We start from the raw sequence: 69329 nt of genomic DNA, 5'->3' as shown, positions 1-69329 counted from the left end.
CAGAGCCGCACACACTGAGGATGCAGGAAGTGGGCCCTTCTGCTGAAAATAAAGTCCAAGGGGCTTAATCCATGGACAAGGTGGTGTCTCCATAAAAACTGACTCCTGAGAAATGGGCTGGTTTGTTCTCAGATGCTGGCCTCCTGTCAGAACAGTCACTGAGGCTGGCAGCTGGATTCCCCACACATCCTGCCCCTTCATGGTGTCCTGGTTCCTACCTCTCCCGTCTCCTTGCCCCTCAGATTCCTCACTAAGGCCAGAGGCTCCAGACCTCGCAGCCGCAGGTACGCCGAGGGGACTTTCATCAGTGACTACAGTATTGCCATGGACAAGATTCGCCAACAAGACTTTGTGAACTGGCTGCTGGCACAGAGGGGGAAGAAGAATGAGTGAGTCCTTGTACAAGCCCTTTCTGTTCCCCGTGCCTCGCTCTGCCTTCCTACGTTCAGACCAGATGCCACACGTGGCCCCACGGCCACGTGAGGCACAACTCCAGATGGTGCCTTTCACTGAGGCGACGATAGGGAGCTGGACAACATGGCGGCCCTGACTTGCCAGCAGACCAGTCTGGGGGCAGGACTAGGGCAACTTTCCAGTCCTTTTCTTCTCAGGGGAAGGGTCAGTGAGGATGTGGGGGCTCACCAAGGAGTTGCAGGAGGCTGGGGATGCAGGCAGGGGAAACTGAGCTGTGGCCAAGGGCTTTTGGGGGGTGGCCGCTGCAGACTTCGGAAATAGAATAAACTGTCCTGTCCTCCTTCATTCTCTTTGCCAAATCTCTGCCTGCCCTCGCTGTTTGGAACGCATGGTAGGTTCTAGTAAGCTGTGTCACTGGCAGCTGAAGACAAGCAGTGAGGAGGTTGAGTGAAGAAAGAGGTACCCTCTGTTCCCCCACCCACTCCCTAATCTTTATCTTACCAGCTGGAAACACAACATCACTCAGAGGGAGGCCCAGGCCCTAGAGCTGGCCCATCAATCTAACAGGAAGAAGGAGGCCAGGGAGCAGCAGGGGTGAGTCAGCCCACAGGGGAAGGAGGGGTGTGGGGCCTCCTGACCCCCCCCCCTCATTGTTCCCTCTCCCAGGCTCCAGAGCAGGGCCAGGCCCCAGATAAGCAGCCCCTTCCACTCTGGAGTTCAAAGAGGGGTCTGCACTGAACTCTTGGAGGTCAGCCTCAGCTTAAGGAAGAAGCCTGGGAGAAATGGGGGCGGGGTGCTTGGGAGGGTTTGGGGGCTGGGGTTTCTAAGATTGATGACTTAGTACTTAGGAGGGGGGCAGCAAAAGAGACCTCAGGAACTGGCTTCCCCACTTCTCCCTGCCGCACACGGGGAAGGGTATTTGTGGAACAGGGATCATCCCGTCCTACGGCCAGTCCCCGAAAATCAGTTGCCTCCTTTCTGAGGCACTGAGGAATCTATGGTACAGATCATTATGGAGAGAGAATTTTCCCAAAATAATCCTTTGGGGGTTTGGAATGCATTCTGGGATACTTGTAGAGGTGGAGGGGTGGTGGGATGTCTCCCACCAGATTTCGGTTTGGCTTTGCCTGTACTGAAGAGACTGTACCCTGGCAGACAGAACGGGTTGGAGTTTTAAAAGCTGAGGTAACCGAGAGGCAGCTGTGTTGACTCCTTCCCCCACCCCCAGCCCCCTTGGAGTCCCAGGCCCTGTGTTTACTCTCTCTGGGTGGGGCCCAGCCTCACCAAGGCGGCCTGCCTGAGGCTCTCTGCTTTGCAGCTCCCTACCCAAGACGCCCAGTGACGAAGATTTGCTCAAGGACTTAGTGATTCAAGAGCTGCTGGCCTGGATGGAGGATCAGATGGAGCTCTGCGGGCTCAGGTGGCAGAGTTGGGGGGCTCCGGGGATCGTGCACAGTGGTTCTGAGCTTGAACACTGGGGTCAGATACAGGTCCAGACCTTTACCCCAACACATGCTGGCAAATTCTTAGACTCTCCGAACCTCGGTGTTTTCATGAAAATCGGGGCTATTTAAACCACTTCGTGGAACTGAGGTGGATATTAAATAAGATAATGCAAGGAAAAAGCTGACAGCAACACCTGTAGAGTAATAAGAGTTCAGTAATGTTGGCAGCTAGTACCACTGCTTATACTTCTTTCTCAACTTCCTCCAAGTGAGATGCTGTTCTCACCTCCCCTGCCCACCTGAGCCAACCTGCCCATCCTGTTCTCAGCTTTCCCTATGTACCCTTGTGCCATGGCACCTTCTCATCGATGGGGCCCCTATAGATGGAGGCATGTTGCCCTTTTCTGTAGCAGCTGCTGGTCTCAGCGGTCCTTGAATCCACTTTACCAGCTAAGAAGTCCTTCAATCTGTTAGGTCCTAGAAGAACGGGACAGCTAAATACCATGGAGAGACCCACTCACCTAAAGGGTGAGACAGGACACTCATTCAGAATGCGGACACCGAGGCACAGAAACCAAAATACATTGACTTCAATGCTGGGAAGCTAAGAAAGGATTGAGGGAACAAATATGGGAAAACCTCCTGTAGGAGGATAAGAAGGGAGAGAAGAATGTGACCAGAACAATAGAGAAGAGAGTATGAGAAAATCTCCATAAGGAAGCATCCATCCGCTTCTCCACTCCTCCCTCGCTTGCTTCTCTCTCTCTCTGTCTTCCCTTCCTGCAGCCATGGCTCAATTGGAGTGAGTTGGCTCTGGGTGCTGAGGATGGCTCCTTGGCCTCCACCTCTGGTGCTAAGAAGAGCCTGGTTGCTGAGCAACAGAGCAACGGCCCAGATGGGCAAAGTGTCGCTCCCTAGTGGGCTTGCTGGGTGGATCCTGGTCGGGGCGCATGTGGGAGTCTGTCTCTGCCTCCCTTCCTCTCACTGAATTAAAAAAAAAAAAGAAAAGAAAAAGAAAATCTCCATAGGAAGGTGAATAACAGTCTCTGTGCTTTTCTGAATCATTTTATTTATAATTAAAAAGGCCATTTGAAGGTAGGTGAAGGTAGGGCAGTTGAACCCTGGCTAGGTGCCAGGATAAATTTACTTTGCTGACTCCGAGCTGATAATGACCCTCCTCTCTCTACTCTCCATAGATCTCAGTGACTCTGACTGAACCCAGCTCAGGACTGGACTCTGCCCTTCACTTTTTTAGCTCCTGCCTCAGCCCCACTCCTGGGTACCCTAGAGAAGCCAAACCAATAAAGTTAAAGCTGAAATAAATCTTTGTGCCCATTGTCAAAATGTATTCAAGCGTCTACTGAGCACTAACAGCATATGTTTCTGTGTGTGTACCACTCAAGGAACAGAAGATATGGCTCTTATCCATCTGTTAATTCATCTATTTATTCTACAAACACTTATTGGAAACAACATAAACAGGGACTGTGCTAAACACTGTGTATACAGCAATTAGGAAACAGATACAATCATTGTCCCTGTGAAGGGTTTACAGTCTGTGATGAAGACAGACCTTAATCTTTAAACATGCAAACACAATAATCACATGACATGCCAAAGTATGCCAAGAAAGATGAGGTTGTTATGAGAGTGGACAGTGAAACCTTATCTAGGTGGAGTGGGGACTCAGGAGGGCCTCTTGGAGATAATGACATTTAAGTTGAATAAGATTTGAAGGATTAAAATGGCCAGACAGCCTGAACAGGCTGGACACGGAAGACCCAGGTTCAAAACCCCAAGGTCGTTGGCTTGAGTACGGGCTCATCTGGCTTGCACGCAGCAGGGGTTGCTGGCTTGAGCATGAGCGTGGACTCATAAACACGATCCCGTAGTCGCTGGCTTGAAGCCCAAGGTCACTGGCTTGAGACCAAGGTCTCTGGCTCGAGCAAGGGGTCACTCAGTCTGCTGTAGCACCCTGGTCAAGGCACATATGAGAAAGCAATCAATGTACAACTAAGGTGCCACAACAAAGAATTGATGCTTCTCATCTCTTTCCCTTCCTGTCTGTCTGTCTCTATCTGCCCCTCTGTCCCTTTCTGTCTCTGTCAAAAAAATATATATATATGGCTAAACCCTGGCCAGGTGGTTCACTGGACAGAGCATTGTCCCTGTGTACCAAGGTCACGGGTTCTATCCCCAGTAAGGGAACATATAAAAAGTAACCAATGAGTGCAGGATCGTAGACATGACCCTATGGTCTTTAGTTTAAGCCTAAAGATCACTGGCTTGAAGCCCAAGGTCGCTGGTTTGAGCACAAGGTCATTGGCTTGAGCAAGGGGTCACTGGCTTGGCTGGAGCCTCTCTCCCCATCAAAGCACATATGAGAAAGCAATCAATGAACAACTAATGTGCCACCACAAAGAGCTGGTGCTTCTCATCCCTCTCTCTGTCTTCCTGTCTGTCTCTTTCTTTCTCTCTCTCTCTCACTATAAAAAGAGGATCTATTTGCATTCCAAAAACAATCACACCCAGAAGAGTAAGAATTATACTGAGATGAATAGGGATGAAAGCGGAAAAGGAAGTCCAGTAAAGAGGCTCTTGCGGGATTCGAGGTTCACAAAGGCAATGGTAGTGGCGGTGAAGGAAAGCGGGCACACTCTCTCCAAAAGTCAGTACTTTTATCTCCCGCGCTCAATCTTTTTCTCCAAAAGTCAGTACTTTTATCTCCCGCGCTCAATCTTCCCCACTTCAGTCTGCTGCCTTCTCCCAATGCCCTGAGTAGCACCTTCTCCCCTAGCTTGGGTCATCTTTTCCTGGAATGTCCTCCCCCCTCTCCTTGATCTAGTCATATTTTAGTAGACTAGAGTCAAACACACCTAGGTTCAAATGACTTAGTATATCTGTGACTTAGCAAGTTAGTTTCTCTCTCTTATGCTCAGTTTCCTGTTTGTGAAAAGAAGATTAAAAAGTACCCACCTCATAGGGTTAAAGTAAGTATTAAGATAATGCTTGGGCCCTGGCCGGTTGGCTCAGTGGTAGAGCGTCGGCCTGGCGTGCAGAAGTCCTGGGTTCGATTCCCGGCCAGGGCACACAGGAGAGGCACCCATCTGCTTCTCCACCCCTCCCCCTCTCCTTCCTCTCAGTCTCTCTCTTCCCCTCCCGCAGCGAGGCTCCATTGGAGCAAAGATGGCCAGGCGCTGGGGATGGCTCCTTGGCCTCGGCCCCAGGCGCTGGAGTGGCTCTGGTCGTGACAGAGCGACGCACCGGAGGGGCAGAGCATCGCCCCCTGGTGGGCGTGCCAGGTGGATCCCGGTCGGGCGCATGCGGGAGTCTGTCTGACTGTCTATCCCCGTTTCCAGCTTCGGAAAAATACAAAAAAAAAAAAAAGATAATGCTTGGCACAAAGTAAGTGGTTAATAAAAGTTAACTTTTGTTATTATTACTCACATACCTAAACCTCAGTATAAAAACACAAGGGTATATTAGTTTAAAATCAGAGAATGGCAGGCTGAATGGCTGAAGGTCTGGGCCAGAAACATAAATGAGCAAAGTGGGGAGGGTGTAAGACAATGGGAAGGACGGGGACTGTGAAAATGGAAGAGACTGCTTGCCCAAAAGCATTATGGTGCCAAACAAAACTCTTTTGAGAGCTGAATTTGCCTGAGGGCTGCCAGTTTGCCATCTCTTCCAGCTCTGACATATATTCAGTTTCCTATACTTTAAACTCCTTGAGTCCCTAAGAGTGTGTACCACACAATTTAGAGTGTGACTGACTGTTCAGAGGATGTATTTTAGTGATTCTCCATGATAGAACTGATTGTCTTGAGAAGTTTAAATCTATATTTCTGGAGTCTTGGGTATCTCTGGGGGGGGTGTCAGTAAGTCATAAAGGGTTATTTAAAAATATTCTGTACAGCCTGACCTGTGGTGGCGCAGTGGGTAAAAGCGTTGACCTGGAACGCTGAGGTCACTGGTTCGAAACCCCAGGCTTGCCTGGTCAAGGCACATATGGGAGTTGATGCTTCCTGCTCCTTCCTCTGTTCTTTCTATCTCTTTCCTCTCTCTGTCTCTTTCTCTCTGTGTGTCTCCTCTCTCTAAAAAAATGAATAGCCTGACCTGTGGTGGCGCAGTGGATAAAGCATTGACCTGGAAATGCCAAGGTCGCCAGTTCAAAACCCTGGGCTTGCCTGGTCAAGGCACATATGGGAGTTGATGCTTCCAGCTCCTCCCCCCCTTCTCTCTGTCTCTTCTCTCTCTCTCTCTCTCTCTCTCTGTCTCTCCCTCTCCTCTCTAAAATGAATAAATAACAATAAAAAAAATAAAAAAATGAATAAATAAAATGTAAAAACTAAATAATAAAAAAAAATTAAAAAAATATTCTGTATAAGGTTCTTGCTATGAAAGACGTTGTGCTCAGTCTTTCATAAACATTTATTCAACTTTTTGATATTTTTTTATTTTTTTGTTTTCTGTTGTTAAAATTTATATGGCTCAGTGGAGAAAACATTGACCTGGAACTCCAGAGGTTGCGGGTTTGACCCCCAGACATGGCATGTATAAGAAATAATCAATGAGTATACAACTAAATGGAACAAGTAAGTGAAGCAATGAGTTGATGCTTCTCCCTCCTTTCCCCTCCTCCTCCCATTCCTCTCTCTCTCTCTCTCAAATCAATGGAAAAAAATTTTAAATATTAAAAAGGTCATGGTGATTGCTTCTTGGCCTTTTGGCTAAGATCAAATGTAAAAGAGTCATGGTGATCTCATTGAAAGCCTCATCACAACCCTTTCAGATAATGATACCATAATATCTGTTAACCATGCACTACACTGCCTCCATGAGGCAGAGAATCAAAAGCCTATGTATGCTCTTAGCCACCTTGCCACAAGGCCAGTCTGTCACTTAACGCAAATGAGGGCCTCTTTGAGAACCAGTATTCATGATGTACTGTAGCAGAGTGCTTCTGAGATCCATTGTTAAATTGTCAGCAATTTTGAGAGCAGGTTGTAAAACCATTGATAGCTTGAAATTGGCCATGGTTAGAGTATTTACACCATAGAAATTGGCAAACGCTATAAATCAGAGCTCCTCCCTTCCCATCTGGAGAGGTGGTTGTTAAACATTTACTAGCACATTACTGGTCAGCCTAATTTCTCTAAAATTATAAAGGTGACAAAGGTGTCCGAATAAGGGAATGAGCATGTCTGCTTGAGGGTGGCAACGAGGTTTGTCGAGGGCCAATGTGTGTACCTAAGCGAGTGAGTATGTCTGTGTGCATGGTTAAATCTAAGGTCATTGGTGGGGGGCTGAAGGATCAGTGTGTGCACCTTCAGGTGTCATACAGTGGGAGTCAGAAGGTGACAAATGAAGCAGGTGTGTCTAGATGGTGCCAGTGGGTACCTAAAGGACCAAATGTTGGTGTTAGGGAGTGGAGTAGTAGGAAAATGAAGCTATGAGGTTAGTGTGTCAGTGTGGTACTGGTATGTTTGTCAGAGAAAGAGTGAGTAGGTATATTGGAGGAGGTCAGTATGTATGGAGCAGGGGGTCCAAAAAGGCTAGTATCTGTTGACCTTCAGAACAAATCTGTGTCTGAGAAAGTTTGTGCCCAAGGGGCTTATGCTATCTGAGCTCAGGGTGTGGGGGTATGTGTGAGCATGAATCTAAAGGATGATTATGAAAGGGTGAATGATTCTTCTAGCCTTGGCCCTTGCAACCATTAACATTATATTCTGCTTCAAAAAACAGAAAAACGCAAAATAACAGTGGCTTTAGCAAGATAGAATGTTACTTCTCTTTCTTGTAAACGTCCAAAGGCAGGTAGTCCAGGGCTGGTGTAACAACTCTGTTCCATGAAATCATCAGGCATGCAGGCTCATAGGGCTTAGGACTCACAGCACCATGATCTCTTAAGGCCCAAAATGGCAACTAAACATCCAGCCACGAATCTCTGCAGGCATTCTCTTATCCTTTTACAGAAACCTCTCTGACAACATTACTCACTTTGGTTTGACCTGGATCTGTATCCCAGCCCAGCCCTCTCTGCAGAACTTCATACTAGTACATCCAAATGACAATTGTCCATCTCTCCTGTGATGGCCTGCAGACCTCAATTTCCATATGTTCAAAGCTACTCAATTATTTCCTGAACTTCATGTCTCCCTCTTCCCCAATGGCACCATCCTTGGTGCCCAAGCCAGAAAAGTTAGCATCGTGCTGACTTTTCCCACCAACTCTGCTCTATCATGTCAGTTTTTATCATTTCACCTTCTTTCTTTTTTTAAATTTTATTTATTTATTTATTTTACAGGCACAGAGAGTCAGAGAGAAGGATAGACAGACAGGAACGGAGAGAGATGAGAAGCATCAATCATCAGATTTTCATTGTGACACCTTAGTTGCTCATTGATTGCCCTCTCATATGTGCCTTGACAGTGGGGCTACAGCAGACTGAGTAACCCCTTGCTCAAGCCAGCGACCTTGGGTCCAAGCTGGTGAGCTTTTTGCTCAAGCCAGATGAGCCCGCGCTCAAGCTGGCCACCTCAGGGTCTTGAACCTGGGTCCTTCTGCATCCCAGTCTGGCGGTCTATCCACTGTGCCACCGCCTGGTCAGGCTTTTTTATTATTATTATTTTTTGTATTTTTTTTTTCTTCTGAAGCTGGAAACGGGGAGAGACAGTCAGACAGACTCCCACATGCGCCCGACCGGGATCCACCCGGCACGCCCACCAGGGGCGACGCTCTGCCCACCAGGGGGCGATGCTCTGCCCCTCCGGGGCGTCCTCTGACGCGACCAGAGCCACTCTAGCGCCTGGGGCAGAGGCCAAGGAGCCATCCCCAGCGCCCGGGCCATCTTTGCTCCAATGGAGCCTTGGCTGCGGGAGGGGAAGAGAGAGACAGAGAGGAAGGGGGGGGGGTGGAGAAGCAAATGGGCGCTTCTCCTATGTGCCCTGGCCCGGAATCAAACCCTGGTCACCTGCACGCCAGGCAGACGCTCTATCGCTGAGCCAACCAGCCAGGGCAATTATTATTTTTTTTTAGGTGAGAGGAGGAGAGATAGTGAGGCAGACTCCTGCATGGGCCCTCTATGAGGGGATCTATGAGGATCCCCCTCCACCTCTCACCCTCTTCCACCCCATCTTGGACCAATGCTCAATCAACTGAGCTATCTTTAGCACCTGAGGCTGTTCTGCTCAGATGGATCTATCCTCAGTGCCCCTGGCCACCCTAACCAATGAGCCACTGGCACAGGAAGGGAAGAGGGAGAGAAGGGGGAAAGGGAGAAGGGGAGGAGCTTCTCTTCTGTGCCCTGACTGGGGATCGAACCAGGGATGTCCACAGGCAGGCTGATACTCTATCCACTGAGCCACCAGCCAGGGCAGCCACTAATTTTTCTTTTTTAACTTTTTTTTTTTTTTTAGATTTTATTTATTCATTATAGAGAGGGGAGAGAGAGAGAGAGAGAGAAGGGGGGAGGAGCAGGAAGCATTAACTCCCATATGTGCCTTGACCAGGCAAGCCCAGGATTTTGAACCGGCAACCTCAGCGTTTCCAGGTTGACGCTTTATCCACTGCGCCACCACAGGTCAGGCCACCACTAATTTTTCTAAAACAAAAATTTAGCCTGACCTGCCCTGGCGCAGTGGATCGAGTCAACCTGAAATGCTGAAGTCACTCATTCAAAACCCCAGGCTTGATGCTTCCTGCTCCCCTCCCCAATTCTTTTTCTCTCTCTTCTCTACAATCAGTAAGTAAAAGCATATTTATTTTTAACTGATTTTAGGACAGGAGAGAGACAGAAACATCAATCTGTTTCTTTACGTACCCTAACCTCTGTGCATCAGGACGCTCTCATCAACTGAGTTATCCCGCCAGGGAACAAAAATTTAATCTTATTACTCACTAACTTAAGAATCTTCCATTATTCACTCCTTTGTTAGACTCAATAACGTCATTGAAATTACCTAAGGGGGGGGGGGAGGGAGAAATCACCTATGGAGATTCCTAAACACGTGGGTGACTAATACCACCTTAGACCTGATGAGTAACAATCATAACTGATATTTACTGATGTGCTAGGCTTTGTGCTAAATGCTTTGTTATATACTTTCTTTTTTTTTATTTTTTAAATTTATTTATTTATTTATTCATTTTTAGAGAGGAGAGAGAGAGGGAGAGAGAGAGAGACAGAGAGAGAGAAGTGGGGAGGAGCTGGAAGCATCAACTCCCATATGTGCCTTGACCAGGCAAGCCCAGGGTTTTGAACCGGCGACCTCAGCATTTCCAGGTTGATGCTTTATCCACTGCGCCACCACAGGTCAAGCTTGTTATATACTTTCTAACTTAATCCTCACAACTTTATGAGTAGGTATTACTTTTTCACAGCCATAGAAACTGCCAATACGAGAGATAAAGGCATTTGCCTTAAGTTACTGGACCATATATAGTGGAAGTAAGCTATGGAACCAGGCAATCTAATTCCAGAGTCCAAGTTCTTAACTCGAAGGCCTTCGCCAGTCAGAATCTCTGGGTGTGACTCTCACTAGTAAGCTCCATTAGTGTAGAACGGATTCTGGTTTATGCTCTATACCGGTGTTTCCCAACGTGGGGCCCATGCCCCACAGGGGGGCAATTCGATAGTTAAGGGGGGCAATTTGAAAATGGACTCGACACTTTAACTCTTTCGCCCCGGGCCATTTAAATGCAATGCTAGATATCGGTGCCAAATTTAACAAAAAATGCAATTCTTAAATAATTGTGGTAAATAATTATTAAGTATAATTTCGTTTGACGAGACCAAAATATCAACTGGGTGATTGGCGTCGTCAAGTAAACTTCGTCCTGGGTTCACCGCGGAGCTTGCCGTCTGCCGCGGGGAACCCCGGACGTTTTAAAAACTCACTAAACAACGCAGTTATTCTCACCTAATTGGCCCATCGCAACTTCTGTAGTGTTTCACATCATTCAGTTGGTGTTAATTTGAAATAAGTGTCAGTCAAAACTGTTGTAAAAGCTCGTTGATTTAATAAATAATACATATATATATATATTGTATAGATATAATTGGTAAGTATTTGATTTTATTTTTATCAATATTAAACTCTTTATTAAGTACTTCTTGCATCGGGGCTAGAAAGCAATAATATTTTATAAATATTATTGGGGCTATAATAGTGCATGTACGACAATTTTAATTTTAGAAGCATAACTTTTCAGAAAAATTTGTCAAGTGGAAAAAATATAGATACCTTTTGATTTGCGGTGGTAGTGTAGTAAATGTGTTATATACATTTAAATAAATGTGAATTTTTAGTATACATTTACTCTATGTCACATTGAATATATTTTAACACATATTTTAATATTAGTTTTTAATTGATCTTATTTTTATTTCTTATAGCCCATAGTAAAATGAGTGATGCAAGCAAGAAAAAAACTCATCAATATTCGGAGGAATATTTAAAATTTGGGTTCATACCCGCTGTTCACGATAAGCAGATTCCTTTTTGTTTTTTATGCCAGCAATGCTTGACCAACAAATCAATGAAACGAGGTCGTCTTGAGGCGCATTTGAAGGCGAAACATAGTGCTCATATTAATTCAGATTTGAGTTACTTTAAAACTTTAAAGAAAAATTTTGAAAAAAGAACATTAAAGTCTCTATTTACTGCTCATACTTCAACTAATAATCGTGTTCTTGAGGCTAGTTATCAAATTTCTTTATTCATCGCTAAAACTGGAGAAAATCACACTATAGGAGAGAATTTAATAAAACCGTCAATATCAGCATTTCTTAAAACAGTTCTTGAAAAAGATGACAAAGATGTAAAAGCTATGCCACTCAGTAACAATTCTGTTAGCAGAAGAATAGACAAAATGAGTGAGGATATTGAAAAACAACTTATTGAAAAGCTGAAAACAAGAAAATTCTCCTTGCAAATGCATGAATCAACTTTGAGAGACAGTGAGGCAGTATTGATAACTTACGTAAGATATATTGATAAAGGACATTTTGCTGAAGAAATGTTGTTCTGTAAAAGATTAGAAAGCACCACTACCTCCAAAGATATATATCATAAGCTAAAAAACTACTTAGATGTCAATGATATACCCATGAAAAATATAACATCTAACATCTTGTGCTGCAGATGGTGCTCCCAATATGATGGGCAAGAAAAATGGCTGCTTAAAATTGATGAAAGATGCAAATCCAGAAATGATTCTTGTGCATTGTGTTATTCATAGGGAAAACTTGGTAGCTAAAAACATCTCGCCTGTTCTGAATGAAGTATTACATACAGTAATAAAGTGTGTTAATGCTATTAAAGCTAGTGCCAAATGTGAGCGTCTTTTCAAGCTATTTTGTGAAGAACAAAATGAAGACCATGTGAGACTTTTACTTCATACTGAAGTAAGATGGCTATCTAAAGGAAACTGTTTGAAAAGATTTATGGAACTCTTTGATACTCTTAGTGATTTTTTAAGTGACAAACCTGAAATGAAGTATCTGTTAACAATAGATGGTAAAGCATGTGTGAGTTATTTAGCCGATATCTTTGAAAAACTAAATATATTAAATAAGCAACTTCAAGGAACAAATAAAACTCTTGTCAATGCAAAAGCAAAGATATTTGGTTTCATTACCAATATTGAGTTATGTCAGAAACATATTAACAACAAAAACTTTAAACAGTTTCATTGGCTCCAAAAATGTGAAGTAACTGATACCGCTTTACTTGTTATTGTCAATCATTTGAATATTCTATCGGCTGATTTAAAAGAAAGATTTTCTGATTTAAAACAAATTGATTTCCCAACATGGATGATGCAGCCAATGTTAGTGGATTTGTCTGATATATCAAATATGCAGTATCAAGAAGAACTCGCAGAATTGCAAAATGATGAGTCAGTTAAAGCTTTAATATCGAAGGAGCGATGGCATGGCTTTGTGAGGAAACAGAAATCAAATACCCAAATTCAACCAAATGTGCAAGAAAACCATTGCTACCGTTTCCATCTTCATTTTTAGCTGTATGTGGATTTAGTGCTGTAAATGATTTACTGGTTAAAAAAAAGAAATCAGCTGGATATAACACAACGTGGAGACTTGAGACTAAAGCTAACCAAATTGGAACCTAATATAAAATCTCTGTGCAGCAAGCATCAAGTGCAAGGATCACACTAAATTAAAATAATAAATTAATATAGAAAAATCTGTATTAAGATTATTTGGAATTTAAATTTCTGTTTTTCATTATATGTTTTGAAATTTCACTTACTGTGTTTTGTTAAAAATTTCAGTGATTTCTTCCTAGAACCTAAAATTTATGTTTATTAAGTGAACAAATAAATTTTTTAATGTTAAAAATTATGTATGTTACATAGGGGGGACATAAAAATTTTAGAAAGGTTAAGGTGGGGCATAGCACAAAAAAGGTTGGGAAACACTGCTCTATACCCTCAGTACCCAAGAACTGAGTAGGCGGCCAATGACCATGGGTAGCTGGGATGGCAGTGGAAATGCAGTCACAGGAAGAGGAGAAGGTCCACATTGGTGGGGAACGCAGAGCCGCACCAAGACGGCTGGGGCTAGGGGTCCATACCCTGCAACCTCTCCGCCACACGCTTTCCCGTAGCTTGGCCACCAGCGAAAGGCGGGGCCCTGGTTCCCAGCTGTGGGAAACCTGCCGCCCTGCCGCAGGAAGTCGGAGCGTAGCTTCCGGCGCGCGGAGATGACGTAAGGTACGCGCTTTCGCGTTGGGGAGCCGGCGGCGGATCCCGGGAAGCGAAGACCCGGGGTCCCGGCAGTGGGGCGGCCCGTGGGCCCACAGCGGCGATGCACCGCCGCGGGGTGGGAGCTGGCGCCATCGCCAAGAAGAAGCTTGCGGAGGTGAGGGGAAGAAGGCGGACCCACAGCCATCCCTGACCCGCAGAGAGATGAAATCTCTGGAACAGAGAGCTCTGTATCCTCAAATTGCCTCCCAACAGTCTGACACGGGCTTCTGGGTCCCCGGGATCAGAGTTTCTCCAGCTTCCGGTAGATTGGAATGTCAGCATCCCCAGATCCACCAGCCCTTTCCCCCATTTCCCCAAATTTGACTACAGAGAGTCGTTCATCCCGCTTCCTCATCCCTCTCCCTAAGAAAACCATTTAAGAGAGAGCCTCCTCTTTTCAGCTGAGGCAGTACAAGTGGGAGCCCCCAGCGCCCACTCTCAACTCATGCTGGTCTCTTTGTCTGACAGGCCAAGTATAAGGAGCGGGGGACTGTCTTGGCTGAGGACCAGCTGGCCCAGGTGAGTCGGTTGGCAGGCTCCAGGCAGGAAGGGAGACTCCACAAGGCTGAACAGGACACCTTTGATATACACTAGCTTGTTTGGGTTGAACTAAAAATAGAGTATTTGGTAAATCCTGATGTCTGGGCTCCTCAGCTCTTCTAAGTGACTTGCTAATAATAATGATAGTTAACATCTTTGAATCATATGCTCATAGCCTTCCAGACATGTGCCCATTTTCTTTCCATTGACTATCTTCATTCTTCCTGAAAGTCCTATCAGGAAGGATCACTTTTTCCTAGTTTAAAATTGAGGAGCCTGGGGTATCAAGTAATTTATCCAAGGTTACATGGTTAGTAAGTGGCAGAGCTGTTTGATTTAGGTCTTTTGACTTTACTTGAAATGCCTAAGAATAACATGAACATGTTGCCTAACCTGCAACACTCCTCACCACCACCATCACATCAGAGTGCATACCAGAAGTCTGTGTGAGTGATGGTGGTTTGGCTCCTGCACAGTTTCCTTTTCTAACACTTCCCTTTCTGTGCTTACCCTGAGTTTACTCAGTTATTGTAACTGGTGAAGAAGAGAAGGCAGTTAAGCAGGGAAATGGGTCCTTGAACTGAGGAAAGATAGTAGACACAGGCTATGCTGTTCAAAAGCCCCACTCCTGGGGAGATGACATGCAGGAAACAACTGGAAATGATGACTGTACCAGTGTGTCAGTTTCTAATATGTAGCAAATGAGATGCTGGGCCACAAGTGGTTACTTTTGGTAGCATAGAAGGCAGGCTTTGTGAGGAGTAATACAAATAGGATGTCAGAGAATCCCCCAGACATTTGTGTTTATGGTTGGAATGTAATCTGGTAGACCCACAGCCCTTCCTCAGGATTCTTTATCTGGAGTTGATCCTCAAGGAGGTCCGTGACTCAGATTAAACAGTCACTGCACACTTAATTCATGCCAGGCTTCCTTTTTTCTTCTGTGCAGGCTTTCTGTTGTGGCTAAAGATTTCCCACTGCATGTGTTGCTACATTCTCTCTTCATTTAAAAAATATTTTATGTTTATTTTTTTAAGGTTTTTATTTATTCATTTTAGAGAGAGGAGAGAGAGAAGAAGAGAGATGGGGTAGAGGAGCGGGAAGCATCAACTTGTAGTTGCTTCTCATATGTGCCTTGACCAGGCAGACCTAGGGTTTTGAACCGATGGCCTCAGCATTCCAGGTCAATGCCCTATCCACTGTGCTGCATTCTCTCACTTTTAAGATATAATGGATTATTAGGTTCATCTTCAATTTAATGGTTTTCTTGGGAGAAAGAAGTACCACGTTGGGTGTGCACATTGATTGTTAGATGCATCCTGGCTTTATAATGGTGAAATGTGGGGGGGGGGGGGTAAATGTGTATTTTAGAATTCAGGAAACAGTACAGCATCTCATTTCTGCTGACAACAGAACTCTGAAGGAGAGGCAGGAATAAAAAGAAAAGGGAACAGAAAACATCTTAATGGTAGGCCTGAGGACATAGGTTATGTCAGCCTTTGCCCTACCACTGGGCCAGGACCTATTTTTGGTAACTGATTATCACCTAGGTGTGCTTCCCCTAACCTCCCCGTGTCCATCTTACAGATGTCAAAGCAGTTGGACATGTTCAGAACCAACCTGGAGGAATTTGCCAGCAAGCACAAGCAAGAGATCCGAAAGAATCCTGAGTTCCGGGTGCAGTTCCAGGACATGTGTGCCACCATTGGGGTGGATCCTCTTGCCTGTAAGGAGTTGTCTGTAGAGGCCTAGTGTTCTCCTAGGATTCCCAAGAAGCTACCTAGTTGTTATCACTGCTGTCACAGGTGCATCTTCTAGAAGGGCCTCAGGGAGATACAGAAAGTGTTATCATTAGGGAGTGCCAAGCAGGATGGTGAGTGCCCAGTTTAATGGGGAAGATGGAGAGCTGGAGTGCAGACTCAGGAGCCATTGTACATGATCTTCCCTTGAGTGATGTACAAGGGATTTTTTTTTTTTATTCATTATAGAGAGGAGAGAGAGAGAGAGAGAGAGAGAAGGGGGGAGGAGCAGGAAGCATCAACTCCCATATGTGTCTTGACCAGGCAAGCCCAGGATTTTGAACCGGCAACCTCAGCGTTTCCAGGTTGACACTTTATCCACTGCGCCACCACAGGTCAGGCTACAAGGGAATTTTTTATGGCTATTTTCCCCTTTTATTAAAAAATATATATTTTGTTTTAGCCTGACCAGGCAGTGGCATAATGGATAGAGTATTGGACTGGGACATGGAGGACCCAGTTTCAAAACCCCGAGGCTGCCGGCTTGAGCGCGGGCTCATCTGGTTTGAGCAAGGCTCACCAGCTTAAGCCCAAGGTCACTGGCTTGAGCAAGGGGTCACTCAGTCTGCTGTAGCCCCTCCATCAGGCACATATGAGAAAGCAATCAATGAACAACTAAGGTGCCATAACGAAGAATTGATGCTTCTCATCTCTCTCCCTTCCTGTCTATCCTTATCTGTCCCTCTCTCTGTCTCTCTGTCTCTTGTCACCAAAAAAAAAAAAGTAAATAAAATTTTCTTTTTTTTTTTTTTTCATTTTTCTGAAGCTGGAAACAGGGAGAGACAGTCAGACAGACTCCCACATGCGCCCAACCGGGATCCACCCGGCACGCCCACCAGGGGCGATGCTCTGCCCACCCTGGGCGTCGCCATGTTGCGACCAGAGCCACTCTAGTGCCTGGGGCAGAGGCCACAGAGCCATCCCCAGCGCCCGGGCCATCTTTGCTCCAATGGAGCCTTGGCTGCGGGAGGGGAAGAGAGAGACAGAGAGGGAAAGCGCGGCGGAGGGGTGGAGAAGCAAATGGGCACTTCTCCTGTGTGCCCTGGCCGGGAATCGAACCCGGGTCCTCCGCACGCTAGGCCGACGCTCTACCGCTGAGCCAACTGGCCAGGGCTTAAAATTTTCTTTTAATGAAAGTAGTATGTGATCGCCTGACCTGTGGTGGCGCAGTGGATAAAGCGTCGACCTGGAAATGCTGAGGTCGCCGGTTCGAAACCCTGGGCTTGCCTGGTCAAGGCACATATGGGGGTTGATGCTTCCTGCTCCTCCCCCCTTCTCTCTCTCTCGGTCTTTCTCTCCTCTCTCTCTCTGTCTCTCCCTCTCTCTCTCCTTTCTAAAAGAAAGAAACAAACAAAAAACACAAAATGAAAGTAGTATGTGATCATGCAGTCAACAAGGGAAGGAGAAAAGGAGAAAGTAGAAGTCTTCTGTCTCTGTCCTATAATTGCAGTGATAGAGTACTGTTAACAGTTTAATAGTGTGCGGAGGACCCGGGTTCGATTCCCGGCCAGGGCACATAGGAGAAGCGCCCATTTGCTTCTCCACCCCTCCGCCGCGCCTTCCTCTCTGTCTCTCTCTTCCCCTCCCGCAGCCAGGGCTCCATTGGAGCAAAGATGGCCCGGGCGCTGGGGATGGCTCTGTGGCCTCTGCCCCAGGCGCTAGAGTGGCTCTGGTCGCAACATGGCGACACCCAGTAGGGTCGCAACATGGCGACGCCCAGGATGGGCAGAGCATCGCCCCCTGGTGGACAGAGCGTCGCCCCTGGTGGGCGTGCCGGGTGGATCCTGGTCGGGCGCATGCGGGAGTCTGTCTGACTGTCTCTCCCTGTTTCTAGCTTCAGAAAAATGGAAAAAAAAAAAAAAAAAAAAACAGTTTAAGGTGTATCTTTCTAGGCACTAGCATATTTATAAGCTTTTTTAATATATGTGATTAATGCTATAATTACAATTTATGGGCTGCATTTTCCACTCGATAAAATATTTTCAATAGATTTTTGAATGCTAGGTCTGTGCATTTCTCTTAGCTTTGCCTAGAGCATATGTCCCATTATGTTTCACTGTGCACTTTAGGAAAGTCCTACATTTTTATAGTATCCTGAGCCAGAATGAGCAGCCAAATCGAAATGCTTTTTATTTGCGTTTTGGTTTTTTGTGTGTGACAGAGACGGAGAGAGGGATAGATAGAGACAGACAGACAGACAGGAAGGGAGAGAGATGAGAAGCATCAGTTCTTTGTTGAGGCACCTTAGTTGTTCATTGATTGCTTTCTCATATGTGCCTTGATGGGGGGCTACAGCAGACCGAGTGACTCCTTGCTAGAGCCAGCGACCTTGGGTCCAAGCTGCTGAGCTTTTTGCTCAAGCCAGATGAACCTGCACTCAAGCTGGCGACCTCGGGGTCTCAAACTTGGGTCCTCTGCGTCCCAGTCCAACGCTCTATCCACTGCGCCACCGCCTGGTCAGGCTTGAAATGCTTTTTAGATTGCCTGCTTTTTAGAGCTGAATCTGTTCTTTAGCAGGAATTACCAAGAGTCGGATTGTTGATCCTTGGTAGTAAATGGAGCATAAGGACTTAAGGCCAGGCAGGGAAGACTTCCCAAAGAAAAGATGTTTTAATCTAGTTTTTTTTTTTTTTTTCACTTTTTTTTTTGTATTTTTCTGAAGCTATAGAAACGGGGAGAGACAGTCAGACAGACTCCCGCATGCGCCCGACCGGGATCCACCCGGCACACCCACCAGGGGGTGATGCTCTGCCCACCAGGGGGCGATGTTCTGCCCCTCTGGGGCGTCACTTTGCCGCTAGCGCCTGGGGCAGAGGCCAAGGAGCCATCCCCAGCGCCCAGGCCATCTTTGCTCCAGTGGAGCCTCGGCTGCGGGAGGGGAAGAGAGAGACAGAGAGGAAGGAGAGGGGGAGGGGTGGAGAAGCAGATGGGTGCCTCTCCTGTGTGCCCTGGCCAGGAATCGAACCCGGGACTCCTGCACGCCAGGCCGATGCTCTACCACTGAGCCAACCGGCCAGGGCTTTAATCTAGTTTTGAAAGAAAAACTGTAACTAATGAATAACCTAGCTTTTGTTTTTCTGTCTTTTAGCTGGAAAAGGGTTTTGGTCTGAGATGCTAGGTGTGGGAGACTTCTATTATGAGCTGGGTGTCCAGATCATCGAAGTGTGCCTGGCTCTGAAGCACCGGAATGGAGGTGAGGGTGGCTAGGTTCTGTGGACCGGACTTTGGACTTCTCTAAGAGGAAGAAAACCTTGAGAGATAACCTTTCCCATCTTGCAGGCTGCTTCTCAAGGCCAGTAAGGTCTTGAGAGCTGTTAGGTCTTGAGAAGCATCTTAGTTGCTTCATGTAGTTGAATCCACGGTAGGTCTCCATGGCTGAGGGGAAATGGAATTACCTGTATGATTGATTGTCTCTTCTCTCCAAAGACCTTTGGTTAGGAAGGTCTAGTCCAATGGTAGTCAACCTGGTCCCTACTGCCCACTAGTGGGCATCCCAGCTTTCATGGTGGGCGGTAGTGGAGCAGCCAAAGTGTAAATAAGATTTAACTATAGTAAGTTGTTTTATAAAGATTTATTCTACCAAACTTAGTGAAAATCTGACATAAAATACTTGGTAAGTAATTATTATTATATGTTTTAACTCTGCTTTATAAATTTTATAAAGTAAAATTACTTCCCTACTTTATAAATCACCACTATTGTGGAACCGGTGGGCGGTTAGAAAATTTTACTACTAACAGATACAGAAGTGGGCGGTAGGTATAAAAAGGTTGACTACCTCTGGTCTAGTCCCTAGCTGTTGCAGAAAATAATAGGGAGGTAGGAAATAGGGTATGGTGATACCAGCTAGTGTCTGTGTGCTCTCCAAAACGTGGCCTTAAATATGGTCATCCAGTAGTGTCATCTTTTTTTTTTTTTTTTTTTTTTTTTCATTTTTCCGAAGCTGGAAATGGGGAGGCAGTCAGACAGACTCCTGCATGCGCCCTACCGGGATCCACCCGGCATGCCCACCAGGGGGCGATGCTTTGACCCTCTGGGGCGTCACTCTGTTGTGTCCAGAGCCATTCTAGCGCCTGGGGCAGAGGCCAAGGAGCCATCCCGAGCGCCCGGGCCACTTTGCTCCGGTAGTGTCATCTTAAGAAGCACATTAAATGGTTTGTTTTGAAGAAAGGAAAAACCTAAAACCATTGATTATAAATAGACATGGCACTGATGTCAAGAGAGTATTGATAATTTTTCAAAGGTGATGCTGACTTTGTTTTTTTAGCCATAAAGGTAACCCTTTATCTGCTTTCTGTCCCCCTTCTCCAATAGGTCTGATAACTCTGGAGGAACTACATCAACAGGTGTTAAAAGGAAGGGGCAAATTCGCCCAGGATGTCAGCCAGTAGGTCTTAACTTCCAACACCGTGGAGTAGAGAAAGGTCTTTAAAAGTCAGATGGATATCTTTTCTCTTTACTGCTCATATGTTAAGATAGTTTAAGAATCATTTTTATTCCTCATTATGATCATAAAAAAGTTTTTATTTTAGAAAACTCAAAATACAGAGATAAAAAACAAAAACCACCCATTATTTCTCAACTGAGAGATTACAACTGTTAAACAGTTTGGCATAATTCTTCTAAGTATTTTTTTCATACAAATGTATGTAGTTTTGGTCTCCATATACTCTTGAGATTAAGGAGCATAGAGCAGGCAGAGAGAGGGGCTAGGGAAGGGGGTTAGGGTCGGAAGACGGGGTGTGGTTAAATTGACCTGGTTCGCAGCCCCTATGTGTGCCTCCAATTTGAGACGAGGTAAAAAGGCTGTCAGTAGGTGGGCTGTATGTGTGGTTACACCTTGTTTTGTAGGTTTTCTTTTTTCCTAATTTGAGTTAGTTGTCAACTAAGATATCAGAAAACCTGTTAATACTGGGCCTGAATTTTCAAATGGCAATAATCCGCTTTGGGTTGTCCCCCTTAAAATGGATAAGCATTCTCTATTTTTCCATAGTTCAGTGTACTCTCTGTTGTCTCATGGTCAGCTTATTCATTCACTTTTCCCGATGGATTCCTGCAGGTATGGTTTTACCTCTGTCCAGTGTTGAAATGGTTTGCTGCGTGGAGAGCCTGACCATCTCCCTTGAATATCCCAGCACGATTGGTGCCCTTTAACCCTCCTTTTACTGACCTAGTTAACTGTTGTACAGCCTTTTGAGTCTTCTTGCAGGGTCTTCTACTCAGGGCACAGCGGAAGCTGCATTGTTGCTAGCTCTGCCCTGCCAAGGGTATTTGAACAGCTGTCCCTCACCTCAGAGACGACCTGATCAGGGCCATCAAGAAACTAAAGGCACTTGGCACTGGCTTCGGCATCATCCCTGTCGGCGGCACTTACCTCATTCAGTCTGTTCCAGCTGAGCTCAACATGGATCACACTGTGGTGCTGCAGTTGGCAGAGGTACTGGTGTGCCTTCTGAGTGTGTGTGCACACATGTGCGCATGGTAGGGACGGCCTGGGAAGGGTTCTGGAGCACCTCTGGTCATCTCTCGGTCACTCGTCTCTGCTGAAACTGTCTAATGGATGCACTACTCAGACCTGTGCTTATTTAGCAGAAATTTATTGAGCAGTAACAGTGCAAAGCACTGGCCTAGGCTGTGGGCCATATAAAGATGGGTACCACGTAGTTCCTGCTCTCAAGGAGCTTACAGTCTAGTGGAGTAGACAGACATGCAGACAACTAACTGTATTTCCTTGGTAGACAGATTCTGGGATGTCTTAAAACTACTTTATGGATTCTTGAAAACATTTAATCTTGTTTGCTGTCCCCCGATCCTCAGCATGCCTTCAGTATGTGCCACCCCCCACACCCTTACCATGTGTTTAGGGAAGACATGTTCAGTTTTCTTAATTCTGTAATGTAGCACAAAACTAAGTAAGAGACAGGTTTTTCTTCATTGGGGAATATTTTAGATTATGAAGTTAATGATTATCACTATTTTTTCCTATTGATTAATCATTATGGATCTTCCCTTGTCACACTCCAGAATTCTCTGAGAAAGTAAAAATTAATATTTTAGTGCCAGGGACTCTTTAAGACTGAACCAGTCAAGCCCTGGCCGGATGGCTCAGTGAGAGCATCGTCCTGGAGCAGTGGCTGCTGGTTCAGTCCCCAGTCCGGCACATACGGGAATGGATCAATGTTCGTCTCCCTCTCACTCCCTCCTCCCTCTAAAATCAATAAAATAAACATTAAGAAAAAAAGAAGACTGAACCAGTCAACCTGTCGCCTGAAGTCACCCCTCCCTCCCTCTCTTCTGTTGGGACCTCTAAACATTCTTTTTCTATACTTAGGCTTTCTTTGCCCAGTTTTCTCTAGTCTGGATAAATCACTGTCCCTGGGCAAGTCCTGGTTTCTAAGAGAAAGCACACTCTTAACTGACTCATCCCCATTCCTCCTTCCTTCAGAAAAATGGCTACGTGACTGTCAGTGATATCAAAGCCAGTCTTAAATGGGAGACAGAGCGAGCTCGGCAAGTGCTGGTATGTGACTTTTGGAATGGCCCCAAAAAGATGAGCTCAGGTGGGAGGAGGTGGGGAGTCAGGAACTACACAGACAGGAGTTGCAGCCTTTGTTCTGCTGGTCTCTTGCCTTAAAGGCCACTGCTTTCACACTAGAGGTAACCCCAGCATTTCTCTGAAGGCGGCACAAAGGCAGGCTTGTAACCTGGACATGTGTGGAAACCCAGGCTGCTGCCGTGACTGAGGGATCAGTGGCACCTGCTCTCTCCTGACCTTTTAGAACTTGGTCAGATGGTTAATGTAGTTTATACTGGAAGTAACAGTTCAGGGTGAAGGAAATTAACTTACGATAATTACATATCTAAATTATAACCTATTGCATATATAGCTATAATTATATACTATTGCATATAGTTATAGTTGTATATATACAAAGTTCATGGTGCTAATGAAAGGTTGATGTTGTGAAGGAGTAAGTAGCATGGAAATGTAGGTTTTTAATACCTTTTTCCTTGCATTAACTTCTCCAAAAAGGTTGACCCACATCTGTTACCCAGAAAGTTAACTGAAAGATGGTGATCTCCATTTTGCTTCAGGGATTAGAAGTCAGTGATTAGCTTCAAGGACACATAGCAAATGCTTCTGTAGTCCTACATCCCACTCTGTCTTTACCCTTTCCCAGCAGCACAGGTTAAGTGACTTGGTGGCATTAATCACATCTCAAGCAAAGGTCAAGGCCAAACAGATCATTGCAGTGTGGTTGTGTAAATGTGTGAAGGCACTCATGTAGTTTTAATCTGAACACCTCACAGAAGCCAGAAGAGCACTGGGGTTATCTACTGTGTTTGTGCAAACTCCCCTTCTCCAGTGACTCTTCCTTTCCCCTCCAGGAACATCTGCTGAAGGAAGGGCTGGCCTGGCTCGACCTGCAGGCCCCAGGGGAGGCCCACTACTGGCTGCCCGCTCTCTTCACTGACCTCTACTCCCAGGAAATTACAGCTGAGGAGGCCAGGGAAGCCCTCCCCTGACTCTGGGCGTGTGGAAGGAGGCACCGCAACAGGCAGGGAGAAGAGGGAGGACCTGTTGGTGAATAAAATCTGGACAATTTTGTTTAAAAAAAAAAAACACAAAAAAAAGGTTCCAAGTTTTTTTTCTTCCCCCAATATTCTTCACTCATTTTATTTTTTTAAAGTGCCTTCACATTGCATCTTTATTGGAGAAAACCTCATTTATCCAGTAAGGATAACCTGAGTAACACAGGTAACAGCGAGCACGTAAAATGACTTGCACAGGTCATCTACAAGTCCACGGTAGAGCTTGGCCTAGAACAAAGGCCGTCTGTCTCTGGCTGGACAGTCTGGTCTCTTTGTAGCCCTGAGACATAAATTATAGCCTCTGTTAATTCAAACCTCTTCCTTATAAAACGTGTATTTCAAATGAGCAGATCCTAATGGGCTAGTAAATTATATTCACTCTTCCAGCTTCCTCTTGTAGAGGTCCCAGGTTATGACAGACTCAGCTATGAGTGTGAAAGAAATAGAGGTTAATGTTAAATGGTTAGAGGAAGAAAACAATGGAATTTAAAGGAACTCACCAATCGTGAATATTGTTGCTCAAATTCCCTACTAGCTTTCTTCCTGAATTGATCACTAGGTCCTTCCAGCCTTAGTGATGGGAAGGTAAATCAATTAACACCTACCCTGTGACCATTTCTATATATACCTCTTAATCCTCACAACCACCTTACAAAAAAGTAGGTATCCTTAACTTTGCAGGTAAGGAATCTTAATTTGCCAGCACTCGGAAGCAGAGCCTAAGTTTAGATCCTAGATCCACTAACCCGAGTGCACACCTTGCGCGGCACAGGTTGGCAGGATGTGTCCTTCCTGCACATAAGGTCAAGAGTAAAAGCCTCTGTGCCAGAAAGCAAGGGCCTTCAATAGCAGTAGGAAAGGTGGCTATTCAGCAGGAAGGCTTAAAGCAGTTTTCAATCTGAATGCTAAATTCCTAAGGGCTGGTCTAGTACAGAAAACAAAGCCCAATGGGTTATCCATACTAAGACATACTTCCCTTAGCAGAGGATAGAGCCTAAGCACATCTTTACCTCTGTTCATGTAGGCCATGCTCCCTTTCCAGCTTCTGAACAGGTATTTCTTTGGAAGCAACTGTGACTAGGATGGCATTCCTCTCCTTGACTGCCAGAGCTACCGCCTCAATAAAAGACCCTCTTTCTGGTTGGTGGGAAACTTGTTACCAGTAGTCCTGTCCCTACCCACATGTAACTGGCTTTTAGCTTCAGACAATACACTGAGCACTTACTTTCTGTCAGTTTCTGGCCTAGGCAAGATGTGTCGTCATCAATATCCCATTCTTCCTTTGCACAAGCCCTCCCACACCCATAGGCGCCTCCTCCTGCCAAACAAACTATTGCACCAAAAAGGAAAAAAAAAACTTCGTTTATGTACAATCAGATATAAAGACATCTCTTTGACTCCTGTGCATATATTTCCTCAACTCAAGATTAGGGCGTAAAAGTCAGGCCAGTATGCCAGACATGCTCTGCCCATGGCAGGGCCAAGGAGAGGATTGTCACTTGAAGTGGGAACACTTAAATGGATGACAGAACACTGGACCAACAGACCAAGGGCATTCTAAGCCCTGTACTAGCTCCCAGAATGGAAGAGGGAAATTGGAAGCAAGGTGCCTTTTTGTCTCCCTGTGAAGACTCAGCCTTTAGATAGCCAAGATAAACTTCCATTCCCCAGACCCACTTCCTGTCCAGTTTCTTTGCTTCCTGCCCTCCCAAGCAGGACATTATCCTTTGTGTCCTACCCCCTTCCCAACTCTCCCGAGGAAGTCCCATGATCCACATGGCAGAGGCCTCCATAGCAGCTGGCAGAGCAGATACAAGTTATCCTCTCCCTTGCATGTGGCTGGATACTGACAGGGAGGGGGGGGCAGGGGCTGTCACACAGATCACCAAGACCCTACTGGGAGCCATAAGAATCTGGGTAACACAGGGAGAACACATCAAAAAGGGGGAGGATGGATTCCCTCGATGCCCAGTATCACAGGGCACCTAAAGCATATTTTTCTGAGCCAACCAGCTAAAGGATCACTGCAGCTAAATACAGATAAGCAACACAGCCAGGCGGACACCCATCAGAGCCAGTGACAGAGCACATGGGAGGGGGAAGGGCAAGGGGAGAGAAGGGAAGGAACCTCCATAGCTCCAGCCCCAATCTCCTATCATTGGCTACCCTTGCTTCCCACTAGTCCCTGCACCTTGAAGTGAGGAAGGGGGACTACAAGCTGGGGTGAAATACACAAGGACAGCCAAACAAAATACAATAGGACTAGCATCAGCCTCCCCCCTCACCCCACCCAAGAGAAATACCCCTCATTCTGAATAGTATTTATGAAAATCTGTAACAGACTATTTTATGCAGTGGCTCTAATCCCATAAACCCAGCAGCTGCCTGAGCTGGGGACTTCAAATCAATTATTTGGGGGGGAACCCCGCATTTTCAGCTTTCTGTGGTATCTGTGCAGGCTTTGCCAAGACCTCAGTTCAGCCCCATTACATTTACCTTCTGTCTGAAATCTAGAAAGGGCTGAGGGAATGGGCGACAGGAGAGAAAGGTGCTCAGGTGCTAGATAAAGCTAACTTATCAGCAGCCTAGATCCCACCACTGTTCCTTCTCTTTGGTCTGTCTAGAACAGTGACTATAAATAGGGAAAACAAAATTACGCTGGCCCATGGGAAATAGTGGAGGCAGAGGCAAGGAGGAAAAGGGCATTGGGAAGCCCTGCTTCAAGACTGAAGACAGACAAGACAGACAACCACCCAGACTGCTCAAGTGTCACAGACAGCCCTCCACCCCAAGCTCCCTTCCAGATACCCCGTAAATCACTTGGGCATACTCCCTCTTGGAACTGCAAGTTCTGTCTCCCACCTATCCGTAAGGAGCTGGCCCTGTGGAGAGGTGTGTTGGTTGTTTTGTTTTTGCCAGAGGCCCTCGCCCTAGGTGCTCCTGCATAGGTACCTTGGCCCCTGATATAGGATGAACAGAGCCCCAGATGCTCGAGAACCAAGGAGGTCAGATTGGGAACAGCTTCCCCACTCCCACACCCTGGGATCCAAGCTTGCTTGGTTCCTGCCATCTTGCAGGATGACGTCACGTTGGAGGGAGATACACAGTGCCTCTCCATCCCTGGGGTAGGGAAAGGAACTCTGCTGGGACTCTCGAGTGGGGGGAAGGGACAGGGGAGCAGGGTCTAAACCCTCAGGCTCCCGTGCAGGTCTGTCTCTGTCCCAGAAGAGCTGCTGTCAGAGTCCATTTCGGCGTTCTCATTATGGAGCCTCTCCAGCACTTTCTGACGAATCAGTCCCAGGCGCATCAAGAGGGACTGGTAGTCAAAGTGGCCCCGCTTCTCTCCAAAAGGGTCCTGTGGGCGAAAGGAGACAGGAGGATGGAACATGCAAGTCTGGATGGCTCACCCTAGAGATAGCAGCTTTGGGCCCATACGAAACCCATGCTCAACTTTTGAGTCAATAGGAACAGAGAAGGACACAGCATAGACAGCTCTGAGCAGCTGACTACATTATCTGTGTTCAGGAATATTATGGCACATTTACTGCCCCAAACGGTCTGGCTTAGGCCAACATTCAAATGTGTTTGCATTCCTCAAAAACAAGCCAATATACAGAAGGTAGAACACTAAAGGCAAGATAAAAGGGGAAGAGAAATTCAAGATCAGAGCTGTAATAACTGTGCCTGTTTTCATTTAACCTCAAAATCATAGGAGGGGAAAATTATCCTTCATTCTCTATATAGCAGGTCCTTGAGTGACAATGCTTTGGTTTAATGTCTTTGTTATAACAATGATGAGATGCCTAGGAACTTAACTCCTGTTTTTATCCATTAGCCTATGGTAAACTTGGTTTTGTTATACAGTAGGTTGTTTTGTAGCAGTTTCAAGAACTCAACATTAAGTGAGGACCTAACTGTACTCAAAAAGGTTTTTTGTTTTTTTTTTGTAGTTAAGAGAAAGGGAGATAGTGAGGCAGACTCCCACATGCACCCTGACTGGGATCCACCTGGCAACCCCATCTGGGGACAATGATTGAGTATTGAGCCATTTTTAGCACCTGAAGCTGTTACGCTCAGATGGAGCTAACCTCAGTACCCAGGGCCATGCTTGAACAATGGAGTCACTGGTGAACAATCGAGCCACTGGCTGTGGGAGGGAAACGAGGGGGAGGGGCAGGTGGTTGCTTCTCCTGCATGTCCTGACCAAGAACTGAACCTGGGACATCCATACGCCAGGCCAACGTTCGATCCACTGAGATACTGGCCAGAGTCAAAAAGGGCATTTTCCCCCCCTTTTTTTAGATTTTATTTTGCCTGACCAGGCGGTGGCGCAGTAGATAAGAGTGTTGGATTGAGATGCGGAAGACCCAGGTTCAAAATTCCAAGGTTGCCAGCTTGAGTGTGGGCTCACCAGCTTGAGTGTGGGGTTGCTGGCTTGAGCATGGGATCATAGACATGACCTATGGTCGCTGGCTTGAGCCCAAAGTTTGCTGGCATGAAGCTCAAGGTCACTGGCTTGAGCAAGGGGTCACTCGCTCTGCTGTAGACCCCTGGTCAAGGCACATATGAGAAAGCAATCAATGAACAACTAAGGTGCCACAATGAAGAACTGATGCTTCTCATCTCTCTCCTTTCCTGTCTTCTATCACCAAAAAAATATATATATATATTTTTTGTAGGTCTACCGGAAAGTTCTGTCTGTTTCTATCACAAGTTTCGACACGTAAGCACGTTTATTTGGCACATGTGTGCCTCTCTATTTTTATCACTTAATGTATACATACTGATGTAGCAAATTAACTAAAACAAAGTTGATTCACGTTAGTCTTTCTTTTTAAGATATTTATTTATTTATTTACAGAGACAGAGTAAGAGAGAGGGACAGACAGGAATGGAGAGAGATGAGAAGCATCAATCATCAGTTTTTTTGTTGTGATACCTTAGTTGTTCATTGATTGCTTTCTCATATGTGCCTTGACCGGAGGGCCTTCAGCAGACCAAGTAACCCCTTGCTTGAGCCAGCAACCTCAGGTCCAAGCTGGTGAGCTTTGTTCAAACCAGATGAACCGGTGCTCAAGTGGGCGACCTCAGGGTCTCGAACCTGGGTCCTTCACATCCCAATCCGATGCTCTATCCACTGCGCCACCACCTGGTCAGGCCACGTTAGTCTTATGTGTGAAGTGATAGTGTACCCATGGCTACTGATAAAGTTCATTTACGCCACTGTAATTTTTACAAATTTCAACAAGGAAGAAATGCTACAGAAGCATGTCTGTCACATCCACCATATTCCCCAGACTTAGCACCCTCTATCACTTGTTTTTGTCCTTACAAAATTTTTTGTTTATTTATTATTTTTTTAAGATTTTATTCATTTTAGAGAGGAGAGAAGGAGGAGAGAGAGAGAGAGAGAGAGAGAGGGAGGGAAGAGGGGAGGAGCAGGAAGCATCAACTCCCATATGTGCCTTGACCAGGTAAGCCCAGGGTTTCGAATCAGCGACCTCAGCATTCCAGATCGATGCTTTATCCACTGCGCCACCACAGGTCAGGCACAAAATTTTTTGAAGGGCAAAAAATTCAAAAATGAAGAAGATATCAAACAAGTACTGGTTCAATTTTTGGCATCAAAAGATAAAACATTTTTCAAAAATGGGATATACAAATTGCCCTCACGCTGGCAAGAAATCATTAATAATAATGGCAATTATATTATTTAATAAAGTTTATTGACAGTAAGAAAAATTTGTATTTCGTTTTATTCCAAAAACGGACAGAACTTTCCGGTAGACCATTTTTTTTTTTTTAATGTTTTTATTTATTTATTCATTTTTAGAGAGGAGAGAGAGAGAGGGCGAGAGACAGAGAGGGAGAGAGAGGAGAGAAAGACAGAGAGAGAGAAGGGGGGAGGAGCTAGAAGCATCAACTCCCATATGTGCCTTAACCAGGCAAGCCCAGGGTTTTTAACCGGCGACCTCAGCATTTCCAGGTCGACGCTTTATCCACTGTGCCACCACAGGTCAGGCCTAGACCATTTTTTTTAATTCATTTTTTAGAGAGGAGAGAAAGAGAGAATGGGGAGGAACAGGCAGCATCAACTCCCATATGTGCCTTGATTAGGAAAGCCCAGAGTTGTGAACTGGAGTCCTCAGTGCTCCATGCTGACACTCATGCTCCACTGTACCACCACAGGCCAGGCAAAAAAAAAAGGCATTTAAAAAAAAAATTAATTTTAGAGAGGAAGGGAGAGGGGTAGAGGGATATTTATGCATTCATTGGTTGATTCTTGTATGTGCCCTGACCGGGAATCAAACCCACAACCTTGGTGTATCAGGGCAATGCTCCTATCCAACTGAACTGTCCTGCCAGGGCCAGGTAATTTGTTTTTTTACAGGGACAGAGAGAGAGTCAGAGAGAGGGATAGACAGAGACAGACAGCAGACAGGAACGAAGAGAGATGAGAAGCATCAATCATCAGTTTTTCCTTGTGAGACCTTAGTTGTTCATTGATTGCTTTCTCACATATGCCTTGACTGCGGGCTTTCAGCAGACCGAGTAACCCCTTGTTGGAGCCAGCGACCTTGGGTCCAAGCTGGTGGGCTTTTGCTCAAACCAGATGAGCCCACGCTCAAGCTGGCGACCTCGAGGTCTCAAACCTGGGTCCTCTGCATCCCAGTTCGACGCTCTTTCCACTGCGCCACGGCCTGGTCAGGCTTTTTTTTTTTTTTTACAGAGAGAGAGTGGGATAGACAGGGACGGAGAGAGATGAGAAGCATCAATCATCAGTTTTTCCTTGTGACACCTTAGTTGTTCATTGATTGCTTTCTCATATGTGCCTTGACCGCGGGCCTTCAGCAGACCGAGTAACCCCTTGCTCAAGCCAGCGACCTTGGGTCCAAGTTGGTGAGCTTTGCTCAAACCAGATGAGCCTGCACTCAAGCTGGCGACCTCGCAGTCTCGAACCTGGGTCCTCCGCATTTCAGTCTGACGCTCTATCCACTGTGCCACCGCCCGGTCAGGCAGTTCTGACTTCTTGATAAGCACCTGTACTTTTTTTCCCTAGGGACCAATCACCCTATTCCTGTCCAGGTTTCTGGGTATCATGCCATGACCACCTACCCTTGATCCTAGTCCTCGTCATTCTAGATCAAAGGTCTCCAAACATGTTTGCCCTGTGGTGGCGCAGGGTTAAAGCATTGACCTGGAACGCTAAGGTTGCTGGTTCGAAACCCTGGGCTTGCCTGGTTAAGACACATACAACAAGCAATCATGAACAACTAAAGTGAAGCAACTATGAATAGACACTTCTTGCTCCCCATCTCCTTATTCTGTAAAATCAATAAATAAAATCTTAAAAAAAACCCTCCAAACATTACACACTGTCCTTAAAGTCCAAAAATAACTATGCTTGGGGTAGAGATATAAAAAAAGGAATTTAAAATGTTACTTAGGGCCTGACCAGGCAGTAGTGCAGTGGATAAAGCGATGGACTGGGATGTGGAAGACTCAGGTTCGAGACCCTGAGGTCACCAGCTTGAGTGCGGGCTCATCTGGTTTGAGCAAAGCTCACCAGCTTGGACCTATGGTCGCTGGCTTGAACAAGGGGTTAATCGGTCTGCTGTAGCCCCACGGTCGAGGCACATATGAGAAAGCAATCAATGAACAACTAAGGTGTCGCATTGAAAAACTGATGATTGATGCTTCTCACCTCTCTTCGTTTCTGTCTGTCTGTCCCTATCTATCCCTCTCTTTGTGTCTCTGTAAAAATAATAAAATAAAATAAAATATTACTTAGGGAATACAGCAGCCAAGTAGTATGGCCAGGGTTCAAACACGTGGAGACCTTTCACTGGCAGTCACAAAAAGGCATATGATTTTTCATTCTCACAATCTGTCTGCTCCCACATAAACTCCTACACAACTGCCTACATATTACCTTCAAGATTGGGGACCAGCCCTGGCCGGTTGGCTCAGTGGTAGAGCGTCGGCCTGGCGTGCGAGGGACCCGGGTTCAATTCCCGGCCAGGGCACATAGGAGAAGCGCCCATTTGCTTCTCCACCACCCCCCCTTCCTCTCTGTCTCTCTCTTCCCCTCCCGCAGCCAAGGCTCCATTGGAGCAAAGATGGCCCGGGCGCTGGGGATGGCACCTTGGCCTGTGCCCCAGGCGCTACAGTGGCTCTGGTCGTGGCAGAGCGACGCCCCGGAGGGGCAGAGCATCGCCCCCTGGTGGGCAGAGCGTCGCCCCTGGTGAGTGTGCCGGGTAGATCCCGGTCGGGCACATGCGGGAGTCTGTCTGACTGTCTCTCCCCATTTCCAGCTTCAGAAAAATACAAAAAAAAAAAAAAAAGATTGGGGACCAGTGGACGCAAGTTACACAGTCACTGTGACTATAGCACACATTTTTCACTTACGAGGTTTACATTTCCACTTACCCTGGAGCTACAAATTTTCCAAGTCTTCCTTCTTTCATCATTGGCTCCATTTTCCCTGCTCTCCTCCCCAGATGCTGCTCCTCCCTTTCCTTCCCTTACCACGAGTTGTTTTTCCTTAATAGACTGAACATTGGAAATGCCGCAGGATACCAGCAATGAGAATCCCTGATGGGGAACAAACCACTGCCTGCTTCATCTTTGATACACTCTGAGCTGGCCTTGCCTTTTGAATTTAAATGTGGCAGGTGGGTGGGAATTCCTTGAAGGAGGGATAGGGAAACTAACATTTCTAAGCAACTCCTATTCCTGATGGTGCTGGGGGGAGGGGCAGGAAGAACCCAAGAAGAGCTGGAGAGCACCTTAAGAGGTCTTAGTCACTTACCCAACTCACCATATTTCTAAGCAAGACCACCATTAATTAATTAAAAAATAAAAAGACACAATAACGTGTTCTTCAAGTCTAAGGGTTCTCACCTTCTTGCCAGTGAGGTTTTTTATATAGGAACCTATTTGAAATTTGGTTTAATAAGAACCTCTCTTTAAAACAAGACTGATGGCCTGACCTGTGGTGGCGCAGTGGATAAAGCGTCGACCTGGAAATGCTGAGGTTGCCGGTTCGAAACCCTGGGCTTGCCTGGTCAAGGCACATATGGGAGTTGGTGCTTCCAGCTCCTCCCCCCCTTCTCTCTCCTCTCTCTGTCTCTCCTCTCCCTCTCCTCTCTAAAATGAATAAACAAATAAATAAAAATTTAAAAAAACCCACAAAAAAACACAAGACTGAAGTTCTGCATTCTTATTGGAAGCAGAAGCACATTTCCCCAGTAGAGGCAGAGAATGAATAAACTGGTTACCATCCTATAAGAGAAATCTTTTAACATATAACACTACATATACAAAACTTCTCTAAGCCTTCTATCTCTTAGTTCCCCTCAGAGCTAGGGATGGAATTTCAAGAGATGACTGTTATAATCCTTAAGATTCTGAGAGAGCTGAATGTTCTTGGTTTGAAGACTATGGACCAAGAAGGGAAGAGTTCCAGGCCAGAAAGGATGATTCAGATTCTACTCATGAGTACCTACTTTACGCCAGGGACTTAGAACAAACTCCATATGGCTTTATGCAAGTCAGTCTACTCTCTGGGCCTCAGCTACTCAGCTGAACCAGCTTCCTTTTGGCTCTGAGTTCTAGGAGAGATGAGGATGTCACCCTTGGGGGGAGGGGCCTTCACACGGTCTGCTGGAAGGTCTTTGGAGTCAAGAGCAGGGGCTACATTACCTGCATAGTCTGGCCTTGAAGGTGCAGGCGATCTTTGCAGGCCACCTCATAGAAGTCATAATACTCCAGGAAGGACTTCTCCATCACCCCTCTGGAAAACCAGCAGAGAAGCTTCAGTTAGGAACAAGGGGGCGGGGGGTTACCATTTTACCGTCTAAGCTTAACATCAAAACATCAAATTAAACAGCTAGAGATCCCAAGCCAATGGTCGATTTCCCTTATAACTTAGAAATTATAAAATGAGAGTGACTGTTAATACCAGTCATTCGACCCCAACTTCAACTCATGTCTTGCTCAATCTCATTTGTTTTCCAGAGGCCACCACTAATTCCAATCCATACTTGAAATTCTCCAAGGAAGTTTGTTTCATTAACTCCTGATTTTGTTCTAGTTTTAACACTTAGAAATAAACTTGAACACTAAAAAATGGGTTTGTCACATCATTATTCACAGTGGCTAAGACATGTAAACAACCAAAGTGTCCTTCGATAGAGTACTGGATAAAAAAGATGTGGTACACATATACAATAGAATAGTACTCAGCCATAAGAAATGACGACATATTGCCATTTACAACAACATAGATGGACCTGGAGAACATTATACTGAATGAAATAAATTAACCAGAAAAGCTAAGAACTGCATGATTTTACACAAAGATGAGATACAAAACTGAGACTCATGGACATAAGATAAAAGTGAAGTGGTTACCAGGGGCAAGGGGCTTTGGGGGAGGGGGTAGGAGGGAGTAGAGGGACAAATATATAGTGACAGAAAATGATTTGACTTTGGGTGATGGGTATACAATATAATCAATAGTTCAAATGCAATAGAAACATTTACCTGAAACCTATGTACTCTTATTGATCAATGTCACCCTGTTAAGTTTAATTTTCTAAATTTAAAAAATGGGTTTGTGCCTGGCCTGTGGTGGCACACTGGATAGAGTTGACCTGGAATGCTGAGGTCACAGCTGGAAACCCCGGCCTTGCCTGGTCAAGGCGCACACGAAAAGCAACTACAAGTTGATGCTTCCCACTCCTCCACCCTGCCTCTCTCTCTCCCCTTGCTTTAAAATCAATAAATAAAATCTAAACAAAAAACCAAACTATCCCGGAAAAAAGAGTGTGTTACACCTCATCTGGCTGTAGAACAGCTGTAGTTCTGACATGTCCACATCCTTGAGGACTGGGGCGCCCTGAGGGCACGGACTACATCTTTCCTGTGAGGCCGGACACTCTCCAAGAACACAGACGCGCTCTCTGAATTTCCTCTTGGGGAACCCTTAGCCACTTGCTTTTTACTTGTTGATTTTAGACAGAAGGAAGGGAGGGAGGGTAGGAGGTGGAGGCAGAGAGGTAGAGAGGTAGAGAGAAAGAAATACTGATTTGTTGCTTCACTTGTAAATTCACTGGTTGATTCTTGTATGTGCCCTGATGAGGTTTCAAACCCACAACTTGGGTGTATTTGGATGATGCTCTAAGCAACTGACCTACCCAGCCAGGGGCAGCCATGTTCTCTTTAAAAGTGTGAAAAGCACATGCTTTTAAATCACTTGCTTCTTCTCTGTCTCCCTCTGGTGCCCAACACTGGACTTTGCCCCAGAAGTTCTCAAAGGTTTGAACCAGCTCAATCTCCAAAAGGAATACAATTACCCAGTGGGTTCTCTGGACACATACCGTAAGGGTTCAGGGCAGGGACACTTTCCTTCCATCATGTCACAGACCGCCACTCTGATGGTCTCATGCCGAATACATTCATTATAATTTTTGCTGTCTCCTGGATGTCTCTCCTGTAATGCGACAGACACCATAGCATCGAAGTACAAAGTTCAGGCAAAGAGAAAAGCCAATATGAAGAGACTTCAGGATTAGTATGGGGCATGTGACCCAAACAAATGAACTAAGAGGACACTTTTCCCATTGTATGGCAGACCCACTAAAAAGCAACTAGGTCTTCAGTTCTGAGACAGTTTACCTCCCTCCAGGCATACCTAATACCCATCCTCTGTTGGGTCATTTGACTTAGAAACAGCAAACTAGATCCATCAAATTTTCCGAAGCCTGAAATTTTCACGGGAAGGATTAAGTAGGAAATAACCAATTATACATAAATAATGTTAGGAGTCTGAGTCTAGAAAGCCCATATATATCAGGATGCTTCCTGCTTAACTTCTTTACACAGCTATAGGATTCTACCATCACTGATTCAACTATTTTGAATCTATCAGAAGGAGCACTTGAAATTTTCAGAAGAAAACTCCAACTTTTGATCTTGAAAGCTGAGATGAATGTGTTGGGTGTGAACAGAAGGGAGTCCCGCCTCCCCTACCCTAACTCTTCTTTTGCTCTCCAAAGCTCCTCCTACCAACTAACTCTGGTCAATTAGGAGTCTTGGCCTCTGATAAAAACATGAATAGGAAAGAGATATACACCTTCAGCCTACTATTACTGTTCCTGAAATGCATGGCAACAAAAGCAAGGGGGCGCTGTGAGACCTTGTAAATTTTTGAGGAAAACCAGTCTTCAACACCAGTCAAACAGCATGCAAACTACTAGCTTGAGGTAGGTAATTCAGTTTTAACAGCACTATATTCCTTTCAATGACATATTATCTTTGAGAGGCTGGATTTTCAGTCACTAGAGTGATAAAACAGCAGGTAGATATGAAAACAGTGGGGAACTGAAATGAGGGTGGTGGATTCTATCTGGTTCCAAGACTTTAAAAGTTGTATGGTACCCAACAGGTGTATACATCATATAATTACGTCATTATAGCTATTTAATTTTTTAAAATTTATTCATTTTAGAGAGGGAGGAGAGAGAGAGAGGGAGGGAAGGAGGAAGGAAGGGAAAGAGAGTGAGGGAGAGAGAGAGGGGGAAGGGGAGAGGGAAGGAGAAAGAAAGGGGGGGGGGAAGAGAGAGAGAAGCAAGGAGGAGCATCAATCATCAACTCCCATATGTGCCTTGACCAGGCAAGATCAAAGTTTCAAACTGGCGACCGCAGCATTCCAGGTCAATGCTTTATCCACTGTGCTACCTACCACAGGTCAGACCATCATAGCCATTTAAAAAGGAAATAAGTTATTTGGACCTAACTGTTTAACGAACAGAACAGTCTGGCATTTCTTTCTGCCTAGAGAACTGAAAAAAACTACCAGGCAAGACGGTGCTATGAAACAAGAACATTTGAAAGTATTAAAAATATAAGTCACAGCTTTTGAATTTCCAAACAAGATGTAAAAATCAGCTTCCTGGTTAGCCAATGAGGTCTATTTTCATTTCTACCAACTCCTTTAATCAAATACAGGATAGTTTAGGGCAGCATTTTCCTTTCCTTTTCTTTTTTTTCAAGTGAGAGGGATGGGGATACTGCCACATGCACCCAGTCAGGATCCACCAGCAACCTTGCCTGGGACTGATATTCAAGTACTGAGCTATTTTTAGTGCCTGAGGGTGATGTACCTCAGTGTAGGGCAGTATTTTTTTTTTTTTTTTTTTTTCATTTTTCTGAAGCTGGAAACAGGGAGAGACAGTCAGACAGACTCCCGCATGCGCCCGACCGGGATCCACCCGGTACGCCCACCAGGGGCGACGCTCTGCCCACCAGGGGGCGATGCTCTGCCCATCCTGGGCGTCGCCATATTGCGACCAGAGCCACTCTAGCGCCTGGGGCAGAGGCCAAGGAGCCATCCCCAGCGCCCGGGCCATCTTTGCTCCAATGGAGCCTCGGCTGCGGGAGGGGAAGAGAGAGACAGAGAGGAAAGTGCGGTGGAGGGGTGGAGAAGCAAATGGGTGCTTCTCCTGTGTGCCCTGGCCGGGAATCGAACCCGGGTCCTCCGCAGGCTTAGGGCAGTATTTTTTAACTACCAGTCCATGGGCCAATGCTGGTCTGCCAGAAATTTTGTGCTGGTCCATAGATCAGTGGTTGAAAACTACTGACTTAGGGAATAATTTTGGTTCATCTTTCCCTTTGTTCTGGTCTATAGAAGAATCATCAATGTTAGTGTTATCTCAAATAATTTCAAATTTAAAGCTGTTTTAATTGGCTAGACTGAGTTATCATTTTGGTAGAATATCACTGGAACTATTTTCCTACTTCATGATTAATCCTGGCCGGTACTTTGGCACAATGGAGAAACTCTGGGCTCCAGGGCAAATCCTGGGTCCTATCCTGACCTCCTGATCTGGTGTGTCCTTGAGAAAGTTCATTAGCCCCACTAAGCCACTATTACCTTACTTGAAAATGAGGGTAACAATACTTACATCACAGAGCAGGTATGAAGATTAAATGAGATATTATACATAAAAACTTGGCAGTGTCTGTCATATAACATATTCTAGAAAAATATGAATTTCTTCTACTTTCTCCTTGGTGACGCTGACTAAATATTCTTACCCTAGCTAATGAATGGTACAGTTGACCTTGGACAGAACAGGGTTGAACTGTATGGGGTCTACTTCTCCATGGACTTATTTTCAGTAAACCAGTTGGCCCTTTTCATCTTCAGGTTTTGCAGCTGTGGATTCAATCAACAACAGATCAAAAACAATATCTCTGCTGCCTGACTAGGTGGTGGCAGAGTGGATAGAGCGCAGGCCTGGGGCACTGAAGACCCAGGTTTGAAAACTCAAAGTCACTGGCTTGAGCACGGGACCACAAACATGACCCCAAGGTTGCTGGCTTGAGCAAGGGGCCACTGGCTCGACTGGAGCACCCCTCCATCAAGGCACATATGAGAAAGCAATCAATGAACAACTAAGGTACCGACTATGAGTTAATGCTTCTCATCTCTCTCCCTTCCTTTCTCTCTCACTAAAAAACCCCAGTATCTTTGCATTCCCAACCATGGATCAAAAATATTGTTTTCATTCATAGTTGATTGAACTGGTAAATGCAAAGAACCCACTATGAAAAAAAAAAGAACTCACTATGGTCAAAATTACATGCAAATTTTCAAATGCACATTGCTCAACAGTCAACTTGTATTGAGTCACTACAAAAGAATGTCTGGCTGGGCAGTAGTCACTAGAGATCACCTCAAAGGGACACTGGAGAATGGAGGCATAAAGAACTCTGGATACAAGAGCCCCCAAAGCAGCCTCAGAATCAATTTCCAAATGACTCCTCTGACTTCTACATGGTAAATTAATTCAAGTCAAATGGAAATAACTAGACAGTGTTACTGTAATTTACAAGGGAAAAAATTCATTAATGAGGAGCATACACGCCAGCTCTTTTTTCTCATAGTGACAAGTTTAATACATGGGATTAAGCCAAGTTTAAAACAAAACAAAAACCCTCAAGCAGACTTCTCAGATCTCTTAAAACCCAATAATCCACAACCCAGAGCTGGGCCCACCCAGCCTTACCTGCTCAAAGCCAGGCTCATTGTGATAGGGGTTCTCAGTCATCAGGGACTGGATGGAGATAAGCACAGAAGAGATGCTCTGGGCTGGGCTCCAGGCAGGGCCAGTCCACGTACTGCAAAACACATCAGAGGGAATGGAAGAGGGATGAGGCAGAGAGAGACGGGAAAGGCTGCCACAGAAAGACCAGCGTCTAAGGACGCTGACGCCTAGCAAGCACAGCGTTAAGTGACTCAACGTTTCTTTTTCACTATTAACACTCTGGAATTTCCCAGCCTCTGTCTCACCCTCATTCACCAGAAATGAGTTAAATGCCTAATCCTCTTATCAAGTGGGGCAAAAGAAAAGAGTAAAGCAAGCAAGGTAACTTTAAAGAGATTTTCTTTGGGCTAGAAAAGAAATAGTACAATAGCCAGGGAAGGTTCTATTCATCAGAATGAAAAAATATAAGGTAAGAAAACAGATCCAAAGGGAGTCAAAATGTTACCCTCTGTGATCTCAAAGAGCTTATTTATTTTATGGATGTGATGGAATTAGTGCGGAGAGAGAAGCTGAGCATAGAGGCACAGAGACTGAAGCCATCTGGTTAGAGGCCATGTGGTGGGGCTGATGATCAGGGATTTAGTCCTTCATCAAGCCCCCAAGGAGTGTCAAATTCTCTGAAGACTACAAAACTCTGCCTCAAGACATGAAGGTACTTCTAGATCAGGGGTCTCAAACTCTCGGCTTTGTGCGGCCTGCAGACTAATCCACGAAGTTCAAAATATTTTGGATAAAATTAAGTAAGCCCGTGGATTAGTCTGCGGGCCGCACAAAATTGTTCGGCGGGCCGCGAGTTTGAGACCCCTGTTCTAGATTGTGGAGGGTCTGGAAACATGAAAAACAACTTGACTAAGAGAGAAACACCAAAACTGCTCGTCTCTTTCATAAATCTGATCGAGTATTCAGAGGAAGCGGGCAAGCTGGACATTAATGACATTTCCTTTTAGATGACGAGATGGCACCGAACTGGAAGCGGAACACAGCCTGAGCCAGGACTGCTTCTTCAGGTTAACCGCCAACTCCCTTCCCCCTGGACTTGAGAAAGCCCCAGTAAGCGATGCAGATCAGTGACTTCATCAGCTCTTGCTCTTGGGTGCCTCTCAACCTGTTCTCAGCTTTGCTTCCCCTCAAATGGTCAACTTTGGACTAAGGCTTCAGATATTTGTGAATTCAAGTCAACATGGTAGGTAAACTTCCACTAAATTTCTTTTGTCGGAAAGTCAGCCCAATATTTTTTTCTAGGTTGAGTGGAAAGAAATGAGGCTGATAACGTGAATATAGTCACCAAAAAATGCATGGGAGTTTTCCACTCTGATTATTTGTGGCAAATTTTGAATTTCAGGGTAGCTTCTCCTTTTCCACCCAACCTACTTCTGCCACTTTACCCTACCATCTGACTTCCCCTATTTCTACTGTGCGCTGGTGTGTTTGATCAAGACAGTTTTATATTGGCCTAATGAAGGAGAACCTAATGCAAAACACTTTCCCAAACAAACCTCATACAGAAGACAACTAAATTTCCTTACCACTGTGGGTTACACAGACCACCATCCTACCAGCACAAACAATTTATACACCCTAGTGAGATGAAGGACAAACTTCCTCACTGCCACAATCACAGAACATATCCCTAGGTCAGAGATTAAAAAAAAAATGATGTTTCAGTCTGTGTCAGCTGTCTTATCCTGACACAAACCCAGAAACTGTTGCACAGGAAGAAAGAAAACAATCATCAGTTTGGGCAACTTTCTCACGTGTAACCTACACTTGCTCTCTGCCCAGGGCAATTCAGACCACACTAAAAAGACCAATCCAAGCTATACTACAAGACATTTCATTCTGAAATGTTAACCCCCTGAGGCAATGAAAAGGAATGGATGAGAACTATATGAAGGAAAATCTCGGGAGCACACAGAAACAAAATGTACTTAAAAACTTCTGTGCTTTGTATGTGATGTGATTTTCAACCTCAGACATTTTCCATTCAGTTGTTAAAATATCATAATCATCATCATCATCATCACCACCGCCACCTCCAAAGCCACTCACTGACTTCAGAAATAAGACACCCACAATCTTGAATGGCACAGATCTGCAGCCTTTCTCAACCTGATCGGAAAAGAATTAAGCCCTGATGCCCTAAGGGAGTGGTTCTCAAACTGGAGGGCACGCCAGAATGATCTGAAGGGCTTTTATGACATAGATTGTTAGACCACGGTCCTAGAGCTTCTGATACAGGAAGTCTAGGGTAGGGCCCCAGAACTGGCATGGTTACAAGTTCCTAGGTGCTACCTGCTCAGGGAGAACCGTTTCACTAAGGCATCCACTGCATGTAAGGGATTCACTTCTCTTCTATACCTGGAATGGGACTAGTCATGAACCATCCTGGGGAGAATCAAGGAAATATACACTCCAGTTATCTTCCGTGCTCTAGTTCAGATGAGAAACCCCGGTTGATAAAGGCTGGCCTAGAGTAATTATTTGCTAACAACCAACTTGGCCACTTAGAAGTCTCCTCTTACCCTAGAATACTCAAGCAGACTTTCCCATTGCGGTAGAAGTTGGGGTTAAACCTCACTGTGTTATTGCCCGTTGTCATCAGTTTGACCCGAGGTGGGTGGATGGGATAGTCGGGCGGACACCGAAACACGAACAGGAAGAAACCCCCTTCATAAGGAGTGTCAAATGGGCCTGTGATCAATGCATGAATCTGCAAAATAAAACCCCATCTCAAAATTGTGAGGTGATGTCCCATCCCAACCCCTCCTGGCTTCCACTTGCTACCCACGCCAGAAGCAGGACCTTCATCTAGTATCTGTATTCCATATCCTATATCTATCTGTGCAGCAGAATGAACAGCCTATACTCACTCATACTAGTATTTCTGGAATTTTAAGAAATCCTATTATAGTCAATGGTTACATTCTAAAGGTAGAGCCCAAGGTGAAAATTCAATCTAGTCAAAATCATCCTTAAGTATTCTTAAAACTCCCTTAAAGCATGATTTTTGCCCAAACTTCTCTGATCAGTATGTATAACAAATGGGTAGAACATCGACGGGCAAAATATAACACAAATCTATAAAGTATTATCCTAGCATGTTTAATTATGAGAACTGTCTTTTTTCTGAGTATGTATGTTTGGGTTTGCCTAGCTTTAACACACATGTGATGCAACTCCACCCTCCATTTATGTGGCACAAAGAGGGGGTAAGACGAATGGGAAAGAGGACAAGGACGGGAAGCCACAGCACCAGGGCCAGTAACGGTACAGATGGCAGGGCAGTAACAGCTGTGATGGAGGCCGACGCTGTCTGCTTCCTCTGCAGAGGATCAAACCTACTGTGTAGGATGTGACTCAAGCAGCATCCAGCTATGTCAAAGGCACAAAGAAAAATGGGGAAAACACATGGTCCACTGGAGCCATTAGACCATCCCTAGAACTTTCCTCAACACTGTAGGTTAACTCAAAAAAAAGAAAAAGAAAAAAAAAAAAAGAAAAAAAAATGCAATGGCACTTAAAATAACACTCAACTCTCTTCCTAAAGCCATGATATTGAATGAGATTTCCCTAACCTGAACTCAGCTATGAGTCTTCCTCTACAAAGGCTCCTAGGCACGTAAGTCTGCTCAGAATTTGAACAGCAAGCGAAAAGAGGACCTGCAATCCAATGCGTCAGTGTATAGTCCCTACCATGCCCTAGTGACATCCAGACTTTCTTTTAGCCCTCAAGTCATTGGAATAGCAAGCTTAACTGGTACCAACATGGCATTGATCCGAGGAACCCAGGGACTAGCATATTAACAGATACTTGACTGTGGACAAAATGTCACAGGAAAAACATTTCCAACCACATAAAAAGAAAAAGAAAAATCAATTGAAAGCGAAACCTATTCATAACAAAATAGATACCAACAATACAAAATCTGAATTTCTACAGTTAAGAAATTTGACACTATAAGTTTTCATGTCAACACTAGATTTAGGAAACCTGATTTTCCTCCCCAACATCAGTTTAGGAACCTAAACAATACCCTTTAACTACAAACACTGTTCACTCAAGCATGCCCTACCCCCAGCTTTCTCTCCACCTGATTTATAGCAGCTTACTTAAAGGTCAAGAGTGGCAGGATGGGGGAAGAGTTGGGTAGTACAATGGACAGGGTGACCACATAATTTATCATCCAAACTGGAGCACTTTTAAGAATGAAAGAGTGCCCTATTAATAGTTAAGCTGGAACAATTGGTGTAAACTGGAATTTTCCAAGCCAACCAGGACCTACTGGCACTCTAATAAGACACCTGTTCAAGTCTTTGCTCCACCTAACTGTGTAACTCTGGGCCAGCCACTTACTCTCTTGGGGGCTTGATTTCTTCTCTATGTAACCATCCGAGATGGGAGCTGGACAATCTCTTTTAGGCTCTTCCAACGTTATGGGCCCAATTTCCCAACAAATCCCGAACCCCAGCAAGTTACGTACCTTAGTCATGTCAACAGTATCAGGTACAACGAACATTCCTGGAGGAGGCTCCTTATAAATGGACATGATATCCCTGTATAACACCAAGAGGAGCGGGGGAGGGAGTGAGGGAGAGGAGAAAAAAGGGGAATCCCTTGAACAGGACAGCTGTTATCACCTCATTGAGGCCAGGGTTCGAGAAAGTGGTGCTTGGTACCACAAATGTTTGTACTGTCTTGCTGGCTGAGAAATCTCAGCTGAGTACTGTCAGGCAGGCAGAAAGCAAATTATTATAAAAGGGGCATTGTTTCCTCAGGGGGAGGGGAAGGAGAGGAGAAAGAAAAATCAGAGGTCCCAATGGCATCAGATGTCACCCTGGGATAGCCACATCCCCTTTACGCTCACTTCCTCCCACATGGCAGTTCATTCACTCCCCAGCCTGGGGATCCCCAGGTACTACAGCTGAACGTTAAAGGAAGATTGTTTCAGTAACTAGAGAGGAACCATCAACCCCACTGAAAAAAGAATTCCATAAACCACCGTGGACCTTTGTTGCCAAGGGAATTACAAGAATTGCAGGGAGCAATGATCTTCTTACCCAGGAGACTACTAATAGGGCAGAAATCTCTGAAGGTCGGGAAGGGGACCTTCTGAAATCGCTGAGAACTTCACATCTGGAAGATGACATGTAGTGGCTACTACAGAAGTGAGAGGATTGCTAGGTCATACCTCACAAACTAGAATGGATTCGTTGTGAGCAAGGGTCTAAAAAAGGGCATTCTAGGTGGGAAAAGGCTAAAGTCAAGCACTGGGCCAGGTACTTTATACACACAATATGCTTTTTAATTTTCATTACAATCTTTAAAGGCAGGCAGAGATACACCTGAAGGGATTTGGAAAGTGGGGGGAAAGAATACCTAGATGAGGAGTGTGCTGGGAGCAGCATGTGGAGAACGAGTCTGGCCATCAGGAAACAAGTTTAATAGCAGCTAAAAAGCATTACTATTCTCCTATGCGATAGGTACTGTGCTAAGAATATTTGCAAAATATTATCTATTAAATGATACGATCTAATATCAGACACCCAAGAAACAAGCTCAGAAAGAACTCAGGACATTGTTCCTATATTTGCATTGGGTATATCTACTTTAGAAAAGTAAACCATATGATCCCAAGTTAGAAATACAGGAAGAAATATCGAGTGGGGCATTACAAGCCAGAGTGAGACCTGGGGGAGGAAGCCTGAGTTCCTGGAACAGGTGTGTCAGTGGACAGCTTTGGGGTTCTGGAAACGTGCTTGAAGGGAAGATTGTGGGTGTATGAGGGAAGTGATCTAGACTTCCGAAGGGACTATATGGAGGAGGTTTGAAGAAACGGGAAATAAAAAGAGAGGCTGGTCTAGAGTCTGAAGCCGGAAAGCAAGCTTGCGTGAGTGTTACAAACGGGGCCCAAGAAGAGAGGGACCCTGATGGGTGGGGACTCCAAGCAGCATCCACCAGGGCTAGGGTGGGAAGAGGGGAGAGGGGCGGAGCGGTGGGCGGGAGGGGGTGTCACTGAAGCGCGGAAGGGTCGGGTTTCGGGCGAGAGGTATGGGGGAGGGTGTCCGGAATGGAGACTGAGCGCTCACGGGAGGCTGTCGAGGGGCGGGGTCGGACCTGGGCACTCGAGGAGGGGTTTGGTGAGTGTGGGGCTGGGGGCGGGGTAAGTGGGGGCTTGTCCCGACTCTCCGTGCTGGTCACAAGTGGGCCTGGCAGCTGGGTGGCCGCAAGCGGAGCGCGGAGACGAAGCGGTTGTGGGGGCCGTGGTGGGAAGGGATGGGGGCAGGGAAGGTCGAGCCCCAGAGCTCGGGGCTGGGGGAGGAAAAACCCGGCTCACCGCTTGATCCGGAGTAGGCACTGCGGCGCGGTTCGCTCTCCGTCCCAGTCAGAGCTGAGTGTGGGGTCCCAGTGGCTAAGCAGCGCGGCCCCGTGGGCAGCGGCCGAGGGAGGGAGCCCGGGCAGCGGAGCCAGGCCGCTCCCGGGTCCCCCGGCCCCGCCCGCTGCCGCCGCCGCCGCCCACACATCCGGCAGGAAAGGCGGCCCGAACCCGCCGCCGCTGCCGCTGCCGCTAACGCCAACAACACCAGCAACGCCGCTCGCTCCGGGGCCTGCTGCCCCGGCGCCCGCAGTAGCTGTCGCCGCCTCTTCAGTCGGACTCTCCGCCATCGCTGCTTCGCTTCCGGGACTGCTCGGCAGCACGTCCGCCGACCAGAGCGGCCGCTGCGCCCACCCGCTCCCGCACCACCGAGAGCCGGGCCAGAGTGTCCCCACCCTCCGTAGCCACAGCCTGGCGGTACTGGCTCCGCCCACCCTGCCCCTACCAGCGAGAGGCGCTCTGCAAGAGCGTCCACCCACGGTCCTCCAGGGCGGGCGGGAGAGGAACTAGCCAGAGGAACCTGCGTTCTGCGCCTGTGTTGGCACCGCACTTTGCGGGAGGAGGTTTTGAGTCGTGTACCCGGACTCCTCGGTGCAGTTGACAGCCCAATTCCAATGAATATTTTGTTTTCAAATGTTGAAAGGGGAGGAGGGAAGAACCATATCCCCTCTTAAGGAGAGACTCATGGGGTAGGATTGGCGCTCCAGCCTCTTTGTAGGGAGTTGTTGAATACATTGGGGTAACTCGCTTAGGTCACTTGCTGTCCAAAAGGCTGTGATTTATCTTTCCTCTTTGCGCCCTCACTCACAGAGGGCAGGCTGCCATTGTCCCCGGCCCGCAACAGGACCAAAAAATAGGAAGGAAGTAATCAGAACCTGCGAGTGAAAAACTACCTCGTTTTAGTGTTTATTCAATATATATTTATGAAGAGTCCAGTAAATGCCAGGCACTGTTGCTAGGCGTTGCCATAGGGATAATGAAACAGACCTAGAGAAACTTTGTGAAGGGTAAAAAAATCAGGTCTGCTGACTCCAAGCTCAGTACTGTTTCCTCCCACAACTCGAGTATATTTCGTTGAGGAATCAAGCAAGGGGCTGTGAATTTAAATCCTAGAAGGATTCCTTAGGACTTTCCTGAGATACATAAAGTGAAAAATACTATGGACTTAGAAAAACAGGAGCCTTCCCTTTTCTCCCTAGCAAGATACCAGCTCACTATCTAATTCGGAAAGACTTGGGGCCAGATATGTTTCAGAATTGAGAGTAACACTGGTGGCAGGGCCTGGGGCAGTACCAAGTAACTAAATATTGATACAGTACTTCTACAGCAAAGTATATGAATATTTATATTAATTTGGGTGCCATCATGAATATTCATATTAAACTTACCAAATAGTCAACTTCACTTTGGATTATATTTTGCAGCTAATTTATTTTATGAAAAAAAATTTTTTTCCACAGCTTTGTGAATTTTCCGGTAAGGAACCGTGGTCTTGAATGATTTATCAGCATTTATCGGTAGTTAAAAATTTGTTTTTTTTAGCTCACATTCATTGAGTGCTTGATATGATGCCAAGCTCCTTGTATACTTTGTCTTTTTTTAAAAATATTTTTAAAATTTACTTAAACATTTTAGAGAAGAGAGAGAGTGAGAGAAGGACGGGGAAGGAGCAGGAGTCAGAGAGAGGGATAGACAGGGACAGACTCTCCATATGTGCCTTGACCAGGCAAGCCCAGGGTATCGAACCAGCAACCTCAGCATTCCAGGTTGATGCTTTACCCACTGTGCCACCACAGGTCAGGCTACTTTGTCTTATTTACTACTTTCAACTACCCTATGAAGTAAGTACTGTTACTAGTCCGTCTGACCAATGGAAAGACAGGCTTACAGAATAGGTTCAGTCATTTACACAGGTCACACTGAGAGCAAGTTGCAGATTTAGGGCTATAGGCCAAATCTGACTCCAGAGAAAAGTTCAAACCCCTCTTTGAATCTCGAAGCTATGGACTCTCCCACACTTACTGCATTTCACCTTGTACCAGTTATTCTTTGGTAACTGTTGCTTTTACTACTCCCTATCCCCCAACATACACACACCACACTTGGGACTCCAGACCATCTATATATTTGAATCCAGCACAGGGCCTGACACAGCTTAGGTACTAACATGAAGCAAGATGAATCAAAGAATATTTTTTATAGGTTTCATATTTTGTTGATAAAGTGTTTTATCATTCTATAATAAAGGTGCCAGAATATTTCTGAAAGGGCACACAAGAAATGTAAACAGTGGTTCCCCTGGATCATTTTGGCTAAGGTAAGCCAAAGGAATATGTACATATATATTTTTTTAGTATCTTTTTTTAAATGTTTATTTTATTGATTTCAGAGAGAGGAAGGGGGGGGAAACAATCTGTTCCTGTATGTGCCCTGACCAGGAATAGAACCAGCAACCTCTGCACTTTGAGACAATGCTGTAACCAACCAAGCTATCCTGCCAGGACTTTTTTTTTTTTTACTGAGACAGAGAGAGAGTCAGAGAGAGGGATAGACAGGGACAGACAGACAGGAATGGAGAGAGAAGAAGCATCAAACATTAGTTTTTTGTTGCGCATTGCGACACCTTAGTTGTTCATTGATTGCTTTCTCATATGTGCCTTGACCGCAGGCCTTCAGCAGACCAAGTAACCCCTTGCTTGAGCCAGCGACCTTGGGTCCAAGCTGGTGAGCTTTGCTCAAACCAGATGAGCCCGCGCTCAAGCTGGTGACCTCGGGGTCTCGAACCTGAGTCCTCGGCACTCCAGTCCGACGCTCTATCCACTGCGCCACCGCCTGGTCAGGCAGGACTTTTTTTTTGGTACTTTTTAAATATTGTACTGTGCATCTATTAACTATTCAAACTATATATTTTATTCATTTTTAAAGTATTCCAGAATTTTATATGGGTATTTATTTAGAAAGATAGTAAAAAAATCAATTAATTCACTGGGTAACCTCACACAAACTAAAACACTACTCCAAAAACTCCTCCATGGCTACTGGCCGCAGAGGCTCAAAGATGGCCCATGGGGTGAGAGTGCTTCGCAGTTTGTCCCCTCCTTGCTACTGGACCAGTTTTCAAGTCCAAGGTCCATTAGCAATGGGGCAATGAACAGAGAGCACTTACCTTAGAGCCAGAAGAAAAGTTCAAGCTTTTGATTTGCACCATTCAGCAAATATCCAATTTTAGCCAGTTTTTGCATCCATAGAATGGTGATATTTCCTACCTCTCAGGGTTTTTTATTTTTTTTATTATTATTTATTATTATTTTTTACAGGGACAGAGAGAGAGTCAGAGAGAGGGACAGACAGACAGGAACGGAGAGAGATGAGAAGCATCAATCATCAGTTTTTCGTTGTGACACCTTAGTTGTTCATTGATTGCTTTCTCATATGTGCCTTGTGCCTTGACCGTGGGCCTTCAGCAGACCGAATAACCCCTTACTCGAGCCAGCGACCTTGGGTCCAAGCTGGTGAGCTTTGCTCAAGCCAGATGAGCCTGCGGTCAAGCTGGTGACCTTGGGGTCTCAAACCTGGGTCCTTCTGCATCCCAGTCTGACGCTCTATCCACTGCGCCACCGCCTGGTCTTTATTTTTATTATTAAGTGTGACATTTCCAGAAGTGGTTTGTAATTGGCACCTTACTTGCCCAGATACCTTCTTTCTTCCTATTTTCTCTACCTGGAATATTCTTTCTACCAGAGGAAATTCTACTTATTTGAACTTGCTGAGCCTCTTTTCCTCATCAGTAATATTGGTAAAATAATAGTAGCTATAAAAAAAGTGATAATGGGATAATGAATGTGCACAATACGCAGCCAGAGTAAATGTTCAATAATTAACTCTTACTATTTTTACTCATCTTCAAGGCTGGCAGTAATATTACTTTCTCGGCCAACCCTAATACCTCCAGGCATATTATTAATATTATTAGTCATTTTTAATTTCCCCATCCTTTGGAGTAATTCATACCTTTATTATAGCATATACTACTTTTTATTTTAGTGGTTTGGTTACTCATCTGTCTAGCTACTACAAAGGACATCATCTAGGGCAGAATCATGGAGTGCCTGCCTATCTTGTATCTCTAGGACCTGAAATTCAGGCAGTACCGCAGAAATGGTGAGAACAAATTGGAAATGAGGACGGGGTAGCTAGTTGCCCTTCCCCTGGCCGAGGAAATTTAGGATTTCACCTCTTCCTCCTCAGATATGTCTATTTTCTTTCCAAAGGGCAGAGCTGAACATGTCACAAGGAATCTGCAGATCAAGGCCTGAAGGGCTACAGAAGGCAGCAGCTGCTTAACGGGAGCTCAGCTGGGGAAGAGGATGACCAGGGAGAGGCTGGAAGAATGTTTTAAACTGGCTTTGCTTTTTAAACGGGCTTTGCTTACTTTTTCCTGCGTTGATTTTTTCAAGGCAGCACCTGGCTGCTTTTCACTGGCAGCGTGGCCAGAGGGCAGCCAGTCTCATGCCCTCTGGGAATGCGTGGCACAGCCAAACGGTCTTTCTACAGGAACTTGGATTTAAGCCTCACGCCTCCCCAGCACTGGACTGCCCTGCACTGAGCTATCTCTTTATGCAACAAAGTGTGGTAGTGCCCTCCCCCAGGGACAGAGGCCAGCAAGTGTCCCAGAGCCCAGGTCACTGCCGTGTTTGAACCCTCTTTAAAAAGATATATTGTTACGATCCTTCTCTTCTTTCCCAAAATCCCGTGTTCCACTGACTGCCCTCTGGAGCAGACCTTCTACCCCAGGACCCAACCTTTTTTGTCTTGGGCCCAATGTCAGGGATAGATAAAGAGTTCCCCTCCGGGTCATAAATTCTGGACCAAAAGGAAAAATTAGAACTTGGACTGGGTGTTTTGAGGCTTCTGATTATAATAATAGCTATATTAAAAATTTTAATAATACCTACATTGTTAAAGCATTACATATCTCAGTACATCATAGTATTTCTTACATTTCTAATCAATACTGTACATGTATCTATTACATGCATTATCTTTATTATATGCGGCTTAAGTGTCTGTTTGTCGCTGATAGCTTATTGGTTGCTTGCGTAACTGTACTAGCCAATGGGGTGAAGTTGCCACGGCATTCAAATAGTCCCGCCTTCTGGCATGCCACCTCACAAATTGAGGTTAAAGATTGGAGCAATTATTATGCTGTTAAGAAATCTTAACACCAGAAGGGGTCTTTGCAATGGTACAAGACTAGAGGTTCTCCAATTGAAAAATAATGTCATAATAGCTAAGTCTTTGACTGGCTCTTCTAAAGGTGAAATACATGTCATTTCAAGAATTGATTTGGCTCCATCTCAAACAGGGTTGCCGTTTCAATTGAGACGTAGACAATTTCCTGTAAAACTTGCCTTTGCTATGACCATCAATAAGTCGCAGGGCCAAATGCTTAAGCGTGTTGGCATTTTTACCTGAGCCTGCATTTGGACACGGTCAACTTTATGTTGCCTGTTCAAGAGTTCGTGAAAGAACGGACGTAAAATTAAAAATAATTGATGGTCCTCTGCAAGGCGAGCTTAAAAATGATGGAAAGATCTACATAAGAAATATGTACAAAGAGATCTTTGACATGTGAATTAACATTTCATTATTTAAATCACCTTTATTTATTGAGCTAGCGGTGGCTCTTAAGAAATGTACCACCAGTGGTTTCCTTCATTGCACTCTACTTTAAGCAATTAAGCAAGTAGAAGGGAGAAACCCCGTGGGGCAGTAAGCAAAGGGGCGTCCTCGCCGCCTGCCCTGGGTAATTCAGTTTGAATTAGCAGACACCTTTGCACAAATCATTTTAATTACAATTTATAATATCTAGAACAGCGGTCATTTTGTATGACCGCTGGGCTTTCTAGTTTACATATATTTACCCATATTATCTCATTTTGTTGTCACAACCACCATGAATTGTTCTGATCCCCATTTTAGAGATGAGAAAATCAAGGCTTGGCCCTGGCTGGTTGGCTCAGTGGTAGAGCGTCGGCCTGGCGTGCGGAAGTCCCGGGTTCGATTCCCGGCCAGGGCACACAGGAGAGGCGCCCATCTGCTTCTCCACCCCTCCCCCTCTCCTTCCTCTCTGTCTCTCTCTTCCCCTCCCGCAGCCGAGGCTCCATTGGAGCAAAAGATGGCCCGGGCGCTGGGATGGCTCCTTGGCCTCTACCCCAGGCACTAGAGTGGCTCTGGTCGCGACAGAGCGACGCCCCGGATGGGCAGAGCATCGCCCCCTGGTGGGCGTGCCGGGTGGATCCCAGTTGGGCGCATGCGGGAGTCTGTCTGCCTCCCCGTTTCCAGCTTCAGAAAAATACAAAAAAAAAAGAAAAGAAAATCAAGGCTCAGAGGAGATAATTAACATCCCAGTTAGGAAATGGCAGGGCTGGGATTTGCACACTCCTTTGACTTTCAAGCTCACGTTCTTGCTACCACACTGAACTCCTAAGGTAGTAATTACTAATTGTTTCTTTGGTTATTACCCCTGAGAATACAATGAAAACAATGGACCCTCTCCCAAGAACAATGCACATCTCTATCCACTTACAAATAATTTGCACTAAGCAAAATTGTTCCACTCATGGACCATGACCCTAGATAAAAAACCTTAATGGTAATGGACTGATGAGTAGCCCGGTTGGGGGAAGGGGTGCATTCTCTCCTGACCCTTTAGTGCCCTATGGGCTACCAGCCACATCCCCAACCTTGCTGATTTGGATTGCCAAGTAATTCCAAGGCTGTTTGGAGCCCACTTGAAGGTAAATTCTTACTTGCCTCTTGGTAAAAACTAGGTTCTTGGAGCTTCACAAGAAGGAAAGGCAACCTTCTTCCCTGGGGGCTGCTACTTGATTACTACCAGAGGGTAGTGACCTGGCAAGGATGCCAGCTCGATATCCCCAAGGTTTACTGCATTCTGTTTGCATAATAATATTAACAGTCAATCCAATGCTCTGTTGGTAATAACTCAGCTGCCAGTTCAACCTCAGTCCCATTCCTCCTCTTTGGCCCTGAGATTCTTGGGCTCTGCTTCAGGTTCTATCACTGGCTTACTTAAGTAACCTTAAGTTACTTACGGTGGAGAGGCTAAAAGGGCAGGCAGCAGATTAGGGTAGACCAGTAGTCAGTAGTTCTCAACTGGGAGTGATTTTTGCCTCTAGCCAGGAGATATTTGTCAATATCTACTTGGCAATTGGTTGTTTCTCCTGGAGAAAGGGAAGTTGTTACTGGATAAGAGGCCAAGGATGCTTCTAAACATCAAACAAGGAGTAGGACAGCCCCACAGCAATGAATTACATGGCCCCAAAAGTGCCAAGGTTGAGAAATCTTGTGCTGGAAGGCCATGATTGTTGAATGAATGTTAGATGGATTTAGATTAGAATCAGTGGTCTGCCATAAGATCTTGCGCATGTCACTAAGCTTGTACAAACCTTAGCTGTTTGCAGTGATAAGAACACAGGTTCTGGAGTTTGAATCCCAGCTTTACTAACAGCAGTGTGACTTCCACAGGCTGCCTCAGCTCTCTGAGCCTCCCTGTTTCCTTACCTATAAAATGACTTCACAGGGAAGTTGGAAGTTATTCACAAAGAGCTTAGCAATATGCCTGACATAAAAGTGCTCGAATGTTAGCTGACAGTATTACAACTACTACTAGCCTCTGCCTTTTCTCTTCTACAGCACATAGCTTTGTACCCACATACTCCATAATGTATAGCACTGTTCACTGTTATTTCCACTCTGCTGATGCCCCAAACTCCTTCAGAGCAAGGACCTTAGATTTTTTTTTTTGCTTTCCCCAAGACTCTTAGGATGCTTAGCACCTAAATACCTGCATGACTGTCTTTAAATTGCATATAAATGGAATCCATTCTCTTCAAAAAAATTTTTCCCATTAATTTGAGAGGTATCAACTCATTGTTCCATTTACTGTAGTGGTACACTCAGCAGTTGCTTCTCGTTTGTGCCCTGACTGGGGATCAAACCGACAACCTATGTACTGGGACGATGTTCTATCCACTTAGCAACCCAGCCAAGGTCAAATCCATTTTTTTTTTTCCAGAGACAGAGAAAGACAGAAAGGGATAGATAGGGACAGACAGACAGGAACAGAGAGAGAGAAGCATCAATCATTAGTTTTTTTTTGTTGCGACACCTTAGTTGTTCATTGATTGCTTTCTCATATGTGCCTTGACCGTGGGGCTATAGCAGACCGAGTAACGCCTTGCTCAAACCAGCGACCTTAGGTCCAAGCTGGTGAGCTTTGCTCAAACCAGATGAGCCTGTGCTCAAGCTGGCGACCTCGGGGTCTCAAACCTGGGTCCTCCACAACCCAGTCCAACGCTCTATCCACTGCGCTACCGCCTGGTCAGGCCAAATCCATTCTTGACTCGCATCAACTCCCATATGTGCCTTGACCAGGCAAGCCCAGGGTTTCGAACCGGCAACCTCAGCATTTCCAGGTCGATGCTTTATCCACTGCACCACCACAGGTCAGGCGGGTTCCACTTTTAAGTTATTACTTTCTTTTGAAACCTTCAAATTTGAGACAATGTCTATCAGAACCTCTATGTTCATTCTGCTCCTTTTGCTCTTGCTGGGGCTCAGAGAAGCAGCAGCTGTGGTCTTACCAGTTTAGCTTTCTTGTACCTGGGTTATCAGTCCCATTCTAGGCAAGTGGGAGAGCCTGCAGAGTGTAGACTTTGAGACCACCAGGAAAATGCTTTGCAAAGTTCTCTAAACAATTCATTAGTTTGTTCCTCCCTTCCTTCCCCCTAAACACCCTTTTTATCCCTAGCAAAGCTAAGATTGTAAATTCTCCAGAAACAGAGACTGTCTTCTGCTTTATTCAAGAACACCATGCCCTGGCTGGTTAGCTCAGTTGGTTAGTCATCCCAAAACATATTGCAGGTTCAATCCCTGGTCAGGGCACCTATGAAGGGAAGTGACCAATGAATGCACAACTAAGTGGAATAACAAATGAATGCTCCCCTCTCTCTCTCTCCCTTCCTGTTTCTCTAAAATCAGTCAATAAATAATAAAAAATAAAAAGGTCAAAAATATAAAAAAATTCAAAAAAAGAATTTCAAAGGCCATGGCAAGGTGAATAGAACATCATTCTAGTGCACCAAGGTCACGGGTCCAATCCCAGTCAGGGCATACACAGGACGCCACCGATGAGCACACACCTAAATGGAACAGCTAAGTAGAACAGTGAGTCCATGCATCTCTCTCTCTCTCAAATCAATGGAAAAAATAAAAAATACTAAAAGAACACCCAGGCACTCAAAAAGATGAATTGATAATGAAATTTCCACTTGACCTGTGGTGGCGCAGTGGATCAAGTGTCAACTTCGAATGCTGAGGTCGCCAGTTCGAAACCCTGCACTTGCCTGGTCAAGGCACATACGGGAGTTTATGCTTCCTGCTCCTACCCCCCCTCCCTGCCCCATCTCTTTCTGTCTCTCCTCTCTCTAAAAAACAAACAAACCAAACGAATAGATAATGAAATTTCCAAGTGGAGCTGAATGCAGGTGGGTGGAGTCCTACCTCCACCTCTAATGCGCTTTACTTCTTTGGGACTGTTTCCCTGTTTGCGCCACCTATATTGTGTGACCAAGAGTAAACTGGATGGGACAGCACAGCTAAAAGTTTAGACAGGCCTGTGGACAAATCCCCAATTCTGCCACTTACCAGCTCTGTGACAGAAGACAGGTTATTTTGCTTCCCTAAACCTCAGTTCCCTCATTTACAAAACAGTTCTAATCACTGTACTTAGAATTCATAGGGTCGTTGAGGTAAAAACATAAAACACTTGGTACATATTGCTATACTAAATTTGAAAGGAAAAGCACCAGTCATTACTCAGACAAGCTCACACTCCCCCGGAAGATAAAAAGAACCCTCCACGTTCTCAGTCATGGCATGGATATTTCTCAACCTGAGCAGTTCGTAATCACCAACAGCTGACCCAATCCCTCTTCCCTTGTCCCAACTTCCACCAAGACCTTCCCCGAGGGCAAAGGACAGAGGCGCAGGCATATGGGTTTAGAGAAATGTGTTTAATGGTCAAGCTTAGCACGTTCCAGCCCCGGGCATGGCTTGGAGTCGAAGCAGCAGGGATGGGTAGGCGACCCCCACGGAGCCTCACATGGCGAAGAGGATAAGGAAGGCGACCATCAAACAGAAGAGCCCCATGGCCTCAGACAGGGCAAAGCCCAGAATGGCATAGGAGAAGAGCTGCTGCTTGAGAGACGGATTCCTGCCAGGGACAGAGAGTGATGGAAAGGGTGAGGGCATGGCTGGTAGTGGAGGGCTCAGGCAGGGTAGGTGAATGGGGAGTGCTAAAACTAGGAGAGGACCTAGCCTGCATATGCACAATCCTGGGATTTGGCCAGACAAGCGGAGTACCAACATGGTAAGTTTAAGTGAGCCAGGTTGGATGCATCAGAGAGGTTTCTTGTCTCCTCCTGGAGAAAACAGGAGGTAGATGGAATAAACCAGAAACTAGAGGGATCTTGCTGAGGCTTCCCCCAAATAGGGTTGAATGGTGATAGATGCTGTAGGCCACCCCCAAACTCACCTGGCATAGCCAATGATCAAACTGCCAAACACTGTTCCTATTCCGGCCCCTGAACCAGCCACACCCACTGTGGCAGCCCCAGCACCAATAAACTTGGCTGCTGTGTCAATGTCCCGGGATACAGCACTGGTCTGGAACTCCCGTCTGGCCACCTGGAGTGGGGAGCCGCTATAGGAAGGCTAGATGAACCAAGAAAGAGGGAAATACAGAAGGGGAGAAAAGAGATAAAGGAGTTAGGCACAAAGACAGGTGGCTGACTCTACCCCCCTCCCCCCTCAGCTCTGAAACTGCTGGCAAACTGCCCAGCAAGTGCAGAATGCTCAGGCTACAGAGCGCACTGGGAATTACTCTTAGGGTCCACTTTCAGAGAGCGCTCGGGAAATGTCATGGGTTAGGGAAACCTCACTTTCACAAGTTTCTCACCTATAGCGCTCACCTTGGGAGTACTCAGAACTATTAAAGCAGCTCAGATACTCTCCCTGCCCACTGTGACTGACCTAAAGGCAATGCAACTAACTGGGAGAACCTGTCTGGAGAAATTTGTAAGAGGGCCCATACTCCTTTACCTGTTCAGGTGGGATCTCCGGCCTACTCAGGAAGGAGGCAGATGCAGGCCTGATTAGGCCCCTGGTACAACAGCGGATCTGTAAAACCAGAAAGACACAACCCCCATCTCAGGCAAGGAAGAAAAAAACAAAACAAAACAAAAACCAAACCCTCAAGCTCTGAGCTTCTGTCAAGGACTACAAATGTTAGAAACAGAAAAAGTCCAATGGGGAGGCGGGGGAGAAAAAGTCCAATGAGCCCTGGCTGGGTAGATCAGTTGGTTAGAGTGTTGTCCTGATATGCCAAGGTTGTGGGCTCAATCTCTGGTAAAGGGACATATAAGAATCAACCAATGAATGTATAAGTAAGTAGAACAACAAATCAATGCTTCTCTTTCTTTATTCTCTCTCTAAAATCAATTTAACACATTACTAAAATGAAAGAAAAAATCCAGTGAATTTCAAGGTCAATACCTAAGACCCTGGTGTTGTCAGCGGTAGCAATCTTCCCATTTAAAACTGGGTATGAGAGTTCACTTTTATGGGCACAGTCCTATTCGGTATCCCAGAATAAGACAAAAATCCACACCAATATCAAACCAGGTACAGGAAGGGTTTGTACCCAGATCATCAAAGAAAGCAGAAGGGGTAAATCTTACTTTGCTAAAACGGTACTCACTGTTACATACCCTGAATGGAGTGGACCAGTAAGCCTGGGGAGGCTCCTGAAACAGCCATCTAAGCAGAACCCTTTGTAACATGGCTTTCTTGAAATATTTTTTAGTGCAGTGGTTCTCAAACTTGGCTGAACATTGGAATCACCTGGGCAGTTCTAAAAAATACAGATGCATGGGTTCCACTCTCATTCCCAGAGTCTGTGCAGCCTGGGCATCAGTAGTTTTTAAGACTCCCCAGTTGATTTTCATGTGCAGCCAAGGTAGAAGAATCACTGTCAGCGGGCTGTCTTACCATATGGCCAAGCCAGACTGGGGGTAAAGGTTAGAGCCAGACTCTGACCACATTCCCAAGCTAAGATAGTTTGGTTTACAGGTCCAAATAAACTCGAGTTAACTGCACCACATTTTACAACCTCCCCCAAACGCCCACATCATCAGGATGCCAAGCTCCTCTCAGTTCATTCATTAAGTATTGATGGCTCCCACAGCTGGCACTTACACAGCACCCTGAGCTGCAACTTACCAGAGCTGGAGGAATGAGTAGTGCTCCGGTGGTCTGCATTTTTTCAGTCTGCAGAGGAAAGCAAAAAATTCCACAGTTTGGTTATTTTCTTAGAGTGGCGACCTTCGGTCGTCCCAGTCACCCTCGCCCGTCCTCCCTGGACCACACTCTTCCTAGCACCGTGCCCAACATTAGAGGTCAGAGGGACATCGCGAACTCCCGGGTCCACCGCTTTCAGCGCGGTGTGTCTGCAAAGGAAGGTCACGGAAATCGGAAGTAGAGGAAGGAAGCCCGAGCCCCAGGAGGGAAATGTAGCGAAAGAGGATGGTCTCCCGGGAAAACTGGAGGCCGACACAGGGCAGCTGCCATGTATGGTCCTGTTCATTTTACAGAGCTGTGCTCCGCCCGCCTCAGTCGGGACAGTTTATTACCGTCGCTTATTACCGTTGGTAATTAACATTAAGTGTTAAGGTTATACATGCCAATCGTCTCTCCCGGCCCTCCACTCAGTCCAGCCCACACCCCTGCCGATCGCTAGCTCCCGGCCTCAAGTCACCTGCACTCCCAACTGCCCTGCTGCCTCTGATCAGACCACGGCTCTCGCCCGGCTCAAGGTGACTGAATCACCTCCCAGCTTTAGCTCTAGGTTTCAGGAGTCAGCTTCCCCACCCACGTGTCCCGGGGTCCCCACACTTTCATTGGCCACAATCCTCCCGCGTTCCCATTGGTTGATGTTTTTACCTTCTCTTTTTTTATTGGTTTTCTGCAGCTTCTTCTTCCCTCTCTACGGGAGCTTCGTGGCATTTCCCGCCTCCCTGAGCGTAAAGGCGGGGTTTTCCTCCGAATTCTGGCTTCGGACTGGTTGATCTCTGAAGTGCTCGACCATAGAGTCGGCGGGAATCAGAGGTTCCATAACCTCCCTCACAAAATGGCGACTAAGGTGGAAGCCGCAGAAAAAGGCGTGAGAGAGATGACCGGACGCCTTACGCAGACAGACACATGACCTTGGACCCGAGACTTCATTCGGGCGCTCAGGCCTTGAGGCGCGTTGCATGTTGGGATTTGTAGTTGGGTCGGGCCCCAAGGACAGCTGAAATCCCGCGAGACATTTTTGAGGAAGCCTGGTGCTGGCAGAGGCAACGCCTTTGCAGCAATTCCCGTGTGGGTTTGTGGAAACCTTGTTTCCGCTATGGGGAATAAAAGCCGCCCGCTGGCCTTGAAAGTTCACTGGCAGCCAAGCGCGCCTTTGTGGCCTTCTGCTGGTGTTCCACAGTCATGCACTCGCAACCAGATGTTTAACAAAAAAATTTTTTGTACAGTATATTGATTTTAGAGAGAAGAGAGAGAGAGAGAGAGAAAGGGGTTGAGGGTAGGAGCAGGAAGCATCAATTCTTAGTAGTTGCTTCTCGTGTGTGCCTTGACCGGGCAAGCCCAGGGTTTCCAATGACCTCAGCATTCCAGGTTGACGACAGGCGCCACTATTGGTCAGACAGATGGTTTTAAAAAAGATTTTATTTATTGATTTTACAGAGAGAGGAGAGAGAAGTATCAACTCATGGTTGCTTCACTTTAGTTGTTTGCTGATTGATTGTCTTATGTGTCTTGACCGGGCAAGCCCAGGGTTTTGAAGAGCGACCTCAGCATTCCAGGTGGAGGCTTTATCTACTGCGTCACCTCAAGCCAGGCGGGTGGTTTTTTTCTTTTTGTATTGTAACAACAACATTCTAAGGATAAGACAGTACCCCGGTAGAAAAACAGGCAAAGAACTGGTGAGGCACAGTGGATAAAGAGTAGACCTGGGACGCTGAGGACTCAGGTTCAAGCCCTGAGGTCGCCCGCTTCAGCACCCACTCATCTGGCTTGAGCCCAAGGTCTCTGGTTTGAGCAAGGGGATCACTGGCTCAGCTGGAGCCACCCCACCTCCCCGTCAAGGCACGTATGAGAAGCAATCTATGAATAAAGTGCTGCAACTACGAGTTGATGCTTCTTATCTCTCTCTGTGCCTGTCTTTAAAAAAACAACAACCAGGTCTGACCTGTGGTGGCGCAGTGGATAAAGCGTCGACCTGGAAATGCTGAGGTCGCCAGTTCAAAACCCTGGGCTTGCCTGGTCAAGGCACATATGGGAGTTGATGCTTCCAGCTCCTCCCCCCTTCTTTCTCTCTGTCTCTCTCTTTCTCAATCTCTCTCTCTCTCTCCCTCTCTCTCTCTCCTCTCTAAAAATGAATAAATAAAATAAAAAAAAATACTTGTAAAAAAAAACAGATCAAAGGATAGGAATAAGCAATTCACTAAAGTATTATAAATTTGAAAGAAAGAACATTTAACTTCACTAAACAAAGAAATATAAGTTTAACTGAAACATTTCTCTCTTATCGAGAGTAGAGTTCTGCCCTGGCTGGATAGCTTGGTTGGTTGGAGCATCCTCCTAAAGTGCAGAGGTTGCTGGTTTGATCCCCAGTCCCGGCACATGCAGGGGCAGCTTGATGTTCCTATCTCTCTTCCTCTGTAGCTAAAATGAATTATTTCTCTTTTGTTTTATTCATTTTAGAGAGGGAAGAGAGAGAGAGAGAGAGAAAGGGGGGAGGAGCAAGAAGCATCAACTCCCATATGTGCCTTGACGAGGCAAGTGCAGGGTTTCGAACTGGCGACCTCAGTGTTCCAGGTCGATGCTTTATCCACTGCGCCACCACAGGTCAGGCTGTAGCTAAAATGAATTAAAAACAAAAAGAGGACCTGGGCAGTTGGATCAGCGGTAAGAAAAAGAAAAAAAGTATAATTCCTTTTATTAATGTGAACCAGGTAATCTCTTATACTGCTAGTAAGAGTATGAAATAGAAAACCTTTCCTGAAAGCAATTTGGTGATATATATATATATATATATATGATTATATCTATATCTATATCTATCCCTCTCCCCCTTTTTTCCTTTCCCCCTCCCACAGCCAGTAGCTCGATTGGTCAAAACGTTGCCCCAGGTGCTGAGGATAGCTTGGTTGCAAGCATCGGCCCCAGATGGGGGTTGCCAGGTAGATCCCAGTTGGGGCACATATGAGAGTCTGTGTCACTATCTCCTTTCCTCTCACCTAAACAAAAAAAAATTTCTTTTTAAGTAGAGAAAAAGGAGGACTTCTGAAGCAATGCTTTTAAGTAGGGAAGAGTAGTTGGCGTTATAACTATATTACTATCAGGCACAAAATCCTTTACAGTAAAAATCACTGCTACAGAAAAGAGTCTCATATATACATTAACATAAGGTTCAATTCATGAAGAGACTATAATTATAAACAGTATGCACCTAATCACATGCATGTAAATGAAAATTGACAGAAATTTCACCTTCAAAGTGGGAGATTTAACACATTCTGTCAGTAATTGACAGGTCTAATGACCAATAATCAACTAGGATGTAGAAGACTTGACTAACACAATTAACTACCTTTATTTATTGAACTTATATAGAACTCTGCCCTCAGCAATTAGAGAGTACACATTCTTTCCAAGCACACACAGAACACTTATAAAAATTGACCACTTACTAAGCCACAAGACAAGATTCAATAAATACCAAAGGATCAATATCACACAGACCACATTCTCTGACCACAATGAAATTAAATAAGAAATCAAAACATTAAAAACCATGCTTTTAGACAAAAAAAGCAAAAACACCAAAAAACTTTCAATTGTGATTGTTGGAGTCCATCTCAAGAATTACGGGTCTGCCTGACCAGGCAGTGGTACAGTGGATAAAGTGTCAAACTGAGACACAGAGGACCCAGGTTTGGAATCCGAGGTTGCTGGCTTGAGTGCAGGCTCACTAGCTTGACAGTGGGGTCACTGGCTTGAATGTGAGATCATTGATATGACCCTGTGGTCACTGGCTTGAGCCCAAAGGTCACTAGTTTGAAGCCCAAGGTCACTGGCTTGAGCTCAAGGTCACTGGCTTGAGCAAGGGGTCACTCGGTCTGCTGTAGCCCCCCCTCCCCCCGTCAAGGCACATATGAGAAAGCAATCAATGAACAACTAAGGTGCTACAACGAAGAATTGATGCTTCTCATCTCTCTCCCTTCCTGTCTGTCTGTCCCTATCTGTCTCTCTCTGTCACAATAAATAAATAAATAAATAAATAAATAAACAAATAAATAAACAAAGGGTTTGCCTTGGCCGGTTAGAGCATTGTCCCCAAACACCAAGATTAAGGGTTTGTTCCTTAGTCAGGGAACACATGGGAAACAACCGATGTTCCACAACCAAGTGGAACAACAGTTTAATTCTTCCTCTCATTTCCTCTCTCTGTCTCTCTAAAATAAATCAATAAAAAAATTTTTAAAAAGAAATTATCCTGACCAGGAGGTGGCGCAGTAGATAGAGTGTCGGACTGGGATGCAGAGAACCCAGGTTCGAGACCCCGAGGTCGTCAGCTTGAGCGCAGGCTCATCTGGCTTTAGCAAAAAGCTCACTAGCTTGGACCCAAGGTCGCTGGCTCGAGCAAGGGGTTACTCGGTCTGCTGAAGGTCCGCTGACAAGGCACATATGAGAAAGCAGTGAATGAGCAACTAAGGTGTCGCAACAAAAAACTGATAATTGATGCTTCTCATCTCTCTCCGTTCCTGTCTGTCTGTCCCTATCTATCCCTCTCTCTGAGTCTCTGTCCCTGGAAAAAAAAAAGTTAAAAAAAAAAAAAAGAAATTAAGGAGCAGTATCTAGAAAAGGGAAAGTGAAGACTCATAACCAGGCCAATAACCCAAGAGGTCTCCACTACATTCTATACATGTACGCACACACAGATACACACCTTTGCCCAATATGGCCTAAGATGACCCCCACCAAGCATGACCCAACCACCTCAAGGACAACCATAACTCATCTTCTTCTCAAAGTTAAATCACCCATGTCCAGCTAGTCTCCAGAGGCAACACTGTGAGGCAGCTAGTCGCCAATTATAATCTAGAGATGTATGGTCTTCTAGTTCAGGCTCAATCTTAACTTGGTGTGGGTCCATATCATCCTGTCATTTATAGATTAAGCAATAGATATGCCTGCCACATGCCCCACCTTGTGCTCACTTGGAACTTCTTTCCGTGCAACACAAGTCTCAGACAGTGCAAGGACCAGACAGACTCATGGACACTTGGTTCACTTATGTAGGTGCAGTGCCAAGACCTTTCTGAGTACGCAGGCTCATTGGACCTTTAGTCTAAGGATCTCAGTCATTATCTTTGCACAAAGTTCTTTCGAGTTTAGCTCAATTCCTCCCTCTCTCTCTTATGATTTAAGAAAGTGTCCCAATACACCAAGGTTGTGGGTTTGATCCCCAGTCAAGACACATGCAAGAATCAACCAATGAATGCATCAGTAAGTGGAACAACAAATTGATGTTTCTCTTTCTCTCTCTAAAATCAATCAATAAATTTTTTAAAAAAGTATCAAATGGTATATAATATATATTTTTTAATCTTTTTAAAAATTGTTTATTCTATTGATTTTAGAGAAAGAGGGAGAAAGACAGGAACATCGATCTGTTCCTGTATGTGCCCTGACCGGGGATCGAACTGACAACCTCTGTGTTTCAGGAAGATGTTCTAACCAATCAAGCTTTCCGGACAGGGCTATTATATATATTTTAAAATCAACTTTGCAACTCCCAGTATTTTGCTTACTAAACATGTTAATAGAGTTTTTAAAAATTTCTCCAACCCCAAAATGTTTCTAAACACACACATTTACATTAGCATCAATGATAAGATACAGTTCCTTATATAAATATATTACTGACCATAACAAAATCCCAGTTTTAGTTTTATTTATTTATTTATAATTTTTTTACGGAGACAGAGAGAGAGTCAGAGAGAGGGATAGATAGGGACAGACAGGAACGGAGAGAGATGAGAAGCATCAATCATTAGTTTTTCATTGCGACACCTTAGTTGTTCATTGATTGCTTTCTCATATGTGCCTTGACCGCGGGCCTTCAGCAGACCGATTGACCCCTTGCTCGAGCCAGCAACCTTGGGTCCAAGCTGGTGAGCTCTTTGCTCAAGCCAGATGAGCCCACACTCAAGCTGGCAACCTCGGGGCCTCGAACCTGGGTCCTATGCATCCCAGTTCGACGCTCTATCCACTGCGCCACCGCCTGGTCAGGCCCAGTTTTAGTTTTGATTAGCAATAACTACTAGTAGTCAGTACTTATATACAATAATGGGAAAGAGGCCTGACCTGTGGTGGCGCAGTGGATAAAGCGTCAACCTGGAAACGCTGAGGTTGCCGGTTCGAAACCCTGGGCTTGCCTGGTCAAGGCACATATGGGAGTTGATGCTTCCTGCTCCTCCCCCCTTCTCTCTCTCACTCTCTCTCCCCTTGCTATAATGAATAAATAAAAAAATATTTAAAAAAAATAATGGGAAAGAAAAAGGCAATCCCAATAGCTACTCTAAGCACTCTTGGTCAAGTCTATAGTAGATAAGCTCATTTCCTGGGCAATGGAGTGAGTTCCTTGGTCCTAATGACTTACCGGCTGAGATGCCTTTCCTGTATAGCCAGCATCTTTCAGGTCTGCTCCCAAGGTCAATGGATAGGGTTTCCCGTAGGGAGCCATGCAGCTTAAGCCATTTGCTTTCTACTACTGCTGGTATTCTTTTTCTTTTTCTCTTTCTTTTTTTACAGAGACAGAGAGAGAGTCAGAGAGAGGGATAGACAGGGACAGACAGACAGGAACGGAGAGATGAGAAGCATCAATCATTAGTTTTGCATTGTGCATTGTGACAACTTAGTTGTTCAGTGATTGCTTTCTCATATAAGCCTTGACTGGGGGCCTTCAGCAGATTGAGTAACCCCTTGCTTGAGCCAGCGACCTTGGGTCCAAGCTGGTGAACTTTGCTCAAACCAGATGAGCCCGCGCTCAAGCTGGCTCATCAAGACAGGAACATCAATCTGTTCTTATATGTGCCCTTGGGTCTCGAACCTGGGTCCTTCCACATCCCAGTCCGATGCTCTATCCACTCTGCCGCCGCCTGGTCAGGCTTTTATTTATTTATTTATTTATTTATTTTTATTTTTTCTTTTTAAATGAAAGTTTGGGACTGAGTCTTCTTGTAACGTTGGATTAAGAAAGTCCCAGGCCTCTGTTTGCCAGCATTATATATATTGTTTCTGGTGCTACAATTCCCATAAAACCCTCGGCAGTGTTTGGGAGGTCTCTGATAAGGATCTCAGACTAAGAATCTTGTCTCTGATAATTTTCCAGGCCTGGTGAAGTCAGAGCTAGGCAAGCCTAGGGGCTCTGCTTATTAATACCAATCTTTTTTGGTTTGTTTTATTTATTTGAGAGAGAGAGGAAGGGGAGAGAGAGAGAGAGAGAGAGAGAGAAACATCAATCTGTTTTTATATGTGCCCTGGCCAGGTAGGGAACGGGTAACTTCTGCTCTCTGGACAATGCTCTAACGGAGCTATCCGGACAGTGCATCAATTTCTTTTTAATGAAGAGCCTTAGCCTCAGGGTATGGATGGTGAACAATGGGAGTGAGGGGTCTGATGGGTGCCTTTCTCTTCTAATCGGCCTTGGAAAGTTAATACATCTACAAGTTCTTTTAAAACGGTAGGCAGTTCCACATTTTTCCGACAGAGGGCGCTCAATGAATGATACCGTGGAGAGACCTGAAGGTTTTTTGTTGTTTTTTTTTGGTTTGCTATTTAAACGAACTGGCTTCTCTGTTCACCCTACCTTCAATCCCAGGAAACCATTCTGGTTCTGCCTTCCAGTTCGGTCCAGGATCTGACCACTTGTCCACACCTGCTGTGCTACAGCTCTAGCGGGAGCCCTGGATTACCGCACAGACCTAACACTTGCCTGGCGTTGACTTGCTTCTATCCTTACCCACCCAGCGGCAGCCAGAGAGATCCTTTTAAGATACAAGATACGGCAAGTCCTGGAATAATGTCCTTCCCTTATAATGCTGATGAGATGTGTAGGAATGAACTCTTGTTTATATCAATCAGCCTATGGTAAAATTAGTTTGGTTATATGTAATTCAGCCTACAGTCACAGAATCTACCTCCTGAGACAGGGATGTTTGTGTAAGTGATGGTGGACAGGCTGTCCTCAGAAAATGAGGGAAGCAGGGGAAAGGGATGGGAAGATATGGTCTCACTTGGAGTTCGGCTTCATCTGAGCCCATGGGGTGCTCTGGATGAAAGTCCCACATCCCAGAAAACCCCTCAGTCCCAGGCCAACTGAGATGATTGGTCCGCTACCTAGAGCCCAAGTTTGGTCAAGGATATATGGGGGGAAGTCTGCCATTTGGTTTCTAAAAAAAGACACAACAAGGATAAATAATTCTTTCTCTCACTCTGGCTTTTGTGTAGAGTTACGCTTGGAACTGCTGCAGTTGCCGGTGGCCATGATAGAAGAGAGTCTGTGGCAGAGCTGACACCATGAAGGGGTGGCCAGCAGTTACCCCACCTGGAAATCTGGGCAGAGGGGGGTGAACTGATGCTTTCTAGGCCATCTGAACAGAAAACCCTCCCCAAACACACACTAGGCAACAATGAATGAAGGAGCTCAAAGGAGCAGTAGAGTGTGATAAAAAGAGACAGTCTTTTTATTTTCCATGTTCCATTGTACCGTACAAAGGGAGGGGCTTCCCATCCTAGGCTTTAGAAAGGAGGTTGTTGTTGTTTTTTTAAACTTTATTATTTTTTTATTTATTCATTTTAGAGAGGTGATGGGGGAGGGAGAGAAAGAGAAGGGCAGGGGGAAGAGCAGGAAGCATCAACTCCCATATGTGCCTTGACCAGGCAAGCCCAGGGTTTCGAACTGGTGACCTCATTGTTCCAGGTCAATGCTTTATCCACTGAGCCACCACAAGTCAAGCAGAAAGGAGTTGTTTAATGTGGACTCTGCCTCTCGCCAGCTGTGTCTGTCCCTCAACCTGCCCCACCTTCCCCTCTTACAGGACTCTCCACACAGGGCATCTTAGCCCTTTCTTGAGAAACTCCCCCCCCCCCCCCACCTAAAGCAAAGGAGGTGCGGTTCCTTTCAGTCCCGCGGCAGACCACATTAGTGCCCCTCCCTGACCCCTCCGCGTCCACTGTTTCCTTACGTACCTTCCTTACACACAGGTAGTTTTCTATGTGGAGCACTGCAACTTTCACCCCGAGGCATGCCGTGCTGTTGAAAGGTGACTGGCCTACTTGGGGCAGGCCAGGAATGGGGTAGATGTTGGTAGTTAACCGCTCTGGGGGTAGCCCTCAACCTGGTGGGGAGGAGTTGGTGGATGAATACCCCAGTTTTCTCACTCTTGATTCAGGCACCTCTGCGGCGGGCTCTACACAGGGCTGAACCCCAGCTGCCTATAGCAGTCATCTGCTCAGGAACACATCCGGTGTCGGCTTCCTTTCCTCACTTCCCCACTCCCCTCTCTGCCCATGCCTCCCGGGATTGTCAACACTATGTGTCAGTCAAATACTGACTCAGGGGCTGCTTCTGGGGGAGCCCAAGTTAGATCATTTGCTCTGTCTCAAGCATGTCATTCAAAAACAAATCAGATGAACAAATACTCCAGCATCTCAGGATCTGGTCAGGTCCTTGCTGGTCAGACTCATCTGTGCAGTCTGCTGAAATCAGGGGGATGAATGTGGTTTGACAGAGTGAGTGAGGACAAGGGTGGATTCTCCAACTCCCCACTCTAGTAACTTTTACTGCTGCTTTACTTTTGGAGTCGTCTGTTTTTAATGTATCTTTTTAAAAGTGCAAAACATTTTTTTTCAAGTCAAAGTATTATGTATAAATAATTAAAAAGCAAGTGATACTAAAAGGCTTATAATGGAAAATACCATTTCCCTGCCTGATCCCTCCCTACTTCCCAGTCCCACTCCTAAGAGGCAACTGCTGTTATCTATCTAGTTTTAGCAGTTTTCTCTGGTATTACCACTGTATTTCTTTCATTTTTTTCCTTTTTTTTTTTTTTTTTTTTTTTTTTTTTTTTTTTTTACAGAGGCAGAGATAGACAGGGACAGACAGGAACAGAGAGAGATGAGAAGCATCAATCATCAGTTTCTCGTTGCGCATTGCGACTTCCTAGTTGTTCATTGATTGCTTTCTCACATGTGCCTTGACCGTGGGCCTTCAGCAGACCGAGCAACCCCTTGCTGGAGCCAGCGACCTTGGGTCCAAGCTGGCGAGCTCTTTGCTCAAGCCAGATGAGCCCGCGCGCGACCTCGGAGTCTCGAACCTGGGTACTTCCGCATCCCAGTCCGACGCTCTATCCACTGCGCCACCGCCTGGTCAGGCCATTTTTTTCATATTTTTAAATAATATGGTTATCTTGTTGAATCCTAATTTCTCAGCATTACGTATTATTCATTTTACTTATTATTATGGTAGGCGAGCATAGAGCTCTATTCAGTTCCACCCACTACTTCCTCTTACACACCTCCAAACTCTGCATAGCAAACATTTTGGTTAATTTAATGTTTTAATTTTATGACTAAATAACTATGACTCCCAGCTGAGCCATATAGTATACTACAATTACATTCCCTTTGTCATGCAATTTTTTGGTTTGCTTGGAATTAATTGCCTTTTTTAAATATTTATTTGGTTTTCTTTGTAGCTACTATTCTAATTCTTCCCTCCCCTTCCAACAGCTCTTCAATATGTTTCCCCACAAGGTTGGGCCTGTTCTTCCAGAGCTCTTCATCTCCCTCTCCATCTGGGATGGCTGCTCTCCAAGCCTGCAGTTCGGTTCGGCTGTCACCTTACATTCTCCTTTGTCACTCTCCTGTGTTGAATGCCCTGTTTTCCTTAGTCCAATTTGTGGCTGAGATGATTTCTCTTACACAAAAAGTAACATTCTATACATAGTATATACTATTTTGTACCTTGTTTTGTGTGTGTGTGTGTGTGTGTGTGTTTACTTAACAATATAACCTGACCATGACTTTGTGTCAGTTCAGAGTAAACGTTCTTGTTCTTCTTTATAGCTGCATAGTACTCCATTGTGTGGGTGTACTATAATTTCTTTAGCCAATCTCTTATGTTTGGGCATTTAAGTTGTTTCTAATACTTTTTAAAAAAAAATATTTATTTTAGAGTGGAGAGAGAGGAGGGGAGGGGAGGGGAGGGGAGGGGAGGGGAGGGGAGGGGAGGAGGGGAGGAGAGGAGGAAGCATCAATTCCCGTATGTGCCTTGATCTGGTAAGCCCAGGGTTTCAAACTGGTGACCTCAGCATTCCAGGTCAATGCTCTATCCACTGTGCCACCCCAGGTCAGGCTCTAATACTTTCTTATTAAAATCAATGCTGAGCCTGACCTGTGATGGCGCAGTGGATCAAGCATCGACCTGGAATGCTGAGGTTGCTGGTTCAAAACTCTGTGCTTGCCTGGTCAAGGCATATATGGGAGTTGATGCTTCCTGCTCCTCCCCCCTTCTCTTTCTCTCTCTCTCTCTGTCTCTCTTCTCTCAAATGAATAAATAAATAAAAATAATTAAAATCAATGCTGAAAAACCTTGTGTGTATTTTTTTTCATATTGTTGGAGGCTTATATCCAGAGAAAAGTCTAGATGTGAGATCGCTGGTTAAAGGTTAAATGCCTATCTTGTTTGTTAGATGTTGCCAAATCCTCCTCCACAGGGGTCACCATGCTGCACTCCTACCAGCTAAAGGGAAAATCTGATTCCTCTAGTCACAGCAACACTTTTAATGCCAAATATACAGGGTTCTCTTTATTCCCCACACTGGCCCATGCCCCAGCTCTCCAGATGCCAAATGGGTGGCCCACAATTCAATTCAATTTCGACACTCATTACCCAGAGTTAATGCAGACCTCCAAGTTTAAGGACTCAGTCCTGCAAAACTGCCCCCTTCTTCAGACACCAGTCACAAGCCCAGGCCTCCCACACTTTTGACAAACCAGGGGTTCCCATGACCTGGT

At 45.5% G+C, this 69329-nt stretch overlaps 4 protein-coding genes and 1 long non-coding RNA gene across 7 annotated transcripts in view; 3 read left to right on the top strand and 2 right to left on the bottom strand.

Moving 5' to 3' along the window:
- Window positions 1-3177, top strand: part of GIP (gastric inhibitory polypeptide) — a 5661-nt gene extending 2484 nt beyond the window's left edge. The window contains exons 3-6 of the mRNA XM_066255500.1: window positions 243-389; window positions 919-1008; window positions 1733-1834; window positions 3056-3177. Of these exons, the coding sequence (XP_066111597.1) occupies window positions 243-389; window positions 919-1008; window positions 1733-1834; window positions 3056-3065 (349 nt within the window). The 3' untranslated portion in view covers window positions 3066-3177. The remainder of the gene's footprint in view (window positions 1-242; window positions 390-918; window positions 1009-1732; window positions 1835-3055) is intronic.
- A 10412-nt stretch (window positions 3178-13589) lies between these two features.
- SNF8 (SNF8 subunit of ESCRT-II) lies at window positions 13590-23636 on the top strand. The gene is made up of 8 exons (XM_066263873.1): window positions 13590-13746; window positions 14100-14150; window positions 15759-15897; window positions 19059-19163; window positions 20285-20357; window positions 21266-21407; window positions 22416-22490; window positions 23360-23636. Exons 1-8 carry the CDS (start codon window positions 13693-13695, stop codon window positions 23495-23497), a joined length of 777 nt encoding a protein of 258 aa, XP_066119970.1. The 5' UTR covers window positions 13590-13692; the 3' UTR covers window positions 23498-23636.
- Window positions 23637-24908: 1272 nt separating this feature from the next.
- UBE2Z (ubiquitin conjugating enzyme E2 Z) lies at window positions 24909-45461 on the bottom strand. The gene is made up of 7 exons (XM_066263872.1): window positions 45015-45461; window positions 43161-43233; window positions 41202-41389; window positions 38641-38752; window positions 34948-35060; window positions 33269-33359; window positions 24909-26918 (listed from the first exon to the last, which is right to left on the bottom strand). Exons 1-7 carry the CDS (start codon window positions 45341-45343, stop codon window positions 26748-26750), a joined length of 1077 nt encoding a protein of 358 aa, XP_066119969.1. The 5' UTR covers window positions 45344-45461; the 3' UTR covers window positions 24909-26747.
- On the top strand, window positions 44754-49204 carry LOC136327080 (uncharacterized). The gene is made up of 3 exons (XR_010729555.1): window positions 44754-44817; window positions 47301-47370; window positions 49098-49204. It is a non-coding gene; the product is annotated as an uncharacterized lncRNA (long non-coding RNA).
- A 5927-nt stretch (window positions 49205-55131) lies between these two features.
- ATP5MC1 (ATP synthase membrane subunit c locus 1) lies at window positions 55132-58301 on the bottom strand. Of its 3 annotated transcripts, none has more exons than XM_066263869.1 (5): window positions 58137-58259; window positions 57417-57464; window positions 56238-56315; window positions 55672-55850; window positions 55132-55350 (listed from the first exon to the last, which is right to left on the bottom strand). In XM_066263869.1, the coding sequence occupies exons 1-5, from the start codon at window positions 58197-58199 to the stop codon at window positions 55236-55238; spliced, it is 483 nt and encodes a 160-aa protein (XP_066119966.1). In that variant the 5' UTR covers window positions 58200-58259; the 3' UTR covers window positions 55132-55235. The 3 variants fall into 3 exon arrangements, with proteins under 3 accessions (XP_066119966.1, XP_066119968.1, XP_066119967.1); XM_066263871.1 differs by lacking the exon at window positions 58137-58259 and adding an exon at window positions 57952-58084; XM_066263870.1 differs by lacking the exon at window positions 55132-55350 and adding an exon at window positions 55357-55558 and having other exon boundaries at window positions 58137-58301.
- Window positions 58302-69329: the final 11028 nt, after the last annotated feature.

Source organism: Saccopteryx bilineata, chromosome 2, assembly GCF_036850765.1.
Source record: "Saccopteryx bilineata isolate mSacBil1 chromosome 2, mSacBil1_pri_phased_curated, whole genome shotgun sequence".
Taxonomy (NCBI): Eukaryota; Metazoa; Chordata; class Mammalia; order Chiroptera; family Emballonuridae; genus Saccopteryx; species Saccopteryx bilineata.
This window is presented reverse-complemented; position numbering and strand designations above follow the sequence as displayed.

What these genes read in the sequence shown, in the direction of transcription:
- UBE2Z (XM_066263872.1), bottom strand. Translation starts at nt 45,343, where the DNA reads ATGGCGGAGAGTCCGACTGAAGAGGCGGCGACAGCTACTGCGGGCGCC. An exon ending in ATACTGTTGACATGACTAAG is followed by an intron (nt 41,390 to 43,160) that starts GTACGTAACTTG and finishes TTTATTTTGCAG; the next exon opens with ATTCATGCATTGATCACAGG. An exon ending in ATGAGCCTGGCTTTGAGCAG is followed by an intron (nt 35,061 to 38,640) that starts GTAAGGCTGGGT and finishes GTCGCATTACAG; the next exon opens with GAGAGACATCCAGGAGACAG.
- SNF8 (XM_066263873.1), top strand. Translation starts at nt 13,693, where the DNA reads ATGCACCGCCGCGGGGTGGGAGCTGGCGCCATCGCCAAGAAGAAGCTT. An exon ending in TCTGAAGCACCGGAATGGAG is followed by an intron (nt 19,164 to 20,284) that starts GTGAGGGTGGCT and finishes CTTCTCCAATAG; the next exon opens with GTCTGATAACTCTGGAGGAA. An exon ending in AGCGAGCTCGGCAAGTGCTG is followed by an intron (nt 22,491 to 23,359) that starts GTATGTGACTTT and finishes TTTCCCCTCCAG; the next exon opens with GAACATCTGCTGAAGGAAGG.
- ATP5MC1 (XM_066263869.1), bottom strand. Translation starts at nt 58,199, where the DNA reads ATGCCACGAAGCTCCCGTAGAGAGGGAAGAAGAAGCTGCAGAAAACCA. An exon ending in AACCAATAAAAAAAGAGAAG is followed by an intron (nt 57,465 to 58,136) that starts GTAAAAACATCA and finishes TTTCCTCTGCAG; the next exon opens with ACTGAAAAAATGCAGACCAC. An exon ending in TACTCATTCCTCCAGCTCTG is followed by an intron (nt 56,316 to 57,416) that starts GTAAGTTGCAGC and finishes CTGGTTTTACAG; the next exon opens with ATCCGCTGTTGTACCAGGGG.